This window comes from Pangasianodon hypophthalmus, chromosome 27 (assembly GCF_027358585.1).
Source record: "Pangasianodon hypophthalmus isolate fPanHyp1 chromosome 27, fPanHyp1.pri, whole genome shotgun sequence".
Taxonomy (NCBI): Eukaryota; Metazoa; Chordata; class Actinopteri; order Siluriformes; family Pangasiidae; genus Pangasianodon; species Pangasianodon hypophthalmus.
This window is the reverse complement of record NC_069736.1, coordinates 17,790,002-17,862,090: the sequence shown is the minus strand read 5'-3', so window position 1 is coordinate 17,862,090 and position 72,089 is coordinate 17,790,002. Positions and strand designations below refer to the sequence as shown.

The window sequence follows — 72,089 nt, the reverse complement described above, 5'->3', positions numbered from 1 at the left end:
GGCAAGAGAATATGAAAAGCGAGTAAAGCTATATGAACTAGTGAAACAGAAGCATATTGATGTTACTATGTTACAGAAGACTCATAGTGATGAATCAGCAACGCTGCTGATTGGGTGAAGGAGTGGGACAGGCTGGCCATTTTAAGTCATAGTACATCACTTAGTGGTGGGGTTGCCTTACTGTTTGCTCACAATTTTATTTCTAGTTCTTACACAGTAGAAGAGTTTTTAAATGGGAGGCTTTTAAAAGTGAAAGCTTTTTATGAGAATGAGAGTCTGGTTTTTATCTGCGTGTACACTCCCACCAACGCATTGGAGAGAACTAGCACTGCTGACATTTTAATTTTGGTTGGGGATTTTAATTGTACAACCGATAACTTGGATAGGAACCATGCAGAACCTCATGTAGCCTCCCATAAGCGTCTGTGGGAGATGATGGAGGCCCATGGATTAAGCAACATATGGAGAACTTTAAATCAGAAAACAGAGTGTAAAACCTAGGCATGCTTACTGGCACTTTAACACCGCACTTTTAGAAGACACTAATTTTAGAGACTCTTTTATTTATTTTTGGAACGTTTTTCCAGAGAAGTGAACAGAGAATCAGAGAAGGTGGCTTTTAGTACTTTACAGCAGTGGTGGGATGTGGCTAAAATACAAATTAAAATATTTTGTCAACACTACTCTCTCAACGTCACAAGAGACATTGTTAGATCCCTGAAAGCTCTGGAGACTGGAATAGTGGAACTTCAGTCTTTGGAGACCACAGGAGATCGAGGGCATATTGAAGCCCTCAAGAGTAAAAAAGCTGCAACGAATGACCTGTTAGGCATTACAGCACAGGGGGTGCCTGTCCGCTCACACTTTAAAAGCGTGACTGAGATGGATGCTTCTTCTAAGTTCTTCTTTGGTTTACAGCAAAAAAATGGACAGAAAAATGGACATACATGCTGTGCGAACAGAATCAGGGGATCTCTTATCAGAGCCTACTGAAATTTGCAAGCGAACAGCCAGCTTCTACTCGAAGCTGTACAGCAGTGAGCAGTCAGGGGTACAGATGGTGGAGGAAAGCTTTCTGGAGAACTTGCTGAAACTGTCAGAGCAAGCTGCAAGAGAACTAGACAGGGAGCTGACACTGGGAGAGCTCCAGGAGGCTCTCCAGGGTATGGAGAATGGACGGGCGCCAGGCATAGATGGTCTCGCTGTAGAGTTCTACAAAACTTTCTGGGCAGTGATAGGGCAGGATGTGTTAGAAGTCTTACAGGACAGTGTGAGGAGGGGTAAGCTCCCGTTGAGCTGCAGGAGGGCCGTCCTGACCCTACTGCCAAAAAAGGGAGACCTGACATACCTGAAGAACTGGTGCCTGGTCTCACTTCTGTGCACTGACTGCAAGTTGCTCTCAAAAGCATTAGCCTCAAGACTGAAGAAGGTAATGGAGCAGATTATTCACCATCACCAGACGTACTGTGTGCCTGGCAGATGTATATTTGACAATGTATATCTAATTCGTGACATTTTGGACATCTCCAGGCTATTGTGTTTAACCCTCTGGGGTCGACCAACATCTTGGCATCTTCTCCTGATAACGCCGAAAAGAACTTAAATTACTCTGTCAGTTTTGATTGTACAGATAAGAGCAATACATCATTCGAATCTGTAAAGGGTCTACTTTTATTTGTGTACACTCATAATAACAACAAAATGCTGTGCTTTTGTAGAATAAAGAAAACAGACAGGGTGCGTTCTCTGTCTTCTCCGTCTCTATCACCTCTCTTCACAGACCCGTAAATAAAACACCCTGAATCTCAGCGAATACTTGCCTCAAAGACATGAGAAATATATGTATAGAAAGCTTGAGTTGTCTACTTTTAAATTAAACAATTCAAGTCAGAAACAAATAATCTCTTTTTATGTAATCCATATGAAAGTAAGGAGTGGTACAGTTTCTCCTGTCTCACCTCATTATCGCTAATGTGATCCCGCCTCGCACTGAGCGCGCTGTTCATATGTAAACGATCTGAGGTGAGCCAGGTAATTATGTACACGCCCCCGAGAAATGGCATAAAACGGCAAGCTTCATCACAGAATTTACCCACTTTTTTCTGCGCGTTTGGATGATGGCACGCTACACGGGTGAAGAAGCACTCCGGCTGGTTCTGGACAGCGACGAAGAGATTACTTTCTCCTCAGAGGAAGAGCGCGACTCGGATGACGAGCGTTTGCATTTTGAAGAGCGAGTGGACCCAGCGGAGGATGTCATTCCTGACGAGTAAGCCCTTTATTATTACCTTCATCATTTACAATGTTGCTAACCCTTATATATATATATATATATATATATATATATATATATATATATATATATATATACACTATATTACCAAAAGTATTCGGTCACCCATCCAAATGATCAGAATCAGGTGTCCTAATCACTTGGCCAGGTGTATAAAATCAAGCACTTAGGCATGCAGACTGTTTTTACAAACATTTGTGAAAGAATGGGCCGCTCTCAGGAGCTCAGTGAATTCCAGCGTGGAACTGTCATAGGATGCCACCTGTGCAACAAATCCAGTCGTGAAATTTCCTCGCTCCTAAATATTCCACAGTCAACTGTCAGCTTTATCATAACAAAATGGAAGAGTTTGGGAACAACAGCAACTCAGCCACGAAGTGGTAGGCCACGTAAACTGACGGAGAGTGGTCAGCGGATGCTGAAGCGCATAGTGCAAAGAGGTCGTCGACTTTCTTCACAGTCAATTGCTACAGAGCTCCAAACTTCATGTGACCTTCAGATTAGCCCAAGTACAGTATGCAGAGAGCTTCATGGAATGGGTTTCCATGGCCGAGCAGCTGCATCCAAGCCACACATCACCAAGTGCAATGCAAAGCGTCGGATGCAGTGGTGTAAAGCACGCCACCACTGGACTCTAGAGCAGTGGAGACGCGTTCTCTGGAGTGATGAATCACGCTTTTCCATCTGGCAATCTGATGGACGAGTCTGGGTTTGGAGGTTGCCAGGAGAAAGGTACATTTCGGACTGCATTGTGCCGAGTGTGAAATTTGGTGGAGGAGGAATTATGGTGTGGGGTTGTTTTTCAGGAGTTGGGCTTGGCCCCTTAGTTCCAGTGAAAGGAACTTTGAATGCTTCAGGATACCAAAACATTTTGGACAATTCCATGCTCCCAACCTTGTGGGAACAGTTTGGAGCGGGCCCCTTCCTCTTCCAACATGACTGTGCACCAGTGCACAAAGCAAGGTCCATAAAGACATGGATGACAGAGTCTGGTGTGGATGAACTTGACTGGCCTGCACAGAGTCCTGACCTGAACCCGATAGAACACCTTTGGGATGAATTAGAGCGGAGACTGAGAGCCAGGCCTTCTCGACCAACATCAGGGTGTGACCTCACCTATGCGCTTTTGGAAGAATGGTCAAAAATTCCTATAAACACACTCCTCAACCTTGTGGACAGCCTTCCCAGAAGAGTTGAAGCTGTAATAGCTGCAAAAAGTGGACCGACATCATATTGAACCCTATGGGTTAGGAATGGGATGGCACTTAAGTTCATATGTGAGTCAAGGCAGGTGACCGAATACTTTTGGTCTCTGGTATATATGGTATATATATATATAAAGATTACCTATATGGTAATATTATTTGTGGTTGATAGTGTTAGACTATAGTTTCTTTGTTATTGGCATTCTGTTTTCTCATCAAGTATTCATATACCAAAAACAAATGCTAACAGTTGTTTACAACATTCTTTTAGGACTGTGAATACACCACTCTCGCCTTCACCTGCATCTCACACAGGAAGTGGACGCAGGTATTGTTCAGTTTTCAACTCCATTCAGAATCTTATACAGCAAGTGTGCATTCACTATTTAACAGATGTTACAGATGTTAATTTGTGATTTATTTACTGTATGGTAAAATGTTTGCTATGTGGTAATTGTGTTCTTTTTTTCTATAAATTAGTACTAGTATCAGTGAACATCACAATAATGTTAATAATGTAGTTTATTTGTTTACTTAATGCTTACTTTTTTTTATTTCAGACGTGAGAAAAACAGTGAAAAAGAACCTGTGGCAAAGAGAGCCAAAGCAGATAAGCAGCCCACTCTGTCATGGAACACAGAGACTGATGTTGACATGGCTCCACAGGCTCTGAGATTCCTGCCCACACGGCAACCTGGACCACAGCTAGACCCAAGACCCTGTGAGGCACACACTCCCATGAGTCTCTTCAAAATGTTTTTTTCTTCAACTGCTGTGTCAACTCTGTGTCGAAACACCAATGCTCAGGCTGCCAGGGCACGTGCAAAGGGCCATAAATATAAATGGACAGACGTCAGCATCAGTGAGCTGTACTGTTACATCGGGCTACTCTTCTACATGGCCATGGTGAAGTTGAGGTCCATCAAAGACTACTGGCGGCACGATAGTGTTTTCTCTGTTCCTTTTCCTGCCACAATCATGTCAAGGGATAGATACTGCACCATTTCATGGAATCTGCACATGAGTCACCCAGATGCAGACAAGGACAATGACCGAAAGAGGGGCACAGCTGAACACGACCGTCTTTTCAGGATCAGACCCCTCATGGACACTATCCGGCATGCATGTAAGGCCATCTATCATCCAAGACAAAATTTGGCAGTGGATGAAAGAATGGTGGCATGCAAAGCAAACACAGGAATGACTCAGTACATGAAAGCCAAACCAACCAGGTGGGGCTTCAAGTTGTTTGTTCTTGCAGACTCATCAAATGGATATACTGTAGATTTTGCTGTGTACACAGGAAAGAACAACTTTCCCACAGACCATGGACTGTCATATGATCTGTTGACCTGTCTGATCAGCTGTTACAGTACTACACCACGCAGCACAAAACAATGAAGTGGTACAGAAAGCTATTTCTACACTTCTTGGACATTGCTGCCACCAATGCCTTTATTGTACACAAAGAGCTTTACGGCACCATGAGCCACAAGGAGTTTATGATAGAACTAATTGCAGAGCTCTGTGGCGTGTCACAGAAAATAACACCAAAGCTGACCAGTGTTGACCATGTGCCAGTTCCAGGAGCTGAGCAGGCCTCAGATGCCACTGCTGGTCCCCGGATCTGTGTGCTTTGCAAAGCAAAGCATGGTAAGAGGCAGGACACTCCTTGGAAATGCCAGGCATGTGATGTTCACTTGTGTGTTCAGCTGAAAAGGAACTGTTTCCTAGAGTGGCACAAAGATGTATAGCTGTATAGATGTATAGCTGTTCAATTCTGTGGGCTTCAAAGAGTGGGCTTTTACTATATTCTAAATAAACTACAAACAAAAAATATATAAATTTCTTTTGTCCTCACATTCTTTTTCATAGCACTTCCCTCTCAGCCACATTCCTGACTCAACGGCTCATTATGCAGGTCATTATGTGGGTCTTTGTCTTCTTAGGTGTCAATCACATTATTATTCGTGATCATTCACGCCCTCTTGCATATGCCCTTTCGAAACAAAAAGTGTCTTAGAAAATTTAAATAAGTATATTGTTTACTGTGAATGAGTGAACAAGATGATTATCACATCATTTTGATGCAAAAAATCTAGGATCTACAAGATCCAGTTCTCGAAAGTCTTGTGAACCAATGTTCTCTGTGTTTTATGGCCTTATTTCAGTGACTTAAAAATTTTAGTTTTTCACTAACCACACATAAACGCTTTCTCAAAAACACAATCATGTATAACCATGCTGCTCACATATTATTGTAGCCCAGTTTGTGCTGATTACAGTATTATCAGACTTTAGCCATTAATATATTTAAAAGCAACTGAAAAAAGCACAAATGTCAGGGCATGTCAAAATTTGTCCAGGGCCCCAAAACACCCTCAGACCCCAGAGGATTAAGGACTGGTCTCATTTTTCTATATCAGGAAAAGGCTTTTGACTGGGTTGAACATGAATACTTGTGGAAGGTGCTGGAAACCTTTGGGTTCAACCCAGGTTTTGCAGCCATGATCAAGACTTTGTACAGTGAAATTGAGAGTGTGCTGAAGGTTAATGGTGGTTTAGGTGTCCCTTTTAGAGTGTACAGAGGCATTAGACAAGGCTGTTCCCTGTCAGGTATGCTGTATACTCCAGCAATTGAACCCCTTTTATGTAAACTGAGAAGTCAGCTCTCTGGTTTTAATGTACCTCACTCCACTGCTCCTCTCTGTCTTTCAGCATATACAGATGACCTGGTCGTAATGGTAGGAGCACAGACAGATGTGAATATTTTAATTGATATTTTACAGGACTTTGAGATTTTATCATCTGCTAAGGTCATCTGGGCCAAAAGTGAAGCTATTTCAGTTGGTGAGTGGGGTAGGGGCCAGCCTACACTACCAGGACGCTTGATGTGGAAGAAGGGTGGTTTTAAATATCTAGGAGTTTATCTGGGGAGCACTGAGTTCTTAAATAAAAACTGGGAAGGTGTGGGTGAACATGTAAAGGGCAGATTGAGCAGGTGGAATTGGCTGGTCCCTAAGATGTCCTACAGGGGGCGAACATTGGTCATAAACAACTTAGTGGCATCATCCCTGTGGCACAACCTGGCATGCGTGGAACCACCACCAAACCTGCTGGCACACATCCAGGCCCTGCTAGTGGACTTCTTCTGGGATGGTTTACACTGGATTCCGCAGAGTGTTCTCCATCTGCCCAAGGAGGAGGGGGGGCAGGGGCTGGTCCAGTTGGCCAGCAGAACTGCAGCCTTTTGTCTCCAGTTCATCCAGAGACTCCTCACTGATCCCAGGAAACTAGTATGGAGAGCAGCAGCCTACGGACTGTTGCGCGTGGTAGGAGGACTGGGCTTGGACAGAACTTTGTTTTTAATGGACACAAGTACGCTGCACATGGCTGGATTACCAGATTTTTACCGTGGGCTTTTTAAATGTAGCCCACCCACTCAATTCTATGTTTTAACAGGATGTAACACCCATCATACTACTCTGAAACAAACACTTTGCATGGAAGGTGAATTGAGGAGGGGTCTACTAAATTATGAAATTTGGGATGTGTCTACAATAACTAAAGATAGGAGGTATGACTCTGACTAGGGTGCAGAGAGACCTGGTTAGCTTATTATATAGCTATACTGCTGATGTGAGCCTTAAGCTCCCATGCATTACCCTGACAGCAACTGTAGCCCATAATTTACTTCACTTGATACTCTTTGAGACTTAAATAAAACACCAAAAAAAAAAAAGATGCACTTGTAATAACAAATAGAGTATTTAATTTGGAAATGATTACCCCATCCGTAAACTCCTCCTTTTCCCAAGGGAAACCAGCCAAAAAAAAACACCCAATAATAACAATACAGTCTGAGTATCCGGGATTTTTTTTTTCTTTATAAACCAGTCTATGGTACCATAACGTTAGCACACTTGTTGGAACTCATTTCAATCCTGTTTAAATTGTTCTGTCAGTACTCACAGTTCCTTGGAGTTCAAAAAGCTGTTAGCGACCACTTTTCAAACCCATAGTCCTGCAACGTCCCGTAGCTGTGATGGAGAAACACTGTCCTGAGGCTGTGTTCACGTGCTTGACACTGAGCAGGCTCCTATAGCAGCGGCAAGTCCTGAGCACCTCAACTGCACAGTGCTTGTGTGGCAGCGTCCGAAGCACACTATTCAAACATCCAAAAACACTAATAAACATCTTCTCCCTCTTAGCTACAAGCTACATAGTCTGTACTCACTCAGAAGCTTGGTGCAATGCGTGTTTCCCACGCAGTCTCTCCTCATCCAACTAGCGTGGCAGCGCTAACTAGCAATAGCCTGCAATGGCTTTTGGGCCTTAGCGCCACTTAATGAAGTTACTGACAGAAAACGGCTCGTACTGTACACACACTCTTTTGCACGGGGGGTACTACAAATACACATTATGTAAATTCTGGGATTTACAGAACAGTGCAACAGCAATTTAACACATTTTACCGAACATGAATTCAGTGTTTCTCTTGTTGTCTCTCGCGCCATCTCATCTTTTTCTTTTTCTTTTTTCGTACAATTGTGGTAAGTTACCTTAAAATCACTAATTGGCCAACACCAAAGTCTAGTCCATTAACAATACGGAGGAAACGGATGATGATGCTTTCAAGGACCACTCTAATAATAGGATATTCCAGTTACTACTATAGAATCGTGTTTCTACATAAACAAAGTAAGATCATTGAAACAATCCATATACACTTATAGATTTGTCTTATACACTCATGCTCTTATCCCTTAACACATTTGAAATACTGTGTACGTGATATTAACAAACCAACAGGGTGCTACATAAAATTTGGACTTTTTTCAAAAAACAAAATAAGGGGTGCAGAACATTACACTGGCTGCTGGAAGAGCCCCTTGTGTACGGTGGGCGCTTGGACATTTCTAGTGCGGCCGGCCCTACACTGTCCAGGGTTCTGGTCTCCTCTGGGATCGTGACACTCCGGCAGCTGGTGAACATCACAGGGACAGACCTAGCACGGGCAGAGGACATGGCGGCTCGTTTGGGACTGCGGTCCCTGCGTGTGGTCAACAGGCGCTTACATCACTGGAGGTCCACCCTAACATCAGAGGAGAATGTTCAGCTGATGGACTATAAAACCAGTGAGATCATTCCTGCAGAGGAGGAGCCCTTTCCCCAGCTGAGCATCGCTCCAGACCTAGACGGGTGTGTGGGTCCCCTCCTGGAGTGCAGGGGTGAGGGAGAAATGAAAATAGAAACAGTGTCGGGTAAACTGCTGTACAGGGCTTTTGAAAGTTTTAAACAAGAAAAAACTGAATGGGAGGGTGGACACACCATGGCGAAGTGAACTCGGTATTAATGATGATATTAAACCAGAGTGTAGGGCACTGTACAAACCAGCATTAACCAAAAAAGTTGCTGACCTCCAATGGAGGATTTTACACGGTATTGTCTCTGTGAATTCTTTTATCTCTATTTTAAATCACGGGGTCACACAAGAATGTCCATTTTGTTTACAGAGGGAAACCGTTTTTCATGCTTTTATATACTGTTCCAGGTTGCAGCCTTCTTTTGTGTTTTTACAAAGCATTTTAAGACCATTTTATGTGGATTTTACTTTTCAGATTTTTATTCTTGGTTTTAAATTTGTCAGGAGAAACAGGGTTAAGTGTCAGCTGATTAATTTTATCTTTGTCCAAACCAAAATCGCAATATACCTGAGCAGAAAAAACAAATTGGCACAAAACACAGACTGTGATACCGTAAGAATTTTCTCCAGACTAATTAATTCGAGGATTTGGAGATGTTTAAAGCAATGTGGTGTTGTGAGGAGGCTCTGTGCTCTGTAGAGGAAGAACTCTGTTTTACACCAGCATTAGCCCGACAGAAACATCACAGCTACATACTCAAACTGTTCACTGTTATGTTTAGCCTAATTTATTTAGCATAGCATAGCCTAGCTTAGCCTAGCATAACTTAGCTTAGCTTCGGAAGCTACAAAATAAGAAGAAAGCTTTAAGTGTCAGCGGTTTAACAGAGTAGAAGATGGGTTTGTAGTGGTGTTAAGACGCGCACCGGCTTCAATCTGTGAACACGGTTCCGACGCCATGGCCCCGGTTCGGGCGCTTTAGCTTCAGGTAGCCTGGGGTTAGTCGGCTCTTTTCAGCTGGGGCTGTGTTTTTTTTGTCTGGCTTTTTTGAAGCGGCCCTTGTTGTTCACCTTATTTTCCTGAAAGCTGCAGCACCATCTAGTGGCTGATGCTGGTTACTGCATGCGATTACCACTCGCCGCTGCTAGAGGGCGGAAAAGCGAAGAATAACTTTTTTTTTTTAAATATCTGAACTCAAAATGGCGACCACTCGCCGCTGCTAGAGGGCGGAAAAGCAAAGGAAATAGCAAATCTGAACTCAAAATGGCGACCAAAGAGAAACGATGGACGGATGGATGGATGTTCAGTTTAAAAATATTAAATCGATATTATTCTTGCAATACCTTTATTAGTAAGTTCAAGGAAGCGTTTTCTCCGTTATGTTTTTCCTGTAAAGAGGAATCAGAAACAATCTTTACAGTTATTTTTCTTTTGTGTTTATACAAAATTATTTTGTATAATTAGCTCAAGTTTCGCTAATTATTTTTGAGGTTTTTCACAAGAATATTCACATAACAGATACAATGGTCTTGTGTATGGATTGTGATACCAGTTCACTGGAGATGTACAATACAATTCAAATGTTTGCCCTTTCTGGGAAATATCATATCCACAAAGCAAAATGTATGTCAAGTGTACTGAAGATTAGACTGTTTTCCACTGACTTAAACATTTTGTTATAATTCTATAATTTCTATGATGAACAATAATAAAGCTGATAAGACATCTCTGTTGTTGAAAAAGATATTTGATGTAGCAGCTATATGATTGACTTTTGTTGTAATGTGAAAGAGGTATAATTTTCTGTTAAATGTTTATTTTATGATGTATGTGTTTTGTGTTTCTGTATTCTCCTGTTGAAAAATCAATAAAAAAGATAGATAGATAGATAGATAGATAGATAGATAGATTATATGGCCAAAAGTATGTGGACACCTGACCATATGTGTTTCTTCCCCAAACTGTTGCCACAAAGTTAGAAGCATACAATTGTATAGAATGTCTTTGTGTGCTGTAGCATTACAATTTCCCTGCACAAAGCGAGCTCCATGAAGACATGGTGTGTGAAGGTTGGAGTGGAAGAACTCGAGTGTCCTACACAGAGCACTGACCTCAACCCCACTGAACACCTTTGGGATGAACTGGAACACTGACTGCACCCCAGACCTCCTCTCCCAACATCAGCGCCTGATCTCACTAATGCTCTTGTAGCTGAATGAACACAAATCCCCACAGCCACGCTCCAACATCTAGTGGAAAGCCTTTGCAGAAGAGTGGAGCTCATTATAACTGCAGAGGGGGCAATAAATCTGGAATGGGACGTTCAGCATGCACATATGTTTCACATATGTGATGATCAGGTTTTCACAAACTTTTGGCCTTATAATGTATATATAAAATAACATGCATAGTTACCCAGAAGGCTTAGCTTCTACAATGTTTGCAGAAGTGAACTAAAACTATTGTTGCAATCCGTTGCACTGGTTGTTCTGATGTCCTGGTTGGTTATTAACACAGAACTTTCCTCTGGAAAGTTTCTGTATATTGTATGTACTAGACTTGTGCGATAATGAATTTTCACTGATTGCATTTTCCATTTTTAAATAATGCGTTAAATATAATCATCCAGAACCGGAAGCCTAAAAAAAAAGACAGGATGAACTCTTCCATGATTTCAGTTTTAAGGTGAGTCGGGGAGGCGTAATAATATTATCAGCTGTGCAGTCGGGAACTGCCGCAGTCAAAAAAACTCAGCTGGATGGTGGATTTTTAAGTGATTCTGTAATAATATGCGGTAAACAGTTTAAAAATATATTTATAACATCATATTTCAGTAAATCCTTTTTACTAATGTTCATGTGGCTGAAATTGTCTCTGTTGATGCCACTCAGTGTTGATAATGTCATTATATCGCACAAGCCTACTCTGCACTATATATTGTACAGCATATATTGTACAAACAAATGCACATATCTGCACCTTACTCAAAATAAAATAAGTCTTACTGTTTCTGTCACCAATCTTTATATCCCTTATCCATTATCATATTTTCATATTTTTATATTTTTCCTTTCCTACCTCTATAGAAGTAAATTCTGGTTTATGTAAATTCTATTTTTCATGTTACAGAAGGTTGAAAAAACATTTCACTGCACATATAAAAATTTGAATTTGAATTATTGTTATAATAAAAAGGAAGGTAAGAGTAAATACATGAAAAGACGAATCTGCTTACAGGAAGGAGGTGGATGTACTCTCAGATTGGTGCATCATCAACAATGTGGCACTCAACACTTCCAAAACAAAGGAGCTTATTATCAATTTTCAGAAACAGAAGGATGAACCAGTCCCCCTGTACACTGGAGGAGAAATGGTGGAGAGGGTGACCACCTTTAAATTTCTCGGCACTCACATTACTCATGACCTCACATGGACTGCAAACACAACATCCCTGGTGAAGAAAGTGCAGCAACGGCTGTACTTTTTGAGGACGCTGAGGAAAACTAACCTGATCCGGCAGCTGCTTGTGTCCTTCTACCACTGCTCAGTTGAAAGCGTACTTTCCCATGGAATTCTGGTGTAGTTTGCTGGATGCACAGTGGCTGACAAAAAAGCTCTGCAGAGAGTCGTCAACTCGGCACAGAAAATCACTGGTGCACAGCTGCCATCTCTTGAGGACATCTACAGTACCAGATGCATACGACGGGCCAGAAATATAATAAAAGACACTTCGCACCCCGGTAATCAACTTTTCACTCTGCTTTCCTCTGGAAGACGCTATCGGTCCCTTAAGACACGCACTTCCAGATTCTTGAACAGTTTTTATCCACATGCCGTCAAAGAACTGAACTTAATTAACATAAGATTCAGGGTTGATTGTGCAATAACAAAGGACTTCTACCTCAATATTATTAATTTATTAACGTTTAATTTCTGCTTTAATCTCTGTACATTTCTGCTTACTGCTTTACCCTGACATTTGGTCACATTTGTTGACATTGTTTGCGTACATGCCTAGTTTTGCACTATTTGCTGTATACATTCCTTACTTATTGCACTGTTTTGATACGTGTGTGCACATGTTCACTTTTTTGTACTGGGAGCCAAAACAAATTTTCTGTACAATGACAATAAAGGCATTCTAATTCTAATTCTAAAAAGTAATTTAGATGGTTGAGGTTCCCAGGATCCAGTGCAGATGTAAAAATTCAGTGATAATTGTGTACAGGCTGTTTTTTTTCTTTATTTGTTAGAGAATTAATGAAACATATATTTTGCGTTTACAGATTACAGATTTACAAAAATGTGAAATAAACATTCCAGATGATTTACTTGGCCTGCTGCGTTTTCTGCGTAACAGATTGGTGCATCAGTAAGTCAAACAGCCCTTATTTTTCTTTTTCTGTTTTTTTGAACTGCAACTAATTTGTTTTCTTGTCATTCCACAGACAAGCCAATTTCTACAAAAACAACACGGGTTGGACAACATCGGGGACATCATTTATGTTTTCATCTTTGACCTCCCCAGATTTCCCTTAGGCCAGTGTTGCAGCTTTTAACTATACATACTTTTTCTCTTTCTTTTTTTTTTTGCCCACCACCACCAGTATTTGTGGCAAAAATCTTCTCTGGGTGTGATTGCTAGGTCATCTTCCCATTTTTTACTTGGTGTGGTAATTGTAGACTTGGATTTGGATATTATTTTATATATTTTGGATAGGACTTTAATTGGTGGTGAGATATTCAGAAGTCCAGATATATATTATTCTAGATACTAATGGGGCGAGGTCTAATATGTTGTCTTTTAGGTTGATTTTAGAGCATATAATGGAGTTTAAGTGTTTATTTTCTAGTCCATGCTTCTCGGCTAGATATGGAAATGATGTAAAGGTGTTGTTTTGACATATGTGTTTAAGTTAACTATGCATTCATACAGCTTAGCAGTTGAGTATGTCCAAAATAATTAGTGCAGTGTGTGCTTGGCACAATATGAACATAATTATTATCCACGCTAATGTAATTACATATTATATTATGTAATAATTATTACAGTATAATATGAAGTAAGAATGTTATACAGTAGGCTACAATAGGCTGCAATATATGTTAAAGTAATCATAATCATATCTCTTGTCATGTATTTATCCAAATACACTGAATTTTTTAAAAATCCCTGACTTAAGTTTATTGGAAATGAAAAAAGAATCCTTCATGTAGACACACTGTATTGAAAAATGAAGTTTGTTTTGATTAAATAGCTAGTTTATGGTCACATCAGGTCACAATTCTTTAACATTTTTAAAATTTTGATCATTTCAGAATGCATCTGCAGACAAATATATGCATGAAAATGCTAAATTATTTTTCATGTGTATTAGTTATTTCTGCAATATGTGCAATGGCTCATGCTTACACTTGCTGGCAGCACACTATATGAAAAGCCTGTGTGACTCTGTACCTGCCCACCACTGTCTCCTCAAGTCAGGTGCATCTGGAACACAGTTTAATGAGTTTATTTAGTTATATATTTATCAGTAGGTCATTCAAACAGGCATAACTAGACTGGCAAATAGGGAACTGATAAACAAACTAGAGGTCTGATCAGGAAGACAAAAACAGATAACAGTCAAAAGCCTTAGTAACGTCACAGACTACACTAAACCAATCCCTTCAGACTGGCCATGTACCGTCTGCCTTGAAAACGGCCATAATCAGACCATTACTTAAGAAACCCTCAATTGATCCTCAAATCTTTGCTAACTATAGGCCCATATCCAACCTGCCATTTCTCTCTAAGGTTCTGGAGAAAGTAGTTGCCAGCCACCATCAAGACCACCTCAAACACAATAACATTTTTGAAAAGTTTCAGTCTGGTTTCCGTTCCGCTCACAGCACGGAAACAGCCTTAGTGAGAGTCACAAATGACCTGCTGATAACAGCTGATGCTGGTTCACCATCACTTCTTGTCCTTTTGGATCTTTCTGCAGCATTCAACACCGTTGATCACGGTATACTTCTCAACAGGCTACACCACTCCGTTGGACTTAATAACACTGTCTTGCGTTGGTTCGAGTCATACCTTGCAGACAGATCTGAATTTGTGGCCATGGGAAGCTCAAAGTCCCGTTCACATGCTGTTAGATGCGGAGTTCCACAGGGTTCAGTTCTTGGACCTCTTTTGTTCATTCTTTACATGCTCCCCCTTGGCAAAGTCATCAGTCACTTGGGAATTTCTTTCCATTGTTACGCTGATGATACACAACTATATATGAAAAATGATACTCACTCATCATCATCATCATCATCATCATCAACTTTAACTACACTCACTGCCTGTCTGGAGGAGATAAGGGCATGGATGAATCACAACTTTCTCCAGCTGAACAGCTCAAAAACAGAAGCCATCCTCATTGGTTCCCCTCATCAGATCAGAACATCTACCATAACTTGCATTACATTCTCTGGCCAGGACATCCCCCTATCACCATTAGTTACAAATCTTGGTGTTAGGTTTGACCCTCATTTAACCTTTGAGGCTCACATTAAACATCTTTGCAAAACATCGTTTCATCACCTCAGGAATATAGCCAGACTCCGTCCTACACTCTCCCTACATGATGCTGAGAAACTCGTCCACGCCTTTGTCTCCTCCAGACTGGACTACTGCAACTCTCTTCTCATCGGGATCCCTAGCAAGAGCATCCAGAAACTCCAGCACATACAGAATAGTGCCGCTAGGATCCTGATGAGAGTGCGTAAATACCAATTCTTCAATCATTACACTGGCTTCCCATTTCCGCTCGGATTGAATACAAGGTCTCCCTCCTCACACATCAGTGCATCTATGGCAATGCCCCCACTTACCTTAAAGAACTCCTCACCCCACAGATTTCAGCACGTCCCCTCCGCTCTACAAACACTCATCGTCTCCTCCCCCCTAGGACTAATACCCGCACCATTGGGGATCGAGCCTTTTGCGCCGCTGCTCTTCGCCTGTGGAATGCCCTCCCTGAACATCTGAGGGCTCCACAAATGACTGATGGTTTTAAAAGGGGTCTAAAAACGTACCTTTTTAAAAAGTGTTTTAATATTTAGAGTTTAAATTTCTGTGCTAATCTCAGTTGGCAGCTGGTTTAAATTGCTGTATGTTATTATGACTCTTTTCTGTAGCACTTTGAGATTTTCTTTAAAATGTAAAGTGCTTTATAAATAAAATGTATTATTATTATTATTATTATTATTACACTGACTGCATGACGGTCCAGGTTATTTCAGAGAGCTCACTAGCTGTGTAGTGTAGAATCAATACACTCAGGTTGGCAACTTATTACAGCAGATTATTATACAGGTATCTGATGGAAAACAAGTCACATGTGGACACTCAGTGTGTGAGAGCAGTTTGCAGGCACACACTGACTTGATGCTTATCAAATGGGGCAGTTAAATATTAACAGATGCAAAAGAATTACAACTAGGAATAAGAACATATATAGCTGGGGGAAAACACTATATAGACCGAAGGGGAAATATTAGCTGCTGCTCTGAATTTAGCTAGCTCGTATGCTGCATGTCCATTCATCCAACACAAGGAAATCATTTAACTTTAAATTTAAAAATGAAAAAATGCTTAGTTCTTAGTGATTATTTCTTAGATTAGTGCTTATTTCTTACTTAAAAATAAAATACTGGTATACAATAATTAATATGCTTTAGAGATTAAACCTTTAATGCCTATAGAGTGTACACTGGGTAATGTAGGTGGTTGTGGCATGACCTTTACTCACTCCAGTCCAGACTTGTTTTCAAGACTTACTCAGCTGACATAATACTTTAAACATGCAGTGTGTCAGGTTTATATACACGAAAAAAATATTTCAAAGGCATCTTGAACATCTTCAGAAATCTTGTGAAAACATTCAGTGGGTACCTATGAAGTACAACGTCTTCACTTTATGACAACTGAGAACGGCATATTACTATTACAAAACAAAGGAGTTTGATGGATTAGTACTCCTGCATCAATGTCAATGAGAGGCGTAAACATGTACTTCATCAAAGACATTTCCTAACAGAGTGGAACAATTCAATCCATTTACACGATGAATCCAAACAAGTATTCACCTCAGATCTGTTTGATCTGTATTGTAAACAAAGCCTTGTATGTCTTATAAATCACCCAATAAGTTCATGAGAGCACAACGAGTCCTGAAAAAGTAAACAGCATGCACAAATGTCCAACCCAGGTATTTATTATGAAAATGCATGTATCATTACCGGCACCTAAATACTTGTAATGAAAGTATATGCAGAAAACATCCAATGACTTCGTCATACAGCACAACTGGGAAAAATAAATGTTCTAAACAAAGCATGCATGCATTTCCAAGTTAGACACATGTAATATTTGTACAAGCAAAGAAAAAGGAAACAACATAGTGCAATGACTAAAGTTTCTTTCATATCACATTATACAGCCTAACGGTGACCTTACATTCAACCACTGTGCTCATCAACTGAGGCCAGTTCCAGTCAAAACACCATCCCCTTTTGATGAAGCGTATACCAGTCAATCACAATCCAGGCTACACAAATACAGCAATGCCAGGTCTGTAAACAGCAAGCCTTAAACACACATTACATTCACTTTTGATGTACCTAATTATTTGGGATAAATTCATGATTACTTCCTCAAATGTAGTGATGAGTCTTTTTAGGGTCCTTTTGACGTGGTAAACACGCTGCTCCAGGGAATCTGAAAATATTCAAATGTCATTGATATAGCATGTCCCTGAGGACCTCATTTACAAAAGCCTGGCACACAGAGGGACCATTGACCAACCTGTAGGGCATTATAAGGTATTTACAGTGATCAGAGGCATCTTCTTCTTGTTCCCTTCATAGACTTGGATTAGTGCACATTAGTAGGCATTGCAGAGGTTGAACTTGATGAAGATGGTGGCTGCTCTTAGTTGCTCAAGGGCAGAGGGCACTGGAAATGATGGGTATCAGTAGTTGATGGTGATTTGATTCAGGACACAATAGTCAAAGTAGACCAGCTTCCTTCTTGTGCACAAAAAAAGAGACCCTGTATATGTCGGTGATGTAGAGGGCCTGATGTAGCTTTATGGATTGCAGTGTCAGAGATGTATTCCTCCATGGCTTTATTCTCAGAAAGGGATAATGGGTAGATACATGATCTAGGCGGGGTAGTGTCTAAGAGCAGGTCTATGGAACAGCTGTTTGGGCTTTGGATTTGCTTAAAACCTAGCAATAGGGTGTAGTAACTGACTGACCTTCAGACTTTCAGTTGAAGTGGACGCTTAGTGTTGCTACTCAGCAAGACAGACATTTATCATGACAGTCAGGGGACTGGGCTGTGATCTGTTGTTCTGACCTGGATATTCTTGGGTTATAATTCTGAAAGCAGAGTAATGCTAACACAGTGGGGTTTGTTGTCAGATTATGTGAAGAGAAGAAAGATCTCTTGTGCTGGTGTTAAAAGGGAGCAGTGTGCTGGGTGATAAATCCTTCCAAGTTGTCTTCCAAAGTTCATTAGATAGAAGATAGGAATACCTAAGAGAAAAAAAGAAGCTCAAACAGGCACCCAGTGAGAGAGGTAATCAAGACAAAATAGCTAGAACTATTGTTGTTCGCCAGTTTGAGAGAAACTTCCCTTGTGGTGTACATTTATATCCTGCAATATTAGCTATTATTGTATTGACTGTATTGTATTGATGTAAAACACTGTACCCACACACACACACACACACACACACACAAAGGGACTGTGCCCTTTTTACACTCAGCTGCAGAGGTATTATATTTCCTTATTGTTTGCACATCATACAATCTCACTGGGGCTGAGATCCCCGAGGGTTAAACACTAGAACACACATAAAATGGGTGTCCATATTTTAGACATGAGGTGGGAAAGGTTGGGGCATCACCATATTATGTAGGATAATATAACCATAAGGTTGTATTTAGAGAAAATCTGATTTGTTTCATGATATGGCTTTATAATCACTGTATTGCCTTCTTAGTTGCTCTCTATATCATTTCAGCAATTCAACAATAAATATAAATGAGCTATATAAGGAATAAAACATAATTATTATTATTAGTGATAGTGTATTTCTTCAGGCATTTACTATTTAACAGATTTATTCCAGAGCAGATTGTTAAAAAATAAAGAAATAAATTATACACTTTTCAAGCCACATCAGTGTGACTAACTCAGTAAATAAATATAATAAATCGTTCAGTGTTTATAACACACGCCAAAATGATGGATTTGCATGCAGGTTGCAGAATCAGTTCAATGTTATTGGTAACACACAAATGTTTTCCACACCAGTTCAATGAAAATGCACCGAAATGTTTTATTCTGTATTATACCACAGCAATTTGCCAATGATTATAATTTTTATTTATTAAAGAACAAAATGTCAAACGGCAAACATTTTATCCATTTATAGTTAGATTTAATGTTGTGGAATGTCCATGAAACAAGTTACCTCCTGCTGCCACTTATGTTATAGCAGCTATAAACAATCGTTTCCTCACCAGCCTCTGTTTTTTCTATCTTGTGAAGTTAATAAGACAAAAAAAATGCAGCTTGTCATCATGTTACTGTGCAACACGTAAACTCTTCTGTCCTGAAGATGTTGGAGAACTTAAAGTTACAGCTTTACCACTGTATTTTACAAAGCACTGACACTGGAGACTCGTTTCGTAAACACTAAATAAGCATCTCCTTACAGAAACCTTCACCATATCAACGATTACACATGTTTTTCTAATCCATTAATGTGGAGCATCTTCGTAAAGTCCCTGTGAATAAACTGTTACCACAGAATTAATACAAACCTGTGATTTGCAGCTGCACTATCGTCAGAGCTGCTGTTATAGAAGATTAATCAATACCTTCTGAGCAATCACAATCCAGAATTTAAAAAGCGCTATGGTAAAATATGTAATAAGATAGGTGTCGTTAAGTAAGTTAGGGCATGAGTAGTTTCAGGTCAGAGCAGTGTGTCAGTTCTTTAAGGGTAAAATCTGCCAACCTGCTTCATCCAAATGGCCACTCCCTTGTCACACACACCCACACACACACACACACACACACACACACACACACACACACACACACACACACACACACACACACACAGAGACAGAACCAAAGTCTCTATCTGTTTTTAGCAATTGGAGGACGGGAGAACATCACAATGCGGGTTGGACAGAATTTCTGTCTGTTTTCCCTTATTATCACCGGTTCACTCCTCGGGTATGTCATTATTGCTATTATTATTATTATTATTATTATTTTGACTTTTATTATTCCACTGAGTGCTGGGATTTCAACTTTAGTCAGTTACTGTTTAATAGATTTGATAGATTCCAGAGAAGGTCACAAAAAATAAACACTATTTTTGCAGCAGCTACAACAGTGTGTCCTGCTTCGTAAATAAATAAAATAAAGAGACATGTTTATAATGCAACCTCTTTTTCATACCTCTAAGCAGGTGAGGTTTTGAGGATTGTTATTAAAGGGACATGAACACACATTGAAATCAATACAGTCACTATAAAATTGGAAAGGTGACGTGTACTATGAATGTTTGGTGTAATTGCTTTGTTCAAGTGTGGAGCTCATGAGCATGCTCTCTAACGTGATGGTTAGATGTATCACATAAGGCTGCACATAGGGAAAAAATCTCACAAGTAATCTCTATATTATCTGTATAGTTTGTCCTGGACAGCATTGAGACCAGAAGATAATCAAAAATGAGAAGTCTCCTGTCTTTCAGCTTGTTTTAACGAAAAAAAACCCCACCCTATCTGACACCAACAACCATTCCACAGTCAAAGTCCAGTAATAAAAAATCCCAGGAATCTCACACATTATTTAGTATCAGTAGAAAACCAAACATAGAGTCACACTGTTCTCAGATCTGCATAAATAAAAGTGCAGTTTACTTCTCATATTGTATATTTGAAGAGAAGTACTCTAGTGTGTTTTTGATATGCTAGTTTCAGTACATGGAGAAATGTACCTAGTATATTTGTATGTGCTAGAATTTAGTATTCTATAGCCTAACTATTATTTTAGTTGTAGATGAAATAATATAGGTATTAAAAAGTATTAGAGTATGCTAAATACTCAGGTCTGCTTAGTTACTGCCCATGTTAAATTTAATCCTGTAACATCTCTGAATTTCCTGTGGAGCTCTTCAGTCAACACCTGAAGAAAAAACGTCACTCAAAAAAACAGTGAACGATAGCCAGAATAATACTGTTTGCACATTGTGTAGGTGGGGCACTTGTGCTACCTAAATGAACCAAACCAGATAACAGACAAGAGAAACTTTTCTTCTGGGTGCTTTCCTGATACTTGTTTCCTCTAAAGCTAGTAAGCTGCTTTAACGAGGCCATGCTGTACACATTTCATTGTTGACCAATCAGGTTGCAAATTGGGTGGCAAGTGAGAAAAACAAACATGAAAAATGAGTCTTGTTAGTGAGGCTTCTGTAAATAAAAGCGATGTGACAAAAAAAAGAAGAAGAGAGAAGAAGTGGTCAAGTGGAGCAGTGCGGGGAAAGGGCACGAAAAAGAAAAGCGCTCCAAGAGGTTGCTGCAAAGTGCAGAAAAGTAACTGATATTTTTAAAGCAACTTGAAGCACTGGTCATTCTGATCTGCAAACACATAGCTAACATTATCTACTTAGGCTGTATTAATGACAATACCATCAGAGCTAGACTGGGACAAAAATTTAGTAACCCTTGCACACCTTATCATTCTTGCAAACTCTTACCATCCAATCATGAGACAGCAGCTCAATAAAATAAAAACATGTGGGCACGAGTCAAGAGCTTCAGTTAATGTTCATGTCAGACATCAGAATGGAGAAAAATGTGATCTCAGTGACTTTGACCGTGGAATGGTTGTTGGTGTCAGATAGGGTGGTTTGAGTATTTCAGAAACTGCTGATCTCCTGGGATGTTCACACACAACAGTCTCTAGAGATTAAACAGAATGGTGTGAAAAAAAAAACATCCTGTGAGCGATGTAGGAGGAACTGGCTTGCTGATCAGAGAGGTCAGAGGAGGTCAAGTGGCCAGTTTCTAAAATACTCAAACCACCCACAACCATGTCACAGTCGAAGTCACTGAGATCGCCTTTTTGTCCCATTCCGATGTTTGATGTGAGGATTAACTGAAGCTCTTGACTTTGAGACATTGAGCTGCTGCCTCGTGATTGGCAGAGTAGACATTTGCAATAAAGAGCAGATTTACAGCATTTAAAGAACATGTCAAAAGGTTTTTCAACGTGTCTCATGGTGTTTAATCAGAATCGGAATCAGAATCATTTTATTAGCCAGGTACACTTCCATTTACTAGGACTTTAGCAGAATTGGTGTGTACATAGATGGACAACAGACACATATAACAGTTCAGGTATCACAAGACAGTGCAAATACAAACAAAGCAAACACTGCAACAATTCCAACAACTGTTCAAGTAAAACAAACTATACGAATTACACATTAAACACCAGGCAGTTCCAAAGTAGGAACAGAAGGTGCAAATACTGTCACAGGTTAATGTAGAAATAGTCATGGTTGAGTTGCTTGGCAGACAGGTCTTTAGAAGTGTAGCTGTTGGAGTATACAGAGGGCAGTGGTAGCTCAGTGGTTAAGATGTTGGATTAATGATCCAAAGGTCATGCGTTCAATCCCCAGCACCACCAAGCTACCACTGCTGGGCCCTGGAGCAAGGCCCTTAACCCTCAACTGCTCAGTTGTATAAAATGAGATAAATATAAGTTGCTCTGGATAAGGGCGTCTGCCAAATGCCGTAAAGGAGAGAAGAGTAGGTAGGGATAAGCTTCTTTGGAATGACAAAGGTTTTTGTTTCAACTTTCAACCAGGAGTCTGTTGAGATCTGTTTGTGTATAATATTATCACTCCCTCTTCTGTGCATGTGACGTCCCTTATGAAAGACATCTTTCTAAAGCAACATGCCCATACCTTCCCAGAGAATTTAACAGATCTCTATATTTGGATTTTAGTGTATCAGGGTGCTCAGATTTAATGGAATTGTGTTATTTGCAACAATATTTTTATTTTCTTCTGATTTGTTAGTGGTTGTAAATATCAGCCTCTAGTGTCCCATATTTTTCAGGGAAATACACAAGGCACCATTTGTGCAGCTGATAACAACTGATTTGATTCATACTCACATTAATTTGTAAAGAATTAAAAAAAAGCTAAGCATTCTCTTATTTGAATGAATAAATGTCTGTTTTTTGAGGCCTGTTATGAATAACATCTGTGCTACCCAGAAAGCAGAGCCAATTTTTCTCTCTTAGACTCCCAGCCACGGATGAATGTGGCATCGTTCAGGATTCCTACTCGTGATCTCTGGACAGTAGGAAAAACGCTTTTCTGTTAGCAGTTAGAGCTATCCTCAGTGAGCTCCATACTACGGTTGTTTAGCCAATAGTAAGTTAATACTCAGAAACATTTTAGGGAAAAATAAAAAGTTACAATAACCTGGTTGCATAAGTTTGTACACCCTTTTATAATTGAAGATGTGGCTGTGTTCAGAATGAACCAGTAAGATTTTCTTGGTTTCTTGGTCTTCTTGGTTTCATCAGACTACTGAAGCCTTGGTCCACAAAGAGCTTACAAAGCCTGAACAGGATCTCACTGTAGAAAGATATTGATCAGGAGAGGGGTAAAAAAAAGAATTTCCAAAACATTAGATGCACCATGGAACACCGTGAAGGCCATCATCAACAAGTGGAGAAAATGGAGCACCACAATGACTTCACCAAGAACAGGATGTCCCTCCAAAATTTATAAAAAGACAAGACAAAAACTTACCAGGGAGGCTGCCTAGAGACCTATGGCAACATTAAAGGAGCTGAAGGAATGTCTGAGAAGAACTGATTACTCTCTGCATGTGACAACAATCTCTCATATTCTTCACATTCTCACAAAAACATCCTTTCTCACAAAAAAAAAAAAATCCAAGCTCAACCAAATCACCCCAAACCATGTGGCAAAATGTGGCTGCTTTTCTTCAGCCAGAACTGGGGCTTTTATCAAAGTGTTGGGAATCATGAATAATTTGTTTTCTTCATCAGGTTCATTTACTTCAGCTACACATCCACTTGGTTCAGGTAAGAAATGCACATTCACACCCACCCATGCACGTGTGTGTGTGTGTGTGTGTGTGTTTGTGTGTGTGTTACATTGTTCTAGGAAATCAGCTGTTTCCAAGTCAGTATTTCTTAATTATACTCTAAAAATGTTTTCCTGCTTCTGCTTGGGAAACGTGCCAGTAAATTTGGCATACATTACTTTATTCTACTTTAAACTCATATCCTCTCCCTGTGCTGGTAGGTGGTTTGGCTTTGCTAAATTGCCCCTAGGTGCGAATGAGTATATGAATGTATATGCATTATGCCCTGTATCCAGGATAAGACAATTACTGAAGGTGTATGAATGAATGTCTAATAACTGTGTGATGAACCAGTAGTGATGTTCTGTGTTTTCAGTGATGTGTTGGAGTGCAGAGTGAATTTGTGAGTACAAAACACATATAACACATATACCTTTACAGTTATACGTCTAGACAGTGCAGCCACTTGAGAGTATTATTTTTCTTGTAGTGTTTGAGGTGGCTGGATGTAACAGCAGCTCCTTGTGGTTGTCATGTTTTTGTGACCATTTAACCGGTTTGTTACAGCTTTTTCACACAAGAATTGGTAACAAGTTTTGATCTACTCAAAACAGCTCAAATTCACATGAACAATAAAATATTCTGTCTGCAGGCTACTTTGTGACAACAGGGTGTTGTTACAGTGATTTAACCTACTTGGTTTGTTTAAATGCACACTTTGCTACAGGTCGTTAATGCGCTAAATAAACAGAATGCCTCCAGTCTCTGAGATGTTTTTTCCCCACAAGCATCATGTTTTGTCCAGGATATATATGAAATGATTAAACGTAACAGTCAGTTTCTTCTCCATCTCCTCCATCTTAGTCAGCTAAGCGGCAAACATTTTTGGCTCCTGAGATGTTGAGCCTGTGTCCTTCTCAAAAAAAATAAAAATCAATCTCATAATTCTAAGATTCCTGAAAGTTTGAAAAACATGGAGGACTCTGATTTATAAAAGTCAATTCATATCTAAACTGTGTGGCACCTGTTTTTCTCTTGAAGACAAGAAAAAGAGTGTGCCAACAACTGGCCCCACTAATTTGCAGTTGTTTGCATAGTAGGTACACACAAGTCAGGGTCAAAGAATACCATTAAGCTAAAATCATGACAAGGAGCTAGGGTTAGGAGCAGGTATGAAAACAGTTGTTGTTGTTTTTTTTTAGATTTATTGCTCACTTAAATGCTTGTAGAAGAGATGGGTCTTGAAAAGTGTTGATGCACATCTTCCTTGTAAAGATGAGATGATATTGGACTGAATGAGCACCTAAGCTGCTCCATGAAATTTTACGTTGCATTGTTGTCACATAACGTGAGTGAAGATGGATGGAATTGCAATATAAAGCGTTTATTGAGACGCAGGAAAATCCAAAAATGAAGAGCAAACGTAGTGAAAAACAGGCTCAGGGTCAGGCGATCAGCAAACAGACATAACTATTCAGAACAAACACGAGAATCAAGAAACTGACAAGAAGTCAAAAATCGTAGCGAATACACAGAACAAAACGGCTAGGTAAAGTCAGGCTGGAGGTGTGAACGACATGCAGAAAATCAAATAAAGCATGTGCGTAACATGACTCTGAATATGCATAACTTTCCTACAGCAATAATGATGTAATTTTTGGAATTAAGTTGTTAAGTCCTGTATTAAGTCCTGAATACAGCGCAAAGGTTTTAGGTGAAAGAAAATCTCAAGTAAAGTACAGACACTTAAGTACATTGACATAAGTAAATGTAGTAAAAAGCTTTTTAAAAGTGCCATAGAATTACATGTAAAATGTTTGCTGGTGAAAAATGCCCAGTGTGAACATTTCAGCTTTGAATTCCCCCCATGCAACTTCACACCCATTCCTCTGTCTGTCTGTCTGTGTCTATTGTGACTGATATATGTATATGTATAAATATATACACATGCAATAAGTCTGTGTCTGATCGTCTTTCAGGGAAACAAAACAGCATGTTAATATGGACTTAATCTTTCCTGCAGGGTGAGCGTGCACACACACACACACACACCTCTCTCTGTTGAGTGCTTCTCCTCTTCTGGTTGCTGTGATGTTGTCGTTGATGATGTTTGGTTCCTCTGGAATTGCCTGATCTATCTCCACCTCTACTCTTCCTCCTCCTTTGACTCAGAGCTATGGGCCCTTATCATTAAGCTTGATGCTGTAGACAATCTCACTTGCATACGATAGAGACTTTCACTTCCTAAGAACTGTCCTATGCTTATCATTCCAACCATTCTGTGCTATAAAAACAAAACTGAATTGAATTGATTGTGAACAGTGCATTAATTTAGTTAAGTAAGGAATAAAACCATCCTGAACTAGATTATTTTACAATAAATTATGTGTTTTATTCCTCTTATACCACAGCAGTTTGCTAACGATTAAAGTTTTCTTTTATTAAACAATGTCACGTAATCATTTTTATCTGTTTATAGTTACATTTAATGTTGTGTAACATCTGCGAAACAAGTTAGTTCCTGTTGTCACTTATGTTGTAGCAGCTATAAACAGTCGTTCCCTCACCAGCCTCTCTTTTTTTCTCTCTGTTGAAGTTAATAAAACAAAAAGTGCCACTTGTCATGGTATGGAGAAACCACAACGTATAAACTTCTCCGTCCAAAGTATAAACTTCTCCGTCAGAAAACTTAAAGTTATAGTTTTACCTCTGACTGTTTCAAAGCGCTGACACTGGAGACTCCTTCCATAAATGTTAAATAAACATCTCCGTACAGAAAACTTCACCATATCAACGATTACACATATTTTTGAATCAGTTTACTTGGCTTGCCCGCCATACACATCCCTGCAAATGAGCTGTTACTATAGAAATATACCATATTAGAATGAGCACATTAATATAAACATCAACAAATCTGATTTGACAATTCAACAGTGCTGTGGTGTAAATAATAATAATAACAATAACAATAATAATAATGTTTATTTTACTACTAGGATTGCATACACTCAGCCCAGTGTGAGCAGTAGGTGAGTAAATGTGTGCACATAACAGAACGTAGATACCAGGTTTTTTTCCTTTAATTTGTCACCAGTCTGTACCTAAAATATACTGTAAAGTAAATGAAAGCTAAAGTGTGTGTGTGTATTTTGTCAGTCGGCCAGATGTTGCCACGACGACGCAATGGTTAGCTCCAATTGTGTGGGAGGGTACATTTGATTTGACGGTGATTGACGGCATCTACAAACAACAGAACATCACTGTGGCTATCACCGTCTTCGCTCTGGGGAAGTACGTCATGACACTTGTCATGTACAAAGTATTGTGGGTAACTTAGTGTCAATCTCTAGCAAGACCCATTTTGGAGAAATGTAAAGTTGCGTATGTTAATAATATGTTTACAATATGTTAATGTTAAAGCTTGGCATTATTGTCTACAAACACCAGAACATCACCATGGCAACCACCTTCTTAGCTCTGGGGAAGTAGGTCTTGACAACTGAGATGCACAAAGCATTGTAGATAATGGTGTGTGACAATATGTTAATAATAATTTAAAACATGGTTGACATCATGGATCTAACAGTGACACTAATGATCTGTCACCTAGGGGCTCCCAAGTGGCACAACAAAGCCACAGCTATCCATGGCCTGGTCCCAAGGGAGCAAAATTGGCCATGCTCTCTGGGTGGGAGGGGCATCATGTCTCTACCCTGTCAATCATAGCAACAGTATTCAGTCATGGCTGTGTGTATGCAGAAGATGGCAGATAGCACCTTCCTTCCTCCGATTGTGTTACGCTGCCCTGTGACGCACCATGAGCCACAGTTCTAAAAGATGTGGTTGCTGGCTTCATGTGTCTCGGAGAAAGCATGTGTTATCCTTTACCTTCCCTAGTTGGTAACTGTCATATGATGAAGGCTCTGGGTTGGATTGAATCCTGATAAAAATTTAACCAAATTAATTTTCATCTCATTTTCACTTGCTTTCAGATGGACAAAAATCTGATAGCTGTATTAGCATTAATACACACTGGGGCAAAATGGGCCAAGAAACAAAGTCCATGAAATTTAGTGTTTTTAAGCATTAACATTCTGTTAGTATTTGAAATATTGACCACAAATTTTGGCCAAACCTACCAGCACCAGCACCCATCAGACCATGAATGTAAGCATTAACGAGCGGAATATTTTCCTGCAGGTATGTGCGTTTCCTGAAGGACTTCCTAGACTCGGCGGAGCAGCACTTCATGGTGGGCTACCGAGTGCATTATTACCTGTTTACAGATCGCCCGGACGAAGTTCCCGTGGTAACACTGGGGGAGGGGCGTCAGTTGACCGTGATAAAAACAGCAAGCTCAAACCGCTGGCAGGAAAACTCGCTACGCAGGATGGAGTTGATTGAGAAGCTCATTGAAGAGAAGCTCAGGAACAAGGCAGACTACATATTCAGCCTCGACGTCGACTCCAAATTCTATGCTCACTGGGGGGCGGAGTCTCTGGGCGATCTTGTTGGTGCGCTGCATGCCTGGTTTTTTGGAACATCTCGGGAACAGTTCACGTACGAGAGGCGTCCTGAATCTCAGGCCTTCATACCTATAGAAGAAGGAGACTACTACTACGGAGGGGCCGTGATCGGAGGACGCCTCGACAAAGTGTTCAAGCTGGCGAAGACGTGCCGCATGCAGCTGGAAGTGGACCGAGCAAATCAAATCGAAGCGGTATGGCAGGAAGAGTCTCACCTGAACAAGTACTTCCTGTACAACAAACCCACCAAGGTGCTCTCACCCGAATACCTGTGGGATGACAAAAAAGAGAAACCCAGCTTCATGAAAGTGGTGCGTTTCTCACAGGTGGTCAAAAACTATGCTGAGATTCGACCCAACCCTTAATGCACACTGTACCTCAGTTCATGTTATGTGTTTTTCACATACCTTTACCTCCATTTTAAATGCAATGGGTTTCTCAGAAAACATAAATGAGCTAAGATCTCTATCACCACCATCTCTCAGGTTTCAACCATAGACCACACCAGGCTCCTCTACCAACTCAAGATCTTTGTCACCAAGCAGTCTCCCACCTCCCGGCCATGTCACAGAATTTACAGTTAGACACAAATTAGCATTATAGAAATGTTAACATTCCTAAAACAGAACATTAGTTGAAGAAAACATCTATGAACACTCATGGAACCAAAATTTCCTAAAACAATAACAATCAGGGAATGTTTGCTTTTGTGTGTTTTCCTGGGTTTTTGGGTCATGATTTTATTTTTGTAAGTGAAACTTTATTACACAAAACAGGTTACTCAATAAAGAAAATTATTAAAGGAAATCTAACTTCTTGTCTTTGAATTTCAGTACAGGAACCACAGTGGATATGAATAAGATTGTTCTCGTGGAAACAATGTACATTACTATTTACTGATCTGAAACACTCAGCAAATTTTGTTGACGTCCACTGACGCAGACTGTTTCACAAAAAGAAATGGTGTCATTAACATCCATATAGATTATCCAAAGAACAATATTGCCAAAGACCTTATTGTTTTTATGTGACATGTTTAGGCTGTTGGAGCATGCGATCAGAATCCCTTACAATCGAAAACCTCAGGAAGACTCTCAACATTATATCTTCAATAAGTGATTTATCCTGGTCAGTGTCATGTGAATCCAAAGTCTATCCCAGGAAAACTGGACACGAGGAAGAGAATACACCCTGGATGGGACAAAAGTCCATCGCAGGGCACCATGCATTCACATATTTACAAGTAGGGGCGTTTTAGTGTAGATAATCCACCTACTAGCATGTATTTGACAAACCAGAGAACCTGTACAAAGCTCACACAGACACTTGAGAAAACGTATAACTCCACAGAGACAATAATGCAAGCTCGGTATTAAGCCCTGGAGCTGTGAGATAGCAACACTAACCGGTGCACCACCCTGCAACTCCACATAACAGCTACTGTTGTTAATGATTATTATAATTCCAAGCCAGAAAATGAATACTAATCCTACCTCTGTTAGTTACCTAACATGATTAAACTACTGTTGCCAACTCAATTGCATTCTTTCCTCCCTCCCTCTCTCTCTCTCTCTCTCTCTCTCTCTCTCTTGTTTTCAGCAATGTCATCAATGTTGACCTAACTGTAGTACAGTTAGATTTCCACTAACTGAGTTTATGATTAAAGCTGTTTTGGCAGGACAGATTGTAGGTCTGAATCATTTCACTGACCAATATTTTATAACTTTCATTTACTGAGTTTGATATTCATTATTCTGCTCATTTTTAAACTATGTATTAATAAAAATGTAAACATTTTGTAAGCTAAATATACACTATGAATCGTACAGGGTGACAAATTAAAAACTAGTTAAGTAGTTTGCTCTGTTATGCTGTGTGGGGGGGGGTTTGGGGGGGGCATATTTATTTTTCAGCCCAATGAGTGTGAATTCACATGTTGTTGTCAGGGCACTAAGAGAAAACCAAATAAATCAAAAATAAAAAGTTACTATTGATTTATTGAAAATTATGACTGTTTGCTCTGAAGGTGAAAGCACCATTTAATGTGTAAGGTTTTTGTGATTTATTCAGAAAAGACAACGTATTAGGATCTCCGATTCGAAGCCCAGCCTGCAGTCCAGAAGTGTACTGGAGCTGCACCAACCCCAGAGAGACCCTGCTTGGCTGAAATGGCTCCAGAGAGACCCTGCTCGGCTGAACCGGCCCCGGAAAGGCCCTGCTCGGCTGAACCAGACCAGGAGAGGCCCTGCGTGGCTGAAAAAGAGCTGCCTGCGCTGGCAGAGGATGGTACAGGGGTGCAGAGCCATCGCTTGGAAACACCGGTCACTACACCAGTGCAGGGGGTTGGGGGAGACGTGGAGACGGAGGATGAGCCCACTTTTAAAGTGCCAAATAAGAGGAAAAAACGAGGAAAGGGACAGGGGAACAAGCAGGCCAGCAAAGACACAAAGGCAGAGAAAAGAGACTCAGATAGTGAGGACTACATGTCAGATACTGTTTTTAATTTTGGTTCTCAAGAAAAGCAGCTATCAGTTTAATACCGTGCTGGAGACATTAAAGAATTTTTAAGAATCACCAAATGGCAGAAAAATGTTGCAGTAGAGGAGTATTTCCCAGACCTTAAGCAGTTTGTTCATGATGTCAAACATTAATCTTTCGACTGAAGAAACTGATTACCAAAGTAAATAGAGAAGCTGTTGATGATGACCTGTAGAGAGTTTGATGTGTTTTATGTTGAAGTGGTTTTCATAATCTCTTTGTTTTATCTACGTTACGTTTTAATGAATAGGATTCATGTTGCAAGTTTGAACATTAATGGGGCAAGAGATTATGAAAAGCGAGTAAAGCTATATGAACTAGTGAAACAGAAGCATATTGATGTTACTATGTTACAGAAGACTCATAGTGATGAATCAGCAACGCTGCTGATTGGGTGAAGGAGTGGGACAGGCTGGCCATTTTAAGTCATAGTACATCACTTAGTGGTGGGGTTGCCTTACTGTTTGCTCACAATTTTATTCCTAGTTCTTACACAGTAGAAGAGTTTTTAAATGGGAGGCTTTTAAAAGTGAAAGCTTTTTATGAGAATGAGACTCTGGTTTTTATCTGCGTGTACACTCCCACCAATGCATTGGAGAGAACTAGCACTGCTGACATTTTAATTTTGGTTGGGGATTTTAATTGTACAACCGATAACTTGGATAGGAACCATGCAGAACCTCATGTAGTCTCCCATAAGCGCCTGTGGGAGATGATGGAGGCCCACGGATTAAGCAACATATGGAGAACTTTAAATAAAAAACAGAGACAGTACACGTGGGCCCACTCTATCGACAACACACTCTCCCTGGCAAGATTGGATCGGTTTTATGGTTTTAAACATCAACTGACATTTTTTTACAAACTGTTTTATTGTTCCAGTGGGCATCTCCGATCATAGTATGGTACAGTGTACTATCAGTAAAAAAATTTAAAACCTAGGAGTGCTTACTGGCACTTTAACACCACACTTTTAGAAGACACTAATTTTAGAGACTCTTTTATTTATTTTTGGAACGTTTTTCCAGAGAAGTGAACAGAGAATCAGAGAAGGTGGCTTTTAGTACTTTACAGCAGTGGTGGGATGTGGCTAAAATACAAATTAAAATATTTTGTCAACACTACTCTCTCAACGTCACAAGAGACATTGTTAGATCCCTGAAAGCTCTGGAGACTGGAATAGTGGAACTTCAGTCTTTGGAGACCACAGGAGATCGAGGGCATATTGAAGCCCTCAAGAGTAAAAAGCCACAATGAATGACCTGTTAGGCATTACAGCACAGGGGGCGCTGGTCTGCTCACACTTTAAAAGTGCGACTGCGATGGATGCTCCTTCTAAGTTCTTCTTTGGTTTAGAGCAAAAAAATGGACATGCTGTGCGAACAGAATCAGGGGATCTCTTATCAGAGCCTACTGAAATTCACAAGCGAACAGCCAGCTTCTACTCGAAGCTGTACAGCAGTGAGGGGTCAGGGGTACAGATGGTGGAGGAAAGCTTTCTGAAGAACTTGCTGAAACTGTCAGAGCAAGCTGCAAGAGAACAAGACAGGGAGTTGACACTGGGAGAGCTCCAGGAGGCTCTCCAGGGTATGGAGAATGGACGGGCGCCAGGCATAGACGGTCTCGCTGTAGAGTTCTACAAAACCTTCTGGGCAGTGATAGGGCAGGATGTGCTAGAAGTCTTACAGGACAGTGTGAGGAGGGGTAAGCTCCCGTTGAGCTGCAGGAGGGCCGTCCTGACCCTACTGACAAAAAAAGGAGACCTGTGCACTGACTGCAAGTTGCTCTCAAAAGCATTAGCCTCAAGACTGAAGAAGGTAATGGAGCAGATTATTCACCATCACCAGACGTACTGTGTGCCTGGTAGATGTATATTTGACAATGTATATCTAATTCGTGACATTTTGGACGTCTCCAGGCTATTGGGTTTAAGGACTGGTCTCATTTTTCTAGATCAGTTTGAACACGAATACTTGTGGAAGGTGCTGGAAACCTTTGGGTTCAACCCAGGTTTTATAGCCATGATCAAGACAAACCTGCTGGCAAACATCCAGGCCCTGCTAATGGACTTCTTCTGGGATGGTTTACACTGGATTCCGCAGAGTGTTCTCCATCTGCCCAAGGAGGAGGGGGGGGCAGGGGCTGGTCCAGTTGGCCAGCAGAACTGCAGCCTTTTGTCTCCAGTTCATCCAGAGACTCCCCACTGAACCCAGGAAACTAGTATGGAGAGCAGCGGCCTACGGACTGTTGCGCATGGTAGGGGGACTGGGCTTGGACAGAACTCTGTTTTTAATGGACACAAGTATGCTGGACATGGCTGGATTACCAGATTTTTATCTGGAAGAGCCCCTGGTGTACGGTGGGCGCTTGGACATTTCTAGTGCGGCCGGCCCTACACTGTCCAGGGTTCTGGTCTCCTCGGGGATCGTGACACTCCGGCAGCTGGTGAACATCACAGTGACAGACCTAGCATGGGCAGAGGACATGGCGGCTCGTTTGGGACTGCGGTCCCTGCGTGTGGTTAATAAGCTCTTTCATCGCTGGAGGTCCACCCTAACATCAGAGGAGAATGTTCAGCTGATGGACTATAAAACCAGCGAGATCATTCCTGCAGAGGAGGAGCCCTTTCCCCAGCTGAGCATCGCTCCAGACCTAGACGGGTGTGTGGGTCCCCTCCTGGAGTGCAGGGGTGAGGGAGAAATGAAAATAGAAACAGTGTCAAGTAAACTGCTGTACAGAGCTTGTGTGAAAGTTCTAAACAAGAAAAAACTGAATGGGAGGGTGGACACACCATGGCGAAGTGAACTCGGTATTAATGATGATATTAAACCAGAGTGTAGGGCACTGTACAAACCAGCATTAACCAAAAAAGTTGCTGACCTCCAATGGAGGATTTTACATGGTATTGTCTCTGTGAATTCTTTTATCTCTATTTTAAATCACGGGGTCACACAAGAATGTCCATTTTGTTTACAGAGGGAAACCGTTTTTCATGCTTTTATATACTGTTCCAGGTTGCAGCCTTTTTTTTGTATTTTTACAAAGCATTTTAAGGCCATTTTATGTGGATTTTACTTTTCAGACTTTTATTCTTGGTTTTAAATTTGTCAGGAGAAACAGGGTTAAGTGTCAGCTGATTAATTTTATCTTTGTTCAGGCCAAAATGGCAATATACCTGAGCAGAAAATACAAAAGGGCACAAAACACAGACTGTGATACCGTAAGAATTTTCTCCAGACTAATTAACTCAAGAATTCTGATTGATTTTTAATTTCTTTAAGAGTATGGGGGATTTGGAGATGTTTAAAGCAATGTGGTGTTGTGAGGAGGCTCTGTGCTCTGTAGAGGAAGAACTCTGTTTTACACCAGCATTAGCCCGATAGAAACATCACAGCTACATACTCAAACTGTTCACTGTTATGTTTTAGCCTAATTTATTTAAATGCCTTTTTTTTAAAAAAGAATATTTACTTATTTACAGAGTCACTCTGATTTTACTGTGTAAACCATGACTTGTGTAAAATAAAGGATTGTAAAAGTCTTTGTCTCTCTCTCTCTCTCTCTCTGTGTGCATGTCTCTCTCTCTCTCTCTGTGTGTGTGTGTGTGTGTGTGTGTGTGTGTGTGCAAGCATTGGTAACATTAAATTACAGATTTACATATTTACACAATTTACACGTTTAAAAAAAAAGTTTGATAAAATAATACCAATAAGAAGGGGGGAAAAAAAAATAAAAAATAAATCCACCCCACAATAATTCATTTTATTGCCCAAATGTTTCGGAGCATTTTCTACATGTTTACATGTATTTTCTCTCTCTCTCTCTCTCTCTCTCTCTCTCTCTCTCTCTCACACACACACACACACACACACACCTCTGAACAGGCACTTAAAATTTGTTTCTCTGTCACTGCTAAAGCCCCACCCCCTAAACCCCAAACCAACCAAACACACACACACACACACACACACACCCCTAAAAAAAAACATTTATACTACACCGACAGAACCAAATTCTCTGTCACTGTTAAGTGGAGGACTTACAGGATTATTGAGAACATCACAATGCACTTAGGACAGAAGTCATTTCTGTTTTTTACTATTTGCATCGCTTCATTTCTTGGGTATGTCATTATTATTATTATTATTATTATTATTATTATTATTATAAGTAGTAGTAGTAGTAGTATCACAGTGACAGTGACTAAAAGATTTATCAGATTTATTAAACTTAGATTAAACAACATTAATGTGACATATTCAGTATCATAAATGTCATAAAGTGCTTATAACACCCTGAACTGAGAATTTAAACCATGTAATACACAATGTTCGTATAGATTTACATGCAAGTTTCAGAATCAGATCAATGTTTTAAAAATTTTTCTCAGTAGAGTGAGCCGGTGTGTGTGATCTGATTTGTTTTGATGTTATTGGTGACATAATATAATGTGTTTGCTACGACGGCTTAGGACTACAATTGCTATGACAGCTTTAGGACTGTTATTGCCACGAACAGTTTTGCACCTGTGTCTCAGAGAACAGTTGATCTGTACTATACAGTTATAGGAGGGATTTATTTATAATCGCAGATTATAAATAATTGTCACCCAGATGAGGATGGGTTCCCCTTTGAGTCTGGTTCCTCTCAATGTTTCTTCCTCATACCGTCATGGCTTGGTCATTAGGGATAAATTAATACATTTAAAATTTATATCCGGACTTTTATATATATATATATATATATATATATATATATATATATATATATATATATATATATATATATATATATATATTTCTGTAAAGCTGCTTTGTGACTATGTCCACTGTCAAAAGCACTATACGAATTGAATTGAATTGAATTTTCAATGACACAAATTCCTTTCATCACGGGTGGCTTAAATATAATATTATATATATATAAATATAAAATGTATAAAATAAAATGTATGCTTAGATTGTAGGATAAATAGGAGAAAGGGGTTGATGCATTTACACCACTTATATTTGTTTAACAGTGTTCATAATAAAGTTTTTTCATACTACACTGTAAAATTATGAAGTATTTGTTTAAATTTTTTTTATTATTATTAAAGGGACATGAACACACTTTGAATTCAGTTCAGTCACTCTCAGTTGTGACATTGCCAGTTTTGAGACTTCCTTTTAAGTTTCACACTGTCTATGCAAGTCTGACCAACAGCGGCCAACATGCTGCACATATAGGAAACAGAAAACACATGCAAAGCCAGAGAAAACACATGCAAAGTCTGACAAAACACATGCAATACCAGAGAAAAAACATGCAATATCAGAGAAAACACATGCAATATCAGTGAAAACACATGCAAAGTCAGACAAAACACATGCAAAATCAGAAAAAACATGTGTAATATCAGAGATAACATGCAAAGTCAGAGAAAACATATGTAAATAAAGAAATTGCATGCGTGTTCTCTGTATTTGCAGTGTGTTTGCCCCTCTGTCAGCCACCGTAGTTTTTAGGTCTAAACTAAAGCTCTTGAGAACATTTGGAAGTTTATAGCTATGCTGATGTTTTTAAATACAGATTAAAAATGTACTTGGTATTTGTTGTGATTTCTCACTAAATTGTAGTTAATTCATTAGTGACTTTATTTAGGGTTTCAATTAAGATCTTTGTTTAATCTTTTATTTTGGAGATTTTGGATTTATGGCATATAAATAAAGGTACTGGTGTTTAAATAAAAATAATTAAAGACACAACTAGACAGATATATTGGTTCAAAGTGTGTGTATGTGTGTGCTTACTTTTCAGGTTTAATTACTTCAGCTACAACTCCTCTTGGTTCAGGTGAGCAATACACATTCATCCCCACCGTCACAGGTGAGTGTGAGCAGGGGTGTGTGCCTGTTCACAGGGCTGTGCCAAAATGGGTAGTATTGCTACCTCACAGCTCCGGGCTCCTGGGTTTCATCCTGAGCTCAGGTTACTGACACTACCATGTTTCACATGGCCTTCTCGCATCCATTTCCATCAGGTTCTGCAGTTTCTTCTCACCTCACCCAAAAACATGATTTGGTGGATTGGCTGATCTAAATTACCCCTAGGTGTAAATGAGTGTGTGTATGGTGCCCTGCAACTGACAGGTTTTCCCTCCTCACGCCCAGTGTTCCCAGGGATAGGCTCCGAATCCACCTCAACTCTGATCTGCCTAAACTGTTTACTGAGGATGAATGAATGAGTTTTCTAGTAACTGTTTGATGAACCAAGGTTCTATGTGTTTTGTATTTTCAGTGGTGTGTTGGAGTGCAGACCGATTGTGTGAGTACATATACTTGTTTGTTATTGTTATTCATTCATCTGTACAGTATATGCAATAAGTCTGTGCCTGATCATCTTTCAGGGGAAAAAAACAGCATGTTAGTATGGACTTAATCTTTCCTGCAGGGTGAGCGCACAGACACACACAAACACACACACACACACCTCTCTCTGTTGAGTGCTTCTCCTCTTCTGGTGAGATACTGGTTGCTGTGATGTTGTTGATGATGTTTGGTTCCTCTGGAACTTCCTGATCTATCTCCATTTTGAATTTCAGATGTTGGTGTGTTCACTTTTGCGTACTCCAGGGAATTATAGGAAAAATGAACTGTGAATTTATCGCAAACTTTTCAAATGATTTTCAAAATGCTGTAGACAATCTCACTTGCATATGATAGAGATTTTCACTTCCTAAGAACTGTCCTATGCTTATCATTCCAACCATTCTGTATCCTTTTAATAGCTTTAGTCCTGTTCAGTCTTTATTCGTCTACACCTGTACACTGTAATGACTTACAATCCCACTATCCAGTGGCACCCAGAAAGAAGAGAGTGGGGGGTTTTGGAGACTGTTTCTTCTAGAGGTTATTTCCTCTAAAGAGGTCTCAGAGAGTTTTTCCTCGCCATTGTCACCTCGGGCTTGCTCACCTAGGGATCCAAATCTACATTCAGGTTTCAGGAAAGCTGCTTTCTGACAATGTCTATTGTAAAAAGTGCTATAAAAAGAAAACTGAACTGAATTAAGAACAAAGTGTGCTTTGGGGTGGTGTTATGCAGCCTGAGGCAAAACGGATGTACTGTTACCACCCTGAAGTTGAATATTTCCCTAAAACAGCATGTTCCAAAGTGTTTTTTCATCCTCTACCACAACGATGTTAAATGAATAGCTGATCTTAAAGCCACTGTGTAGCTCAAATAGCACCTTTAGGCGTGTACTGGACATGGAAGGGAATGTTCTTACATGTCCAGTACACGCCTAAAGATTGAGTCTTGGCAGGTATGCAGCCGTATGCAACATGTGCCGTAAGTGGCATAGCAGACAGTTTAAAAAATTGAATAAAAATATCTGGTAACAGCTAGAGCCAACTCACTTCCTGATACTGAATAAAATTATTAAAATAATTATTGAGTTATTTGATTAAATAACTAACTAACTAAATTATTAATTAATTATATACATAAATGATTTAACAACAACAACAACAATAATAATGATTATTAGGAAGATGATGTGTGCCAAATTTGATGATAATTGGAGAAAATTTGTAGGAGGATTAGCAAAAAAAACGGTGGTCGACAGGAAGTACACTTGAATTTCAGATGTTGGTGTGTTCACTTCTGCGTACTCCAGGGAATTATAGGAAAAATGAACTGTGAATTTATCGCAAACTTTTCAAATGATTTTCAAAATTTCTTGGGTATATTCAGGGCATGGTCCTGAAGCCCTTATCATTAAGCTTGATGCTGTAGACAATCTCACTTGCATATGATAGAGATTTTCACTTCCTAAGAACTGTCCTATGCTTATCATTCCAACCATTCTGTATCCTTTTAATAGCTTTAGTCCTGTTCAGTCTTTATTCGTCTACACCTGTACACTGTAATGACTTATAATCCCACTATCCAGTGGCACCCAGAAAGAAGAGAGTGGGGGGTTTTGGAGACTGTTTCTTCTAGAGGTTATTTCCTCTAAAGAGGTCTCAGAGAGTTTTTCCTCGCCATTGTCACCTCGGGCTTGCTCACCTAGGGATCCAAATCTACATTCAGGTTTCAGGAAAGCTGCTTTCTGACAAAGTCTATTGTTAAAAGTGCTATAAAAGATAACTGAATTGAATTAAGAACAGAGTGTGCTTTGGGGTGGTGTTATGCAGCCTGAGGCAAAACGGATGTACTGTTACCATCCTGAAGTTGAATATTTCCCTAAAACAGCATGTTCCAAAGTGTTTATTCATCCTCTACCACAACGATGCTAAATGAATAGCTGATCTTAAAGCCACTGTGTAGCTCAAATAGCGCCTTTAGGCGTGTACTGGACATGGAAGGGAATGTTCTTACATGTCCAGTACACGCCTAAAGATTGAGTCTTGGCAGGTATGCAGCCGTATGCAACATGTGCCGTAAGTGGCATAGCAGACAGTTTAAAAAATTGAATAAAAATATCTGGTAACAGCTAGAGCCAACTCACTTCCTGATACTGAATAAAATTATTAAAATAATTATTGAGTTATTTGATTAAATAACTAACTAACTAAATTATTAATTAATTATATACATAAATGATTTAACAACAACAACAACAATAATAATGATTATTAGGAAGATGATGTGTGCCAAATTTGATGATAATTGGAGAAAATTTGTAGGAGGATTAGCAAAAAAAACGGTGGTCGACAGGAAGTACACTTGAATTTCAGATGTTGGTGTGTTCACTTCTGCGTACTCCAGGGAATTATAGGAAAAATGAACTGTGAATTTATCGCAAACTTTTCAAATGATTTTCAAAATTTCTTGGGTATATTCAGGGCATGGTCCTGAAGCCCTTATCATTAAGCTTGATGCTGTAGACAATCTCACTTGCATATGATAGAGATTTTCACTTCCTAAGAACTGTCCTATGCTTATCATTCCAACCATTCTGTATCCTTTTAATAGCTTTAGTCCTGTTCAGTCTTTATTCGTCTACACCTGTACACTGTAATGACTTATAATCCCACTATCCAGTGGCACCCAGAAAGAAGAGAGTGGGGGGTTTTGGAGACTGTTTCTTCTAGAGGTTATTTCCTCTAAAGAGGTCTCAGAGAGTTTTTCCTCGCCATTGTCACCTCGGGCTTGCTCACCTAGGGATCCAAATCTACATTCAGGTTTCAGGAAAGCTGCTTTCTGACAAAGTCTATTGTTAAAAGTGCTATAAAAGATAACTGAATTGAATTAAGAACAGAGTGTGCTTTGGGGTGGTGTTATGCAGCCTGAGGCAAAACGGATGTACTGTTACCATCCTGAAGTTGAATATTTCCCTAAAACAGCATGTTCCAAAGTGTTTATTCATCCTCTACCACAACGATGCTAAATGAATAGCTGATCTTAAAGCCACTGTGTAGCTCAAATAGCGCCTTTAGGCGTGTACTGGACATGGAAGGGAATGTTCTTACAACAACAACAAGAAATAATAATAATAATTATGAAGATGAAGTGTGCCAAATTTGTGCCAAAAAACTATGGTTGACAGGAAGTACACTTAAATTTCAGATGTTGGTGTGTGTTCACTTCCGTGTACTCCAGGGAATTATAGGAAAAATGAACTGTGAACTTTTCAAATGATTTTCAAAATTTCTTGGGTACATTCAGGGCATGGTCCCGAAGATACTTATCAAATTTCGTGATGATACGTGGATGCATTGCTGAGACACACCCTCACATCCTGTTTTTTTGCATTTACCAGCGCATTACACAAGAACGGGTTTGAATATCAAAATTCCTTTGATAAGTTTTGTTCAGACAGGTCTCAAAATTTGGAGGAGGAGTAGCAAAAATAGCAGTTAGATGTAAGCGTTTTTAGCATGTTATTGTTACTTTTGACCAGTAGGTTTTGGACACACAGTTCAAAAGTTATGACCAGAGATGTAGTTCCAAATTAGGCCCAAATTTGACCCGATGGTGGCGCTACAGTGTTGGCAACACATGGCACATCTTTTTGCCAGACATCACAACTTTTTACCAGATGGTTCTATGGGCTCCCATAGACACCCTAGCCAGAAGAAGAAGAAAAAGAAGAAAACAGAATAACAATAGGGTGCCTATGCACCTTCAGTGCTTGGCCCCCAATAATAACTACTAAAACTAATGAACTAAATACTAATACAAATAACATCTGACCCCCACCGCTTTACTATTAATCCTTCATTTTATCCTAAGTAAATAAATGAAATTATTTGTCTCTTTTGGTTTTTCAAAAACAAAACTGCAGTTTAAGAACAATGCGGAATTACTGAACGCTTCATAAACATTTTTTTCTGTTTTTCCTTTCATTAGGACGTCATGCAAGCAGCCCAGTGTAAGTAATAGGTGAGAGAATTTGTGTGAATAACAACAGAAGAGAGACACTGGGGTTTTTCCTTTAATTTGTCACCTATCTATACCTACCAGTATACTGTAAAAGTTAAAGTAAGTGTGTGTGTTGTCAGTCGGGCAGATGTTGCCACGACGACCCAGTGGTTAGCTCCGATTGTATGGGAGGAAACGTTTGATCTGACAGTGATTGATGGCATCTACAAACAACAGAACATCACTGTGGCAACCACCGTCTTCGCTCTGGGGAAGTACGTCATGACACCTTTCAAGTATTGTGGGTAACTGAGTGTTGATCTCTAGCAAGACCCAATTTGGAGAAATGTAATGTTGCGTATGTTAATAATATGTTTATAATATGTTTATAATATGTTAATATTAAAGCTTGACATTAAAAGATTAGATTACCTGCTTAACTGGCCACGCCCACCAGCATACATCATTGTTAAAACAGCTGTAATTCACACCTTGAGACCATGTTGAGCAGAACAAACGAGTAAATCTATGTTCTAGTTCTATCCAGTTCTATTGGTTTCCTATAGAGCTCACTTATCAGTTTACTAATCAGTACACTTTAGTTCCAAAACAACATTTTTTTAAATCTGTTTTATGAAAAACAAGCGGAATATTTTCCTGCAGGTATGTGCGTTTCCTGAAGGACTTCCTAGAGTCGGCGGAGCAGCACTTCATGGTGGGCTACCGAGTGCATTATTACCTGTTTACAGATCACCCGGACAAAGTTCCCGTGGTAACACTGGGGGAGGGGCGTCAGTTGACCGTGATAAAAACAGCAAGCTCAAACCGCTGGCAGGAAAACTCGCTACGCAGGATGGGGATGATTGAGAAGCTCATTGAAGAGAAGCTCAGGAACAAGGCAGACTACATATTCAGCCTCGACGTCGACTCCAAATTCTATGCTCACTGGGGGGCGGAGTCTCTGGGCGATCTTGTTGGCGTGCTGCATGCCTGGCTTTTTGGAACATCTCGGGAACAGTTCACGTACGAGAGGCGTCCTGAATCTCAGGCCTTCATACCTTTAGAAGAAGGAGACTACTACTACGGAGGGGCCGTGATCGGAGGGCGCCTCGACAAAGTGCTCAAGCTGGCGAAGACGTGCCGCATGCAGCTGGAAGCGGACCGAGCAAATCAAATCGAAGCGGTATGGCAGGAAGAGTCTCACCTGAACAAGTACTTCCTGTACAACAAACCCACCAAGTTGCTCTCACCTGAATACCTGTGGGATGACAGAAAAGAGAAACCCACCTTCATGAAAGTGGTGCGTTTCTCACAGGTGGTCAAAAACTATGCTGAGATTCGACCCAACCCTTAATACACACTGTACCTCAGCAGGAATTTATAGGTTTTCACCAAATGAGATTTGTTTTTCTTGATGCGAATCACCTGAATTATCATCCCATTGATCCCAAATCCTAATCCCCTCTGATGGGTTTAACAGAATATAAACAAACTAAGCTCTCTCGTTTAATTACTATTATCTCTCAGGTTTCATGCAGAGAACCCCTGACTCCTCCACCACATCCTTCATGGCTAGTTCCTTCACAACATTTACAGTTAAATGGAAACCTTTCTGTTAGCCTTCCTACAACATTTCTGGAACATTTTTCATTCTAAGCATTTGATTGTAAACATTCTCAGAACATCCAGAAACATTTGTGAATGTTTTTGGAATCAAAAGTTCCTAAAAACATTTAGAAAAGGTTTAGAAAAGGTAAAATTGTAAGCTGAACTAATATAAGATGATACTTATGCTATTTAAGCAATATCGCACGAGCAAGAGTGCAGTTATACTGAAGATATCCACGCTCTTGCGATATTGCTTTTACAACAGTTCTATAAACAAGAAATTAATACTGAGTTACTAGGTTGGTAACAAATCATAATATATATTGTGTATTAATACTAATATAAAATATGATGATATTTTGCTTGTTGATGAAGCTTTGTTACAATAAAGCAATAAAGAAATTCTAATTCTGTGTCTCTATTGTGTCTTGAAAGGGGTATAACACTTATTCCAAGCAAACGACACACACACAGTGATGGAGCGTAACTTCAGTTTACTCATAACTTTTTGTGCAATCAACGTAACATCGGAACATCCTGCTTCAGCGCACTGTACATGCATTATGGGTAATGTAGTGAATGAACATTAGAGCCGTAATACACAACAGTCTCTAATTCTGTGTCTTCAGTTTTAACTACAGAAAACATGATGGAGTAGCTGTGTTCTCCTGGAAGGTACATGATGAATGTCAAGTCAATGTCATGATGTCATTAGTGAAATACTCTAATTTGGGTGATGAAAGTAGGAGGAAACCCATACTTGCATGCACGTGCAAAAACATGCATACACTTGACACAGACAATAACACAAGCTCAAGATAAAGACCTGGAGTTTTGAGATGTCAGCACTATTCATTGCACCACCCTACTACTCCACATCACTCCACAGCTATTGTTGTTGATGATTACCTGACCCATTCTGTATTCTGTGACCTGCTCATATCCCCATTTATCCAAACAAGATCTATCTCAGTCATATACAGGATTTATTTGTGAAAGCCATAACTGGATATCAAATCAAATACTGGCCTGATGTCCTTCTTGAGAATTTCAGGTCAAGAAAATTTCAGGCTACTGCTCAGAAAACCAAACATGGTGGAATACACTGCTAAGCCACCATGTCACCAGATACCTTTGTGGAAACAAACACGATCTGCTGCAAAAAAAAAAGTATACCACTGAGCAAAAGAATGGGCCATGGTTCTTTTCATCACACAAAAATGTTGTAAATCATCCTGACTCACTTCATGTTAATCTAACAAAGCTTCTTGACAGGCAGTCGATCATCTGTGGCAGACTATTACAAAGTTGAAAAATTGAAAAGAAACATGTATTAACCTATGTAGCATATTGCTTCAGACTTTACTTGTTTGTTGGAATTCCCTTTTTTCTAAGAAGGTAAAACCTTCTGATGGGGAAAGGGTTGAAGTTGAATGCTAAATTAGATAAATAACACTTCTCTTGGACAGGAAATTTAATGATTATTTTAATATTGTTTGCATTACCTTAGCAACATAATAGTATAGTAATTTGTGTGGCATGTCAGTATTTTGTGAGTTTATAGCCAGCATTGTCAATGTACTTCCTGTTTTACCCCTCAAAAGGCTCAAGCCAGAAATGCAGTCAGCCATAGGAGAAAAAGAGGATACATATATAATTCCTCTGTATTTGATTGCATATCAGTGATGATAAGCTAGGCAAATCACAAAATTCATTTTTCTATCTCTGCGAGAACCTTCCACTGAAATAATTATTACTGTAGCTAATTTATGTTATGCCTACAGCTAACACTAACCTTAATCTCAGTAACCAGAAGGAAAGGTTTTGGCTCTTTTAGTTCTCACCTACTCAGCATTTTTAATTTTTTTTTTTTTTTTTTTTTTGTGAGGACCAGGCCATTGTGAAGACACATTTGGTCCTTTTTGGTTCTCACAAAGAGCTAAATACATGTCCACACACTCACTGCAGGCACACAAACATACACACTAGGGTTGTAATGCAATTCCAGTATCTTTATTTGTATCTGTGTCTGTTTAGTGCTCAAAATATTTGTATCTGTTTTTGTATTGGGATTTGAACTGGAAGTGGGCATGGTCTATACCAGAAGTTTTTGTATGTTTGTTTAATGGTTTGTTTAGATGAACCCTATCACTATGCCCAGGAAATACTGGAAAACTATGAAAAACAACAGGACTGCTGCTAAAAAAAAGAAGCCATTAAAAAAAATCACAAATTATAATAACTTTGTTTTATTATTTATTTATTTATTCATTCATTTTGCTTTTAAAAATTCTATAAATTTATTCAATTCCTGAACCATATGCCCTATGAACCATTCTGGCAAGCTTCCTATCTTCTATATAATGTGACATTATTGAAGATCGAGCATCTATGGGATGTGCTGGTCAAACAAGTCCGATCCATGGAGGCCCCACCTCCCAACTTACTTTAACTTACAACTCAATTTAAATCAGTGGTATAATCTATTAATAGAGTATATATATATATATATATATATATATATATATATATATATATATATATATATATATATATATATATATGTATATATATGTGTATATATAAATATATATATATATATATGTGTATATATAAATAAGGCCAATCCATGACTGCACACACCTTTTTTGGGTCCATTTGGATTAGACTGGGCTTGACGACGAATCCCAAGAACTGGACCTGAGTTACATGGAACTCGCATTTCTCCGGCTTGACATACAGGTGGTTGTCCAGTAGGCGTCTGAGGTGACATGCTCCTGCAGAGAGAAAATGAGGATGTCATCCAGATACACAAAGACGAATTTGTTGAGCATGTCCCTAAGTACGTCGTTGACCAAAGTTTGGAAGACCGCAGGAGCATTAGTGAGGCCAAAAGGCATAACCAGGTACTCACAGTGCCCCGTAGGCGTGTTGAAGGCCGTCTTCCATTCGTCACCCGGTCGGATACGCACAAGGTGGTAGGCATCACAGAAGTCCAGTTTGGTGAAAATCGAGGCCTCTTGAAGGACCTCAAAAGCAGTGGCCATGAGAGGTAGGGGATAGCGGTTGCACATAGTGATCCTGTTGAGCCCCCTGTAATCGATACACGGCCGAAGGCCCCCATCCTTATTCCCTACAAAAAAGAACCCCGCCCCAGCTGGGGAAGTGGATGGACGGATAATACCGGCTGCAAGGGACTCTTCAATGTAGTCGTTCATGGTGGCCCTTTCAGGAGGGGACAATGAGAAGATGCGACCTGTAGGGGGACTGGAGTCAGGGACGAGGTCTATAGCACAGTCGTAGGGGCGATGAGGAGGCAATGAGGTGGCTTTCCTCTTACTAAAAACTGTCTTGAGGTGGTGGTACTGCGGGGGAATTCAGGACAGATCTGTGGTTTCTAGGGACTCGGGAGCAGGGTCAGGGTCTCTCTGGCCCAAGCACGTAGTCTGGCATGACGCACCCCAACTGACAACTGCCCCTGTGGACCAGTCGATGTGGGGATTGTGCTGGAGGAGCCAGGGGTACCCAAGGATAATGGAAATCTCGGGAGACTCGATAAGGTAGAAACAGATCTCCTCCTGATGCTGGTGGACGGCCAGCCGAAGGGAAGAGGTAAGATGGGTTATTTCGCCAGGGGCTAGCGGCCTACCATCCAACACTGTGGCAGTCATGGGAGCAGGAAGAGAGTTCCTGGGGATCTGGAGTCTCTGGGCTAGGGAAATGTCCATAAAGTTCACAGCAGCGCCAGAGTCAATTAAGTGAGTTACTCCCGTGACAGTCCTGCCTCGCCTGTACGGGACTGGGCATTTCCCGAGAGCTCGGGGCAAGAGGTATGGAAATGGCCAGACTGACCACAGTATAAGCAACAATGTTCCTGCATGCGACAGTTTCGCTCTGCAGGAGAGAGGCAGGCCCTGCCAAACTGCATTGGTTCGGAGGGGTCTTGGGGATCAGAGCGCCCCTGAACTGCAATAGAGCTGGCCGGCTGGGTGGGGGCATGGGAACGGCTCTGGTCTCTCTCTGGCGATTATCCAACCGGACAGCCTGGCCAATGAGGACCTCAAGGTCCTGGGTAGGCTATCTAGTAGCCAGGTCATCCTTGATTGCCTTCGTCGTTCCAGCCACTGCCGACGGCTATGGTCCGGAACTTGATGGCATATTCAGCAGCATTGTCATTGCCTTGTCGGAGGGTGAGGAGCCTGGTGGAGGCTTGCCGGCCGCTCAGAGGATGGTCAAACACTCACTTGAATTCCTCTACAAACCTAGAGTAGCTTGCACAGAATGGGGCTTGCGCCTTCCAGACGGCCGTTGCGCTGCAGGGGAGGTAACCGAGGTTCGGCCACTGGAGTGGGGGCTCGAGACTCAGGAAGGGGCACGGAGGCTGTCCTAGGCGCCGAAGCTGATGCAGCAGGAAGCCAGTCAGAGATCTGGCGGATAGTAGCCAAGAGATCCGTTAGCAGCTGAGAGTGTTGGGCCATCAGGGTCTCCTGCTGAGCCAGGACGGCCCCGTGGCATTGTACGGTGGACTCATGCTGGGGGGTCTCCGGCGTGAGGGACGGACATTTTACCATTGAGCCACAGGGAGGCGGTGAACCCACGATGCAAACGCTGAGGTGGTGCACAAGAATTTTATTTAAAAAATCAAGAAAATAACACAAGGGCAAAAATGGGGGAAACAAGAAGGCAAAGGATCTCAAAAACGTAGACGAGGCAGGGGAACTGAAGACCGCCAAAAACTAAATAGAGAAACAAGGAAAAAAGACAAAAAACAAGACAAGGGCACTAGAAAAAACACAGAAGATATTAACTCGAGAGAAGCAACAATAAAGACAACAGGGGCTTAGGAAACAACAATAACCAAGCGGAGAACAAAGGCAAAAGGGACGGCTTAAATATGCAGAACGGGAACAAGACACAGGTGAAAGCAATGAAACCAATTACAACAAAGAAAATCTAAGGCTGGGCAACATCTAGTGGGGAAAAAAAAAACATAACACAACAAAAAACACAGAAAAAAGGACCAAAACTCTGACACCTGGTGGTGTGAAAATCACATTTTTCTGCTTTCACATAGAGTTGATTCCCCTGAAGGAGGGAGAGAACCATCTTGACATCCTTAATATGTTGGGTCAGATTAGATGAGTAAATAAGGATATCACCAGTGTAAGCTATGACACACTTATTGAGTAGATCTCTGAAGATTTCATTAACAAAGGATTGGAACACGGCTAGGGAGTTGGCCAGGCCATAGGGCATAACCAGGTATTCATAGTGGCCGCTTGTGGTGATGAAGGCTGCCTTCCACTCGTCTCCCTCTCCAATACGAATGAAGTTGTAAGTGCTTCTTAAGTCAAGTTTAGTGTAAATGCGTGCCTCTCTTAGTTGTTCTAGAGCAGAGGGAACAAGGGGGAGTGGATACCTGTATTTGACCGTGATGGGGTTCAATCCTCGATAATCTATGCATGGACAAAGACCTCCACCTTTCTTCTTGACGAAAAAGAAGTTGGCTGCAGCTGGTGAAGTTGAGCTTCTTCAATGTAAGTCTCCAGAGCCATAGTTTAAGGTATGGACAACAGGTAGACTTTACTCTTGGGTGGTGCCATGTTGGGTAACAGCTCAATGGTGCAATCCCAAGGACGATGGGGAGGTAGTTGCGTGGCTTTGGATCTACTAAAAACTTCCACAAACTCTGAATATTCATTGGGAATCTGGGCTTGGACAGGAACCTCTGGACTTTCGACACTTGTTTTTAAACATGGCATGGTGATGGTTATATTAAGACAATTTGATTGGCAATAACTTGACCAGTGCATGAGCTCCCCCTCCAGGAGATGACGGGGTCATGGATAGCTAGCCTTGGATGACCTAGAATTACGGTATGTCTTGGAGAGTTGATGTCATATAGGGAGATGTTTTCTGTGTGGAACAATCCAATACGTATAGTTACTGGTACCATTTGATGCATAATGCCTGTGCCAATGGGTGCGTTGTTAACGGCGTTGATGGTTATGGTCGGGACACAAGGTATTGTGGGAATATTGAGTTCTTGTACAAGGTCTTGATGAATTAAGTTTACTGCAGCTCCTGAGTCAACTAGTGCTGTAACAGATTTAGAGGCATTGTTAAAGGAGAGTTCAGTCGGGAGAGAGAAACTGTGACAATTGGTGGATGCGACCAGCTTGGTACCAGTGTTGGGGAAAGTTACTTTTAAAAGTAACGCATTACAATATTGAGTTACTCCCCAAAAAAAAGTAACTAATTGTGTTACTTAGTTACTTTTTATGGAAAGTAATGCGTTATGTTACTTTTGAGTTACTTTTGCATTACTTTTTTTCTTACCTGCCTGAGGCTTGATCTCTTTCAGGCCTTGCAAGTGTTTTTTTGACAAAGTTCTGCATTCAACAACATAACCTAACATAACAACATAACCTTCACCTTCATTTTCTTTTAAAAACACATATATAGAATAATATTATATTCTAATAGAACTTCCTGACCCCAGAGCTATGCATGCCATATAAAAGATCTCTTAACATTACAGATTATTGAAAGTTGAAATGAATGTGTTTGTTACTTTTATAATTTTTGTGTGGGTAGGCTATGGCCTACATAAAGTAAATTCACTGTCCATTGAGATAATAAAGAGTGTAATATATGCTAGATAATTGCCATTATGAAATAAATTATATTAGGCATCGTACGTGTGTCTCCCACAAAATCGTCTGCAGGCGATTGCAGCTTTTTGGCGATGCAGAGTAGCAGGATCGATCCAGTGTACAGTAATTCCTAGAAAACTTTTATTCTGAGCAGTTCATAGATCTGCAGTGGTGGAAACATATTCCAGGTCTGCAAAAGTTTTCTTCAGGTCTGTCTCCATTTCCATATATGCAATGTCCAAAAAGCTTGTAAAGGTTTTGCGATCGGGCAGCAACCCCCCCGTCCTTTTGCCTGTCACTGAGATTTTGCTGATGATATTACTAAATGTAGGCGCCTCCACAGTGGACAGTGGCTGCATCTCCTCAACAATAAAAGCAGCAACCAATTTGTTGAGTTCAGTCGAACTAGTTGTTTTACTTGGTGAAGGTGAACTGAAATCAAGCTTTTGTTGTTTAGCTTGAGGCAGGATGCAGGTATCATTCGGCTCTCTCTCGTCCAACTCTGTAGTGCTGTGCTTTGCATGCAGATGTTTTTTTAAATTTGAAGTGGTGTTTTTTGCAGTTGACAAGAGTTTTTCACCTACACATAATCTACACTTAATGACAATGCCCTTCTCCTTTTCTTCGACGAGTTCAAAATAATGAGAATACTTCCATCGCAGAAATGTAAAGCTCTGGCCTGCCATCTCCGTTTCTGACTATGTCTGTTCCCGCGCACGCATTGAGTACGTGACTACGTTCATTTTAATTCAGTATTTTAATTTTTTTTAACGCAAATTAATTAAACTGAAAAGTAACTCGCATTACTTTTTTAAAAAAGTAACTCAAATATTAATGTATAAACTTATAAAGTAATGCGTTACTTTACTCATTACTTCAGAAAAGTACATTATTACATAACGCATGTTACTTGTAACGTGTTACCCCCAACACTGCTTGGTACTAACCTTTGTGCTTGAGTCCTGAAGGTTGCTTTTCTTATTCGGGTATGCTGCACATCCATGACCCTTTCCGCCACAGTAGTAGCACAGTCGTTCATGAAATCGACGCTCGCGTTCCTTGTTCGAGACCCTGGTATACGCAATATGCATAGGTTCAGGGATATCGGGACATGCCTGGACTTGACTCTGAGGGGGAGTTTGTAGTGGAGGCTAACCTCTGAGTGGAGTGAAGTACGTAGTAGGTTATCCATCTTCACCGCCAATGTGAAGAATTCAGCAAGGGTGGAATCTTCGCCCTTGCATACAAGTAAGGCCTGTAATTTGGGATTAAGTCCCCCTCTGAAAACGGCCTTGAAGGCTGTGTCATTCCATCCACTCTGAGCTGCTAATGTTCTAAAGTGTATGGCGTAGTCAGCAGCAGACTATGACCCTTGATGTAGTTGAAGTAATTGCACGAAATATCCTTACCCCCCTCTGGGTATTCAAATACTTCATGTATCTGTGCTGTCAAATAGTCAAAAGAGGTTTGGAGCTGTACATCATTCTCCCAAACAGCTGAGGCCCAAACTAAAGCTTTTCCCGTAAGCAGAGTCATCGTAAATGCGCAATTTTTTGAATCTTGGCTGAAAGATTCTGGCTGATTGGAAAAGTAAATTCTGCACTGGCACAGGAATCCCCAACATTTCTCCGGAGAACCATCAAATTTATCGGGAAGAGCGAATCTTACTGGGGGCATTTGGGTGGACGGAAGAGAACGAATGTACCGGGTAAGTTCCTCGTTCACAGCACTCAGTTTGTTGAGGTGTTCATGGTAGCCTTTCAGGAGTTTGCTCTGGTAGGTGAATGCAGCCTGGAGCTGAGAAACTTCCGCTGGATCCATTTGTTGGCGAAGTATTCTGGGCACGACGTTGAGACAAAGGTTGAATCCAAGCGTGTGAAGTTTGATAATATGCGCTGACAAATCCGAATCGTGAGACACACACGTAGTGGGAAAAATAGGCACTATAATCCGCAACAGGTAAACAGACCAATCCGTGACAACAAAGCCAAACTGGTAATCCAATAAACAGTAATCGCAAACCAGAAACACAATAGTCGAGACGGGTAACACAGTGGAGAGGCACTCAGTAAGACAGTGCTAAACTGCTAATACTTCGCAAAGAGTTCTTGGTAAAACATGGCTATTTATGCACATGGCAAACAGGAAGTAGTCCATGAGGAAGTGGTGTGCAGTCAGTATTCGGGAGAGGGCTCCCTCTGGTGGTTGGCTGAATGGGTCTCAGCCAACTCTGTTACAATAAGACACCTGAAAACACATCCAGACAGGTTCGTTTAGTTTACAGAACAGTGAAGTGTTACTAGCCTGGAAAACAAATGGTGAACATGGGAATAAAAGGAGAATTGCTTGGCCATTGGTTTTAAAAGTCTCCAGGGGTCCACACAGCCATTTTGTTGCATAAATGTAGAGAAAGCATTGGCCATGTCTGAAGCATTAATATTAGTGCTAGACCTGTCAAGTGGTGGGTCAATAACACAATTCAAGTCTCCAGAAAGTATCAAATGGTGTGTATTAAGCTTGGGATTAATGACAGGAGGCTGTTTGCAAATTGGACATCATCCCAGTTAGGAGCATAAACATTTACGAAAACAACCAGTGTTTGAAAGAGAGATCTGGAGACTATGATAAAACGACCATTAAGGTCACTGATTGTGTCAGATGGTGTAAACTGTATTCTCTTCTTAATTAATATTGCCACACCCCTAGATCTGCTATTACATTTTGAATGAAAAACATGGCTAACCCATATTTTACAAATTCTGACGTGGTCTTCCAATCTTAAATGTGCTTCTTGTAAAAACAGTATATCTGGTTTGAAATGCTTAAGATGGGAAAAAACTTGAGCCCCCGACATTCCATGACACCAACCTCACAGGATGACCTCTGTCTTCGTCAACCTATGCAGGGCTCGTAATCTGAGACAATTTGTGGCGGTGAACTGTGATTGAGCAAATCCAACAGAAACCAGAACTAAACAATGTGTAACAAATGCATAATAAAATAACAAGCCATTTTTCAGTTTTTAATATTTGGTTCATAACTTAATATGAAAAGAATAGGGCCTTTCGCACCGCGGGAACCTTTTCATAGTACCTGAACTAATTGTCGAACTACCCACTTTTTGGCGTTTTCACACCTCCAGAACTGGGTGCGATTTTAGTACCGGACTGCCTTTTTCGAGAACCAAATTAGCTCCTACTCCAGAGCAGGGTCTAACCAGCACAACTGGTACTATCCGTGACGTAAGTAGACATTCATTGGCCAAACGCGTACGAAAACGCCCTCACCCGCCATGATTTAAAACGCCATGTAAACATACTGTAGTGTCAACTTATTTCACAAGTATGGAGAACAGCGATAGATGGACGGACGCTGAAGTGCAACACAGCTCCGATCACAGCGTCCTCCATCCTCCGGTTGTTTACGTTGTTCTTCTTTGTTTCCATTGTTGAACGCCGCGCACAAATGACGTCGCTGTTGACTGGCTTACGTCACTTCCTAGTGCCCACTGTCGGTGCGAATGCAACCCTTTAAATGGTACTGGGAAATAGTTCGCTCAAAATCGCCCAGTACTTTAGTACTGTAAATTTAGTTCTGGAACTAAAGCGGTGCGAAAGGCCCTAATGAATGATACAACCCCAACCCCCAGTCAAACATGAAAAAAGAACAATATAAGTCCTAGATCTAATTCCCCAACTGAGGATGATTGCAGATATCACATAGCAAAAAGCTTCCAAATTATACAGAATAACTAAGATTAACGTCACATATAGTCTAGGTGTAGCTTCCTTCTATATAAGAGGTTTAAAAACAAATTGTATCACCGTTTGAGTTCATAATCTGGCTAATGGTAAACACAGAACAACGATTGAAAATATATGCAAAATAAGTCAAACTCAGCCTTGGATTTTGTACACTTGAATTGAGTAACTGACAATGTTATATCTTACCCAAAAGGGTAAAAAAGAATATTATTGCACCTTAATCTTAATCTTAAACTAAGTGGGCATGTGAAAGAACAAGAGGTCTTGTGAAGAAGTCCTTCCCAAGTACTTCCTCAAAAAAAAAGAGTCATAAATTTAATTGGGTCTGATCCCTCCAGCTTTTTGGGGATGCCCACCACTCTCATATTAGACCTTCGTGAGCGATTCTCGAGATCGTCCAGCTTCTCTTTCAGAGGGCCTTTATGGTATGTTTCCCCATGATGGCCTCAGCTGAAAACCCCAACATGTGGGAGGAAATAGGAGACCACCGCCAAGCTGTTGTGGAATCTATTCAGAGTAACTGCAAATAACAGCGTCTTCAGTGTTTTGCACATACAGCACATTACAGCTAGTGGTTCATGATGGGCTAAAAGAAACAAGTATGCTAAACAGCCCACTGGCAAAAGTCAGTAAATTTTGTAGTCTTCTGCACTCCTCCTGTGGGCTGCTACCAGTGTAGCCAGTGCACCAGTTGAGAGGGTGTTCAGTCATGGGGGCATTATCATGCCCCCTCATCAGGCCAGACTCGATGCAAAGACACTCTCGAATTTGAACTTCTTGAAATGTAATAGCAGGAGGGAAGGTGGCTTAGTGTTTAGCACTGTTGCCGTGCACCTCCTGGGTTGGGGGCTTGAATCCCGCCACCGCCCTGTGTGCCTCAGGGGTTTCCTCCGGGTACTCTGGCTTCCTCCTCCAGTCCAATGACTTGCATTGTAGGCTGACTGGCATTTCTAAATTGTCTGTAGTGTGGGAATGGGTCTGCGAGTGTGTGTGCGATTGTGCCCTGCAATGGGTTGGCACTCCATCCAGGGTGTCCCCTGCTTTGTGCCCTGAGTCCCCTGGGAAAGGCTCCAGGCTCCCCCACAACCCTGTGTAAGTGGTACAGAAATTGGATGAATGAAAAAAATGTTAAAAGTTTTAAAAATAGTTTTCCCTATACCAGAACAAAACTGTATTGCTTCCAGTTGGCTCTACTTGAGAGTTGTCTCTTTTCATTGTTTAAAGACAAAAAAAGTTTTAAAAGATGTCAAGACCAACTAGGAATTGTTATGTTGGAATGTTCCTTTATGTGTGTAAAAATGTGTACTATCAAAACAAAGGACTTTTTAATAGCTCGGGGGGGGGGGGGGGGGGGGGGGTATTTTCAGGCTTTTCTTCTATAAAAAGAAGTGTTATTCCTTAAAATACAGTTGTAACTTGCACATGACAGTTGGTCTATTGTTTTTTCCCCTTTATTGTGAACAATAGTGTTCTTTACTGTTACTATACACTTTCTTTATCTCTAACATGCATTTGAAATGCTCATTCATCCATCCTTAGTAACTGTCTGGTCATGGTAGTGGTGGTTTAAAGTAGGGCATAAGATTGTTTATATATTGTGAAAAAAGAAAGAATGAAATTCATTAGATATCATGAGCAGGTGCAAACAAAAAATAATAAAAAAATAATAACAACAATATTAAAAAACAGTCCCATGCATATCTCTAACTAAGACCAGTTAGTGAGGTTGAGGAACTGAGGTCGAGGAACTGTCGGACACCCTAAAAAGCCCTTCCAATTTAGGCCTTTCCCACTTCAGGTGTACATCTGAATATACTGTAAATACAGACATTTGGAGCACTGAACCGATAGTGGCACTGTGTTACATCCATGCAATGGAGGATATGTAATCTAAAATGCACTTCCTTGTTGTTTCAACATATTTACATATTTAATCTTACTCTGTTTCTTTCTCAGAAGCTCTTACTGAGTTTTTGAGAAGCTATTCAACAGGATTAATGAATTGTGCACATACAGCTGTGTAATATAAGCATAGCAACTGAAGCTAATGTTTATAAATGTTTGCATTTGTGATAACATATGAAAGCAGTTGTCAGGTAATGGAGGTAATGGAGGTAATGGAGGTGCTCACTCTTTTTATTACCAAAAAGGCAAACAAAAATGAAATCAAAGCAGGTATCACAGGTAGAACAAAGCAAGAGCTAGGGAAATGCTGCCCTGAACACACAAAATGCTATACACAATAAGAAGCTTATCAATTAAACAAAGAAAAGTAAGAACTTAAATAGGGATACATATCAAGGCGTAACACGAAAGAGGTGAGTGTAATCAAGAGGAAATGTGATCTATAGTAGTCTGTTGGGATTCATGGATAATGAAGTCCAGGGCAGCCACATCACAGCTGAAGCCAGTGCTAACATGACAGCATTGGCCCTAGAAGAGTAACTTGTGGAACAGCAAGTCACAGAGAAATGACCATTAACATTTACACACTAGGGTTATCAGATCAGAGCATGGAGCAGAATGCACTTGGTGAGTTGAGGAACATTAAGAACATGATCAACAAGCTGGATGAGGAAAGTATTACTATTGATTTTGAGTAGGCCTTGGAACCAGATGACATTTTTTGTGTGTTTTTACTCGTTTTAATAGTTTGTCTCATATGTCAGGTATATGACCATGTAGACTTTAAGTTAATTCCTGAAAAGTGATGTAAAAGACCTTTATATTTGACAAAAATATATATTTTTTTTATTGACAAAGTTGTATAACCTTTTAATCTGCACCGTTTCTATTTTTAAATGTAATGAAATAAGTTGATTTTTTCATTCACTTTGATCATTTTCCTTCCACTCTTTGTGGTGGGGGTCATGGTGCCAACAGGCTGAGAGGATCAGCCCAAACTTCTCTGTTCCTAGCCACAGATATCCAGACTCCTCCTGGGGGATCCCCAGATGTTCCCAAGATAACTGTGAGATATAATCTCTGCCCCAAAGTCTCTGTCCAGTGCAACATGCCTTATACAACTCTACAGGGAGCTGACCAGGGGGAATCCTTGTAAGGTTTCCAAACCACCTCAGCTGGCTCCTTTCAATTCAGAGATGCAACAGTTCTACTCCGACGCTCTCCTGGATTGTCAAGCTCCACATCCTATCACCATGACCATAAGTGAGGATAGGGATGTAGATTGACCAGTAAACAGATAGTTCATCCTGCAAATGAGCTCCTGTTTCACCACAGAAAAGCCAGTACAGTGACTGTAACACTGTCACATTGTAACACGTCAATCTCACACTTTCTTTCTCCATCACTCGTAAATAAGAACCCAAGATACCTAAACTCTCTGCCAGGGGTAAGGTTACCCCTTGTAAGGAGCGTCTCACTCTTTTCCAGGAAATAAGTGTGCCCGCAGACTAAGAGGTGCTCACTTTTATCCCAGCGGCTTCACACTTAGCAGTGAAATGATCAAGTGTTGGAGGTCCATTTTGGATAGTGCCAAAAGAATAAACATCATCTGTAAATAACAGGCATGTTACATTCATGTGGCCGCAATATGAAGATATGAAGCTCACGGGTCAAACAGACCACGCAAATTAACATGCATTTACAACATTCATTCAACTATCCTTAGTAACTGCCTGGTCATTGTAACAGTGGTTTAAATTAGGCTACTAGTTTATACCTAACATTGTGGGAGGGTGCAAACAAAAATAATATCTAATAATAAAAATGAGATGTAACATGTGACATGTAAAAAGTGCTGTAATTCCTACACCATTCACACCATCGGATGTAAATTAAAACTGAAATTCTGCACTTTGAGCCCATGTTCATTATATAGTTTCAACTCCTATATGCTGTGGTAGACAGCAAAAATAACAATAACTTTGCAAATGTGAAAGTATTGATGGACCTGACTGTAAAACAGACAGCTGTGCTCCCACTATTTTAACAACCACCAGCCAACATTGCCAAAAAGCACTTCTTTGTTCTGCTGTTTCAATATCTTTCTTACAGAAACTACTCTTCAGAAATTCTCTAACTAGACAACAGCTGCTTAAATTACATTTTTGAAAGTATTAATTGTATTAATTAATTGTTTGTCTCAAGTATTAATGTAACAAATAATGTATTGTGCTCATAGAGCTGTGTATCATCAGCATTACAACTGAAGCTAATATCATGTTTATAAATATTTGTACCAAGTGGAAACATATGAAAGCAGTGGGCCTACAAGAGAAACTTGTGGAACACCAAGTCACAGAGAACTCACCTTTAACGTACACACTACGGTTAGTCAGATCAGATCTGAATAAAAGGAGAGACGAACAACAGGGAGAGAAATATGGCAGGATGTTTGAGACTCCACACATTCAGGATTCAAGATTTTATTATCTTCCTGAGCCTCTACGTTTTGGCCATCAGAAAATGGAAGTTCTCGCGTAATTGCAGCAGGCTGAACAGACAGTTACTGGGGTGGGTGAAGTCTTTTATGGCCATCCACACATGGTGGATGGCCAGTGATAGAAACTATACAAAACATTTATAATGTCAAAGTAAGTTTCAAAGTGCAGTAACGTTAATAGGAATAAGGTTACAGAGTTTGGACCTTATTTTTCCTCGACATAATGGGGATCACTGATGGAATGACCACGTTAGTAAGCACAGAGCAAGATCACTTGCAAAGATTAGAGAGAGATCAAAGGGTGAAGAAAAGGAGATTTGCTGCAGTGCGCACGATTCCCTGTGTTTAAAAGAATACTGATTATAACAAGAAGTTTGCAGCTTCAAATTACTCAACCCAGTAAAATTTTGAGAGAAATAATAGTGAACATTATCTTTCCTGCCCAGATGTACACTCTTACGTGGAGTTCCGTGGAGTGGAATGCAACTCAAGTCTTTGACGCATGTGTGTTCACCATGAATGAGTGCAGATGCAGCTTTTGGAAGAGTTGTCCTCATGAAGCTTGCAGTTTGATTGGTTGTGATTCTGCGTATGGCAGTGAACAGTGAAAGGCAATGAACGGCCATGGTGAATGGCCATGCAATTTGCAGGTTGATCCATTCAACAAAGTTGAAAGCAGCTATTTTGCTTATATTAAAAATGAAAGTAAACTTGCATGGGAAAAAAAATGAAAGACAAACATGAGCAATGCTACTGGGTAACACTGGTTGATTTTACACAGTTGAGAGATATGAGCTATTCTCTTTTTATGGTTTCAGATGAGAGAAATGTGGGCCTCCTCTTTGCAGCCAGATCGCAGGGCGATCAGCCTGAGAGAGAGAGAGAGAGAGAGAGAGAGAGATGAAAGATCCTCCTTTTCACAGTCCAGCCTTTTATGTTAGACCAGCAGAGAGACCGGACAAAAGCTGGTGGATCACTTTTAATAGATCGGAGGGGTATATACGTATAAGCATAGCCTGGGTTACATACTTCATCCTAAAACTGGGCTTCAACACTGTGACCCAATGTTACGGCCTATGCCTGGAGTGTGTATTCTCCTTCATGTGAGGTCATGTCTCTTCTAATCTTTCTCTTTAAGTCTGATTGTTTAGGTCCCTTGGTGCACCTGCGTCTCATGGTATGTGTGTTGATTAACTATTAAGGACGCTGAAGTGGAGCATGGCAGGGGGAAGGAGAGCCACCAGCAAACAAGTTTTTTGATCCTTATTTTTCTTTTTTAATTTTGGTTGATTAATCTTTGTTGTCCTTATATTTTGGAGGTGTTCCGGGGTTTGATTGTGGTTTTCGTTTTTCGAACGTTCTTTTAGGAACATTTGTTTTTTCTTTGTTTTTGTTTTGATACGTGTTTCCTTTGTGTTATGTTTAGGTTTGTTCTTTAAATAAATGTTTTTCCTTTTGCATGACATCTAGGATTCACGCGTCCTTCTTTGTGTTGCGTTCCCCTTTCTGGCTAATTTAAAATAGGGGTTCGTAACACCCAACCTGAAGGGCAAGAAAAGATTGAGTGTTTTTTTTCTTTGTACTATATAAATTCAGATCCTTATATGCTATTTTCTTAAAGTGCAGTGCTTAGTTCTGTACACATAGTACAGATGTTAACCTGATGTTATTACTGTTTATTTTTTAAGGCTTGGAGCAGAGTGTGCTCAGCAAGTTGAGTAACATTAACAATGTGATCAACAAGCTGGCTGAGGAAGGTGTATTGATTTGAGTAGGCATAAGCAGTACTAGAAAATTTTTTCATATTTTTTTGAATTTTAATACCTTATCGTATATGCCTAGTCTGTAATAATTACATTAATGCCACCTGCTTAAAGTTCTATGTTTTTATTAGCTTTCATTTCAGGTGAATCAGTAATTGATCCGTAACTTCTGCCTAAGGATTGATCTAGACTGTCTTTTACAAAGCACTGACACTGGAGACTCCTTCCATAAATGTCTCCTTACAGAAGAATTTCACCACATTAACAATTATACATTAATTTTTATAATTAATTTTTAATTTAGAATGAGTGCATTAATATAAACCTGTGATTTGAAGCTGCACTACTTTCAGAGCCCCTACATATAGAATCCAGAATTCAACAGCACTGTGATGTACGTTGATTATATTAATTACTTTAAATGATCAACTATACTTGCAAACTCAACTGCATCCTTCTCTCTCTCTCTCTCTCTCTCTCTCTCTCTCTCTCTGTTGTTCTCGCTGTAGCTCTCTGCCTGCCTTTCTCTCGCTCATTGAGCCGAGATCATTCACCCTGTATCTTTGGTATTTACACTGTTAATCTCATTGCAGGCAGGACAGAGCTCATGTGTCATTTATCATTTATTTTCCAACCAGGGATATCATCTGCTGATGCACTATAATCGTTTGTAGTGCATCAACAGATGATATCCCTGGTTGGAAAATAAATGATAAATAATTCATTCCCCTATCTACCTTTTTACTTGGTGCTAGTTTCTAGTTACTGCTCATCGCTGGTGGAGTTTGTGACTGTTAGATGTAGACCATTTTATTTACCACGGGTATTCACCACTGTCCTCATAATTGGTGTGTACATTCCCCCCAGCACTAATGCTAAAGATGCGCTCTGTGGACTGTATGGAGCTATTAGTGAGCTGCAGAATTCAAACCCTGACGGACTGTTTATTGTTGCCAAAGATTTCAACCATGCAAATCTCAAGTCAGTGCTCCCTAAATTCCATCAGCATGTGGACTTTGCAACGAGAGGGAAGAACGTGCTGGACCTTGTTTACACAAACATCGCACACTCGCACAGAGAATCCACGCCATCACCAACTACAGGACAACATCTTCTGTCTGTGACAGTGAGGCCTCCCTCCCAGATGCGCTGAACGACTTCTACGCTCGGTTCAAGGCACAGAATGGTGTGACGGCGAGGAAGACCACCCCTTCTCCCAATGACCAGGTGCTGTGTCTAACCACGGCCGATGTGAGGAAGACTCTACACAGAGTCAACCCGCGGAAGGCTGCTGGACCAGACAACATTCCTGGCAGGGTGCTCAGAGGATGTGCAGACCAGCTGGCAGATGTTTTCACGGACTTCTTCAACACCTCCCTGAGCAGCACCATTGTTCCGACGTGCTTCAAGGTCACCACCATCGTCCCCGTGCCAAAGAAGTCTTCAGTGTCCTGCCTCAACGACTACCGTCCCATTGCACTTACACTCATCATTATGAAGTGCTTCGAGAGGCTCGTCATGAGGCACATCAAGACCTGCTGCCCCCCTCACTGGACCCCCTGCAATTCGCTTACCGCCCCAACCGCTCAAAAGATGATGCCATCACCACCACCCTCCATCTGGCCCTCACCCACCTGGACAATAAAGACACATATGTTCGAATGCTGTTCATATACTTCAGTTCAGCATTCAACACAATCATTCCTCAGGATTTCCTGACTGGAAAGCTGAACCTGCTGGGCCTAAACTCTGCAGGGATAAATTCACATATTTACAATATTTTTTTTTTTGTGAATTCACTTATTTCTGTAAAGCTGCTTTGTGACAATGTCCATTGTTAAAAGCGATATACAAATAAAATTGAAATGAATTGAATTAAACACCTCCCTCTGTAACTGGATCCTGGACTTCATGACTGGGAGACCTCAGTCAGTCCGGAACGGGAACAGCATCTCCAACACCACCACACTGAGCACTGGGGCCCCACAGGACTGTGTGCTCAGTCCATTGCTGTTCACTCTGCTGACTCACGACTGTGTAGCAATGCACAGCTCGAGCCACATCATCAAGTTTGCCGATGACACAACCGTGGTGGGTCTCATTAGCAAGAACGACGAGTCAGCATACAGAGAGGAGATGCAGCGGCTAACGGACTGGTGCAGAGCCATCAACCTGTCTCTGAACGTGGACAAAACTAAAGAGATGGTTATTGACTTCGGAAGAGCACAGAATGACCACTCTCCTTTGAACATCGGCGGCTCCTCCGTGGAGATCGTCAAGAGCACCAAGTTTCTTGGTGTTCACCTGGCGGAGAACCTCACCTGGTTGCTCAACACCAGTTCCATAACTAAGAAAGCCCAGCAGCACTTGTACTTTCTGAAAAGACTGAGGAAAGCGCATCTCCCACCCCCATCCTCACCATGTTCTACAGAGGGACTATCGAGAGCATCCTGTGCAGCGGCAGCACTGCCTGGTTTGGGCATTGCACCGTCTCGGATCGCAAGACCCTTCAGGGGATAGTGAGGACAGCTGAGAAGATCATCGGGGTCTCTCTTCCCTCCATCACGGACATTTACACCGCATGCTGCATCTGCCATCAGCATTGTGGATGACCCCACACACCCCTCTCACACATTCTTTACCCTCCTGCTGTCTGGTAAATGGTACCAAAGCATTTGGGCCTCACGACCAGACTGTGCTATAGTTTCTTCCCCCATGCCAATATGACAGACTCCTCAATATTCAGAAACTGGACTGAAGGAACACACACACATACATATATACAAACACAACTGAGCATCCTCCATCCTTTCTGCAATTTTTTTGCAAGTTTTTGCACATGTTTATGCTGCTACAATACTTATTATACTGTACATAGGCTGCTACTCTTATGTTTACACTTATGTTTACACTATTTCAGCTACTTGTATTGTACTATTTGCACTATTGTCACTAGGTTCACTTTTAAATAGAACTGTGTACTGGTCGGCACTGCACTGGGACTTACCTATTGTCTGTCCCAGTAGTCATTGTACTGTCTTGTGCTGTCTGCACATGTTTGCACTTGTGCACTTTATGTATAAATTATGTCGTCCCTTGTAGTTCTGTGTTGTTCTGTGTCGTCTTATGTAGCACCTTGGTCCTGGAGAAACGTTGTTTCGTTTCACTATGTACTTGTATATGGCTGAAATGACAATAAACTCCACTTGAACTTGAACTTGAACTTATAAACAGTCCACTGAGAGTGAGGTGCCATGTTCTTGTCAGGTTACTAATACAATGAGACCAAATAAGTACTCAGACACTTTTTGTTTTTGTTATTTCATTTTATTCCAGTGCAAAAAAGTATTTGGACACCACAAATGACCAACATTAGCACTTTTTTGCAAAGCTGTCGTTACAACCTTAAAACATCTATGGTAACAAGTAATCAGCTTTCTGCGGCATTGTGGTTCTGTTGTGGTTCACCAAGATTACAAGCCTCCCTCTAAAGACACACAATTTCAAAATCCTCTATAATGTTCACTGGGATTTGAGTACATCGCTCTATTCATACTTTGATAATAATGTGATAGTGTAATGCCACAGTATGGTTTGCAGAGAAGCAGCTCCACATCATGAGGCTCCCATCACCTTGCTTCACTGTGGGAATGGTGTTCTTGGGATCATACGCACAACCCTTCATTCACCAAACATGAGAAACTGAAAAATTATATGTTTTGTTTAAATGCTTTTAGACATGCATCTCTTTGCTTCTTTTTTTAGCAGAGGAGTTTAGCATGAGGTGTAGGAATGGAGACGATTGTGGTGCAATTCGTTGCTTATTGTTCTTTGTGTAACTGCTGCTTTCAGATCATCCTGCAACTCTTTTCGAGTGACTGCTGGCTTCATTCTTACCTTTCCTATCATTAGTCCTTTGTGAAATCTTGTATGATGTGCCTGTCCAGGGGAAGGTTACTTGTGGTTCCATGAACTTTCCATCTGCATATTATCGAACCAAATATACTGACAGGGATGTTTAAGGTCTTTTCTATGGCTTTGTAGCACTTTTTCTGTTTGAATATTGCTTAATTATAAACTTTTCTGCAGCAATTATTTCTAGAACTTGAATTATTTTTATGTAGCCTTTACATATATATTTTTAATACCGTGTACTTTTTTTCACTAACAATCTTTTTTAAACATTTTTTATGCTTATGAATATATTATTTTATATAATTATTTTTACAGTGATAAATACTTAGTTTTTAACTGCAACCCTCTTAGTACACATACTAAGTTGTAAGTACATCTCTACAACTTAGTACGTCTACTAAGAGGGTTGCAGTTAAATACTAGGTATTAACCAACTATAAATCTCTATGCAACTTAACAGTAAACCCGTTTACTGCGGGTCCTCTTGACCATCTTCAAAATATTCTACTTGAACAAACCTAAGAATAGTTTCAATTACTAAGTTTATAGTGCCGTCACTCAGTGAGGTATCCGCTGAAGTTCAGGAGAGTGTCTCAGTTGCTGAGAAAAATCTCACTCCTTTCCAATTTGGTTGCTTGTAATCCTTCATTCAGATGGTTACCTCCACTGAGTTGGACGCCAAAGAATTGTGGTGGAATCCACAATTCATTTCAGTTATCTATTTCAGTTATCTTTTTTGTGCCCTTGCCTATCTGGCTCTCTCTGATCATAAATTTCATTTCCCATTTCATTTTTTCATTTTCCCAAATTTCATTTTTTAAGACAATCTGTAGAAAGTCAAAAGACATTATATGTGTAAATTTTAAGTGGATGAATGCACTGAAAGTATATTAAATAACAAAAACAAACGTGTCTGAATACTCACTGTAGAAAACCAGTGTTTCCACTGTTTCACTGAAAAATATGATTACTCTGTCTGAAATTAAAAATGCTAACAGCGTCTTTTACTGTGTAGTTCTGTGTGACTGTGTAACAAAACAGGGTTGTGGTATGTAATGGTTTCTGCAAACATTGGTTAGACAATTTCCTGTACACTGAAAACCACTGTCCCACATTGAGAGTCCTGCTGTTCTACTTTTGATCAGACTAACTAATGCATGTATTTCTTTTTTATTTAAGCTGTTTGTCTTATAAACAATAAATCTTTATTTTTAATAAAGAGTCCACACATATTTACATTGTTTACAGCTGTAACAATATATGTGTGAATACAAGCAATGAATGTGAAAGAACAGGTTTTATGTTCCTTTTATGCAGGAAACCATGAAGAATGGAAAAAAAAGGCCATCTGTGTGCAACCACAGCAGCATCAACCTGTATCTTCATCAGTGTCCTTCTGCATGCATGACATTTTTATATATATGATTATAGATACAAGCACTTGTATGAAAATGTGTGTGCTTGTTGTGTGAAACCAAAAACACTGTCAAAAATCTAGTGACATAGAAAACAGAAAGTATAGATGCTGTGTTATATCAGCCTGAATCAATATGAAACTGAAATGTGATGTACAATTTCTTTATATATATATATATATATATATATATATATATATATATATATATATATAAAGAAATGTCTATATATAAAGAAATGTCTATATATATATAGACAGATATATATATATATATATATATATATATATAAAGAAATGTCTATATATATATAGACAGATATATATATATATATATAAAGAAATGTCTTAGGCACATGTTAATAAAATTTGTGGAGCAAAAATGCTTTGTAAGTAATGAAATGAAATGTTTCTATATACCCAGAAATGAATATTACAATTAATAGCAATAAAGGGAAAACCAAAAAGAGTTTTGCAGATTTTCTTTCACTTGCTTCTGTGTCTACAGATAAAACCAACAGCGTCTATGAGGTTTTATTAAATTTAATTGCATTTTTAAAAAGTCCGCTATTCATTAATAGCCTTTCTTTGAGTACATGTTAATAATTCTCTTTTAGAAAAGAATCAAAATTTTGCTCTTTGTCCCTGACACACTAATACACAAGACATAAATATTTAAGGAAAAAAAATATATATAAATGGGTGCATAAGACTTTTTGCAGTCACTGTTCTGCAACTCAATGAATGGAAATGACTGGAGCTTATTTAATTTACTATTGCTGCAGTGCACCTTATCCCTTGATAATCTATTCATTTTGAAATAAAAATGTTATTTAAATTTTAAAAAATGAGCTATATGATTCATTACATTTGCATGAATAGTACAATAATAGATAAAAGTGGGACTTTAGGGCAGATCGGTGTGTCAACGTTCAAGGTGAGCTCTAACAAGCATAATGAGGCTACACCCCTCTCTCTCTCTCTCTCTCTCTCTCACACACACACACACACACAGGCACATGAACACGGACTGAACCAAACTATCGCTCTGTCATAGCTGGAGTGGAGAGAAAAGTAAAGGACTAACATGAGGAACATCATAAAGCAGTTAGGACAGAACTTATGTCTGTTTTTTACAATTATCATCATTTCACTCTTTGGGTATGTCCTTATTATTATTATCATTAGTAGTAGTAGCAGTAGTAGTAGTAGAAGCAGGTTGAAGAATCAGATCCAGGCTTTTTTTTATTGACGGAGAGAGAGCTAGACTGTGTGGTGTGATTTGGTTTGATAAATAATTTTTAAGATGATAAATAATTTTAAAGATGACTCTCTTTACATTTCAGCTTTACAAAAAGTGAAAAGTAGAAGAGCTACACTGTTTTTCATTCTGCTTAATATTGCCAAACACTTAATCTCCAAAAATCTGCAGCTGTGGCTGTGTAAAACTTGTATAAAGTCCCTAAGGACGAGTATACAAAAAAAATTGATACAAAAAAAATACAAATTACTGAGCAGTGTCTCTGCAAATAGACACAGTGTGATTTACCACAGCCTGAGCCATCTCAGGAACAGAAACTGTGGTTTCATTTGAACTTCGAGGCTTTTAACACGAAACACTGTCACAAAAGCATGTTTACAGAAAACAGCATGTTTAGATGATGAATAAAAAAGTGTTAGGAAGTAACCTTGAGTGGAACAAAAATGGAAACTCATTCTTTGCTAGAGGGATTATAAATAATGAGTGAAATCAAAATAAATTTATTTTCCACATTCCTTGTTTCTGGCTTGAGTTAATGGTTTACACCTGTCTACCTGTGTGTGGGCAGTTATAAACTGTACAAAGTATTTCACTGACAGTTATTCATTAACTTGCTGAGTTGCTGAGTATATTTGTGTGGTTTTTCTTGTACAGGTTACTTTACATTAGCTACACGCCCTCCAGAAACAGGTAAGCAGTACAAAACACACAAACACACACACACACAAACAGACTACACGAGTAGGAGGGTGTTATAGGAAACTCATTGAAAAGATAATACAAGGAAGCACAGATTACAAGGTACCAAACTAGGGAAGGAGAGATAGTCAACTATAGGCAGAATTACTGGTGCACCGGATCGTGTTTGCCCCTTCCTGAAAACACATCACTGTCTCCATCTATTTATCTAAAATAATTATACAAAAATAATATATTGTATAAAGCAGTAGCACTAATTATAGACACAAAAGATTGTGCCCTGCCACCCCACAGTATACCTCACAGTGGTTTAGTCCACTGCCTATGTGAATTGTGATTATAAAGCAATGGGTCATTCTGTGGCAGAGCGAGGGGTGACTGCTGTTCAGTAAGTAATGTGATAACGTTATCACCAAACAAAGCATGTGTCAGTCAGTCTTTTACATTTCCCAACCAATAAAACATTTCTAATAGTAACCAGACTGCATTCTGTTCACTCATATTCTTGTTTTATATTACTGCTCATATACCACACTTACATACAATTAGAAATGGATCATTTGTACCTGAATGCCTATTTCAGATTGTCTTAATGAATGTTTGAGATAATGAATGAATGTGTGGCCAAATTATATTACGAATATGATATTGTTGCTACATCCACAGCTGTATCCCCACCCCACCCCCCTCTGACCACCCACAACACTCCCCCTTCCCGCAACCCCTGATCGCAGAAATGAGGTTGTCGTATTTGCAATGTAAGAGGTTATGTATGAGGTTAGAGCAAGTTAAAGCATGCTGTCAGTTCTCATGGTCGCAAAGCTAACAAACTACAGCCATTCATTCTGTACTAGATGTACCTACAAGTTACAACAGTTAATGTCTTCTGGCTTTGCAGCTTTCGTTTCTACTTAACAAGTAGTCAAAACAAAATCTCTCAACCCATTAAGTATGATGGAGATTCATCTAAGTGCCAAATGTCATTGTACTTCTCATTATGAAATCTTTTGTCCAATAAAATCATTTTGTTTACACAATTGCTCATGGATAAGGTGCTAGGCTGGGTCACCACTGTTTGGCTAAACAGCAATACAAAGAAAAGTGAAAAACCTGGGAGGAGGTCCACAGCCATCTAGAAGTGGTTGTTCAAAGGCATGAGAAATTTACAGATTGTTGTCACAGTGAGACACCAACCACTGAACCAAGGTGTATATACAATCCCAAATATACAACAGAAGCAAATCTACAGGGCCTGACAGCATCAGCCCCAAAGTGCTGAAGACCAGGGGTGCCTCCCAGTACTCAAACTGATGCTCCTTGTCCCCTCAATCCTGCATCCTTTAGCCTGTCAACCAGAAATCATTTTAAGCCTGCCAGTTTTATTGGATCTTTAAATGCACTCCTAGGAAGACAAGATGCTTCTACATCAAGGATACACAAGATGAACTATTTTTAATAATAATAACAATAATAATAATAATAATAAGTTTATTTTATATAGCGCCTTTCTGCAGACTCAAGGTCACTTTACAATATGAAAATAGATAAACATGACAGCAAAGAACAAAAGTAAATAAACAAGAAATCCATGGCATGAATCAGATCATACAGTCAGAGATCAGAAAAACAAGAAAGAAAAAGATGTGTTTTAAGGTGGGTTTTGAAATCCTATAATGAAGAAAGATCACGTATGTTTATGGGAAGACTCATCCACCAAACGATGCTAACCTGTGGCGTGGAATTAACAGTAGACCAGTATCTGAAGAGCGTAATGTGCGAACTGGGGAGTAAGTATGAATGAGATCAGAAATGTATGGGGGGCGAGACCATGAAGTGCTTTGAAGGTGATGAGGAGAATCATGTATTGAATACGAAAACGAACAGGTAGCCAACTAAGTCTGTGTAGGATGGGAGTAATATGAGAGGATTTCTTAGAAAAAGTGAGAACCCTAGCTGCAGAGTTCTGGATATACTGGAGCTTATTTAATGTTGTGTTTGGTAGACCATAGAAAAGAGAATTACAGTAGTCGAGTAGAGAAGTGATGAAGGCATGAACCAGTGTGTCAGCGTCATTGATATTTAAAAAGGGAAGTAAACGAGCAATATTACAGATGTGAAAGAAGGCAGATTTAGTGAGTGAAGAAATGTGAGGCAGGAAGGAGAGAGAAGAGTCAAAGATTATACACAGGTTTTTAATGGTGGTGGAAGATCGAACCAAAATCCCAGCAATGTTGTCATTATCAGCATAGAAAGGAGCAACATTTTTTGGTGAACCGACAAGTAGTAGATCTGTTTTATCAGTGTTGAGTTTGAGAAAGTTACTGGTCATCCAAGCATTTATATCATTAATACAAGCTGTTATGGAGTTGGTGGGAAAAGGAGAGTTGTGTTGAGAACTGATATAGAGCTGTTGAGAACTGATATAATGTTACCTAAAGGGAGCATATAGATGATGAAGAGTAAAGGCCCAAGAACAGAACCCTGAGGAACACCGTGAGGGACAGGAGCAGTAGAGGACTTAGCCTGGCGAACAGAGATGTAATGCTCACGGTCAGGCAGGTAAGAAGTGAACCAAGATAGGGCAGTTCCAGAAATACCAAGAGCAGAAAGTCGGGAGATTAGAATACTGTGAGAGATAGTGTCAAAAGCAGAGGAAAGATCTAACAGAATTAAAATGCTAATGGAGCCAGAGTCAGTGGCCATAAGAAGGTCATTGACAACCTTAAGAAGAGCTGTCTCAGTGCTGTGAAGAGTGCGAAAACCGGACTGGAAACATTCATAGAGGTTATGAGATGACAAATATGACTGAAGTTGAGCAGCAACAACTTTTTCAAGTAGCTTTGAGAGAAGCGGAAGATTTGAAATTGGTCTGTAATTGGCCATATCAGAGGGATCAAGGCCGAGTTTCTTTAACACTGGTGTGACAGCTGCAGTTTTTAATTCGAGAGGAACAACACCAGTGCTGAGTGGGTGAGAAATGAGAAGTGAAATGAACCACAAAATAACAGGTGCAGAGTTTTTGAGTAGAGCAGTAGGAGCAGGATCAAGATGACAGAAAAATGGATTAGATTTTTTGAGTAGCTCAGAGATATAAGCAGGGGTTGGAGGGTCAAAATCAGTAAAAGTATCAGGTGCAAAATCAAAGGGGAAGTCATGTGAGTGGATAGGGGAGTTCATTGTTGGAAAGAGATTATATATATGCGATTCATTTTATTTTGCAAGAAGTGTAAGAATGACTCACAGAGGTCTACTGAGTTACTCATGACAGGTGCAGGAAGGTTAGTGAGTTTATTGACTAAAGAAAACAGTGTTTTAGGACGGGAGGATGCATTGGTAATGAGGGCAGAATAGTAACTGGAGCGTGCAGTATTTAAAGCAGATTTATATCGTTGAATATGGTCCTTGTAAGCAATAAGATGCACATTCAAACCAGTTTTCCTGTAAAGGCGTTCAAGGCGACGACCAGTAGTTTTCAGTTTGCAAAGTGCAGGGGTAAACCAGGGAGACGTATGTGAAGAAGGAACAAGTCTGTATTTAAGGGGGGCATGTATATTAAAGGCAGTAGAAATAGAGGAATTATAATTCCTCTTTAAACTATATATATATATATATATATATATATATATATATATATATATATATATATATATATATATATACACACACACATAATTATAATTCCTTTATAAAATTATATTTTTATTGCAAAATGTGATGTAAGACTATGGTATAAATTCTCCACCTCCCCAAAGAACAAATATCAGGATTGAGAGGTATTAAATTTGATTACAGTGCTGGGAATCACAACCCACCATTATCAAAGCTATGATATCGTCTGACATGCTTGGATAGGCCATTGTTAATAGCCTATAATAGTTCTAGGGTGGCCAATCATATATCAGGGGTGGACACGGGCATGCCAAGCCAGCCCTTCAGGTTCACTGGCAAAAGCTAAATGTCCATACAAGGAAAAAAATGTGGTCCTATTAAGGAGATGAATGTGTACTGACATTACTGAACTTTGCCTTCCTTCATATACATACATGTATGTGAATGCTATAATGTGTGTGTGTGCGTTTGCAAGGGATGTCAGACGGCCAGATGTTGCCACAACGACCCCATGGTTAGCTCCGATTGTGTGGGACGGAATATTTGATCTGAAGATGATTGACAAGATCTACAAACAACAGAACATCACCGTGGCAACCACTGTCTTTGCTCTGGGAAAGTACGTTATTACACTTACCACATGCAAAATACTGTGGGTAACGCTGTGTGAGTAGACTGAAGGTAAAGTAGCTGTACTTAATTTAGAGACATCTTCTTTTCAGACATTCTTATCATACCACAATGTTTCTCAAAATGAGAATAAAAACTTAATTGCGCACATCGATGTACATGTCAGTTACCAGGTTGCAGGTGAAAGTTTGCAGGTGAAAGAGCAAAACCTCTCTCCATTACAAGAGCTTATCTTCAACAAGACTTTAACAAGACTTGTGGCAGCTAGGGGGTGTGTGTGTGTGTGTGTGTGTGTGTGTGTGTATACATATATGGAAAGGGAAACTGTGGAAAGGGAGTATAAGAAAGAAAATTACATAAATAGTAGGCCTACTCTTGTAGACGTACTATTATATTAAATATTATATAATATCTTGTATATTTTCTTTGCACTGAGCCAGTTCCTTAACCACACAAGCTTTTTCACATGGTCAGATGACAGGGAGAGGTTGTTTTCACTGTCTGGGCATATTGTGCAGAAGAAGAGAGCTTCCCTGTCATCTGACCATGAGCAACCATGAGAGCTGCTTTTTTCTTAGGCGGTTCAGACTTTGCTGGTTTCTTTGGTTGTGCAGGCCTCCCTTCCCTAAACAAGACATTGATTGCAATCCATACCTCAGCACTCTCAGCTCTGTGCAGACATTTGAGGTCCTAGGATGAAGTGCTATCACAATCCTCAGCCATGTCATGTTTGTTTTTTACTTGCGTTTCTCCATGTCTCTTGCAAAGTTTTGCTTGAATCTTACCACATAGTCTGGGTCATGCTCACTAGTCTTCATCACTCGTGATAGAAGGCACAAAGCTAGCAGCACCACTGAGCATGAAACAAACTTTTCTCCCCCAAGAAGTTCAGTCATGTACCTGCAATAACTGAGAATTCAGTTAGGAGCTTGTTACATTCACTCACGCAAGGGCTCAGTGGTACTGAACATCAGCAAGATGAACACAACTGAAAATAGTCCTTCACACTAAATTATAACCCTGCCTTCAGACCTGGACAACACAACTGAGTGTTAACAAAGCATCCAGACTTTGATTTAATTTTTCATTATCTGTGCCCTACTGGACATGTTGAT

At 40.0% G+C, this 72,089-nt stretch overlaps 3 protein-coding genes across 5 annotated transcripts in view; all 3 read left to right on the top strand.

Annotated features, from left to right (window-relative positions):
• Window positions 1-19,785: 19,785 nt before the first annotated feature.
• On the top strand, window positions 19,786-29,172 carry LOC113531017 (globoside alpha-1,3-N-acetylgalactosaminyltransferase 1). Its single transcript, XM_053230199.1, has 7 exons — window positions 19,786-19,934; window positions 23,799-23,834; window positions 24,213-24,239; window positions 25,816-25,860; window positions 26,836-26,868; window positions 26,996-27,130; window positions 28,040-29,172. Exons 1-7 carry the CDS (start codon window positions 19,876-19,878, stop codon window positions 28,728-28,730), a joined length of 1,026 nt encoding a protein of 341 aa, XP_053086174.1. The 5' UTR covers window positions 19,786-19,875; the 3' UTR covers window positions 28,731-29,172.
• Window positions 29,173-34,880: 5,708 nt separating this feature from the next.
• LOC113531111 (globoside alpha-1,3-N-acetylgalactosaminyltransferase 1) lies at window positions 34,881-43,271 on the top strand. 2 transcript variants are annotated; one of them, XM_034300518.2, is made up of 7 exons: window positions 34,881-35,026; window positions 36,703-36,738; window positions 37,183-37,209; window positions 37,292-37,336; window positions 41,239-41,271; window positions 41,391-41,555; window positions 41,914-43,271. In XM_034300518.2, the coding sequence occupies exons 1-7, from the start codon at window positions 34,968-34,970 to the stop codon at window positions 42,602-42,604; spliced, it is 1,056 nt and encodes a 351-aa protein (XP_034156409.1). In that variant the 5' UTR covers window positions 34,881-34,967; the 3' UTR covers window positions 42,605-43,271. The 2 variants fall into 2 exon arrangements, with proteins under 2 accessions (XP_034156409.1, XP_026777413.1); XM_026921612.3 differs by having other exon boundaries at window positions 34,883-35,026; window positions 41,391-41,525.
• A 22,501-nt stretch (window positions 43,272-65,772) lies between these two features.
• LOC113531290 (globoside alpha-1,3-N-acetylgalactosaminyltransferase 1) overlaps window positions 65,773-72,089 on the top strand; it is a 21,899-nt gene continuing 15,582 nt past the window's right edge. The window contains exons 1-3 of one of the 2 annotated variants that reach the window (XM_026921903.3): window positions 65,773-65,936; window positions 66,691-66,726; window positions 70,820-70,963. In XM_026921903.3, the coding sequence (XP_026777704.2) occupies window positions 65,863-65,936; window positions 66,691-66,726; window positions 70,820-70,963 (254 nt within the window). In that variant the 5' untranslated portion in view covers window positions 65,773-65,862. The remainder of the gene's footprint in view (window positions 65,937-66,690; window positions 66,727-70,819; window positions 70,964-72,089) is intronic. The other variant, XM_026921904.3, reaches the window with a different exon arrangement.

What these genes read in the sequence shown, in the direction of transcription:
- LOC113531017 (XM_053230199.1), top strand. Translation starts at nt 19,876, where the DNA reads ATGCGGGTTGGACAGAATTTCTGTCTGTTTTCCCTTATTATCACCGGT. An exon ending in TTGGAGTGCAGAGTGAATTT is followed by an intron (nt 24,240 to 25,815) that starts GTGAGTACAAAA and finishes ATCGTCTTTCAG; the next exon opens with GGAAACAAAACAGCATGTTA. An exon ending in GACTTAATCTTTCCTGCAGG is followed by an intron (nt 25,861 to 26,835) that starts GTGAGCGTGCAC and finishes TTTTACTACTAG; the next exon opens with GATTGCATACACTCAGCCCA.
- LOC113531111 (XM_034300518.2), top strand. Translation starts at nt 34,968, where the DNA reads ATGCACTTAGGACAGAAGTCATTTCTGTTTTTTACTATTTGCATCGCT. An exon ending in CAGCCCAGTGTAAGTAATAG is followed by an intron (nt 41,272 to 41,390) that starts GTGAGAGAATTT and finishes GTGTGTTGTCAG; the next exon opens with TCGGGCAGATGTTGCCACGA. An exon ending in ACACCTTTCAAGTATTGTGG is followed by an intron (nt 41,556 to 41,913) that starts GTAACTGAGTGT and finishes ATTTTCCTGCAG; the next exon opens with GTATGTGCGTTTCCTGAAGG.